Raw genomic sequence first — 72,089 nt, forward strand, 5'->3', positions numbered from 1 at the left:
TAGTAGTTCATCTATATAAAAAAGGCAGGAAAATGGAGAAATTATTTAAAAATAAATTCTTACCTTCATCTGGAGGTAAAGGTGCTGTCATGTAAAACTCATTTAATGGTCAGCTTCCCTGTGAAGGCCTCTTCTCCCCGTTCTTTTCTGGCACTGAAAATACGTTTTCCTCTGGCATTTAATGTTTTGGAACTGAAGGCAGAAATGTAGACCTAGAATAATCCCTGGGATCATTGCTTTCGGTCCTTTGCTGTTATTTAAAAAAAAACCAACCAAACAAAAAAAAAACCCACAACAAAAACCACTTAGAATTACTTCAAAACCACTAGTAAGTTTTATTTAAAAATATTTTTTCTTCCTATTTTCCCTTTAGAAAGTTGTCATAGGATATCTTAACATTAAATATTTGAAATGTATCTTTCTCTTTTTTTAATTTCCAGCCTAAAACCATTACCTTTACCTACTTAATCTTTTCCCAGTGTTAACTAATAGATTGAAAAACTAATTCTCCTTCCCTAGCATCCACTATCATGGAAGTCTTTTGTTACAGACAAGACCTGTACCCCTTGAGTTTCTGCTCTGCCTGGCTGAATGTGTCCATCTCTTCATGCCCTCTTCTCCATTTGCCTGGTCATCATTGAAATATTTCCCTGCATTTTTGCCAGAGTCAATTCATTTGAACTACACACAGTGGTTTAGTTAAAACTTTACACAAGGTACCTCTGACATAATATTGAAGCATTTATTTTCAGTTAGTATGACAACAGTGGCACAGTTCTGCAGAAACTGTCTACTCCTCCTGGGTTTGATGTGGTCAGAAGAGATTTTTTTTTTCTTGAATTCTTCCGTTTTCCCTTACTCCACTGGCAAAATTTAATTGCTGATGTGGAACAGAAGAGAAACAAGCAGAAGTAGAATGAGAGAAAGAGGTTTCACATTAATTTTCAGCTAATAAAATACCATGTTTTAGATGTGGGATTTTTTCCATAATCTTTAGCATGGTTTCAGACTGAATATATGTAGTAAATACAGCATTGCTTATTTCCTATTCTAAAAAAGAGGAGCAATTTTGCTAATCAGGGAAAAATAAAAAAATAAAATAGACTGAAATAATATTAATATTTTTGTGACTGGTGTATTTTTTCTGCTATTCTTTACATGCTACGATTTTTTCATTTCAATTTAGAGATAAATAAGAAAAAAAAGAAAGGGTAGGGGTTTTTTATTACTTTAGCAAAAGAGTTTTACTTATTGTTTAAAACCTTCCAGAAGATTTTAAATCTCCTGCTCCAAGCTATATCTTAATGGAAGAATGTCAAACCTTTCAAAAGCACTACTGAAAACACGGATTACTGACACCATAAATGCTAACAAAAGGATGATTATGTAAACAAATAAACAAATAGAACAAGGCAAGGGACCATTACCTCAACAAGTGCTTAAGTAGCACAGATTGCCCACATCCACACTGCAGGGCTCTTGACTGTGACTCTCCTCCGGCCTGTGTGTGGTACCTGTACAGCTCTAAATACAGTTGTTATTTTCTTTAATTACTTAGAGTGAAAGGTATAAAATGAAGGACGTGTTGTAATCCATCAGAATATTTTTGTGCTGAGGAAACTGAGGATGAGTATTATTATTATGAGTATTATAGACTTCTTATATAAACATGGAAAAATAATGGCCACAAATTTATTGGATTACTGGCAAAGGGCTTTGTAAAGTGACAGGACAAACCTGGCACAATCACCTCCACTTTGCTTAGTGCACCCCATCCCAAGAGCTGCACCTTGGCATTGTTTGAAGCTACATCACTCGACAAAATGAATTAGCAATTAAGCAAAATGAACAACCAGATATTCAGAGCTTAAGTTCACATTTCACCTTAATCAGAATGTAATCTTAAGAACAAAACATATAAACTGTCTTCCTGTGGGATAGTGTAGTTTTCAGATATGGAAAGTTCTTCATAAATGCACTGCTATGAGCTCAACAAAGTATCAGTGTTGGGTGCAGGGATGGTGGCAAGGCTTGGGGTTTGATCTGGTAATAATAGCATGATGCATCAGTGATATGCCTTTTGTTTTTGTTTTAAAATATTTAACAATGAACATGTAGTTTTTCTTTTCTCTTTTTATGTAAGAAACTTCATAAAACACATTTGTGTAAATCTACAGAAAATCTGAAGTGGGCTGTAAGAGGCCTTTCTCAAACCACATATAATTACCAGGACCAGTGATCTGGAGGGATCCACACTCCAGACACCAAATGATTATTTCCTGGCAGACAGAAATGCCATTGCCACTCTTCTCTGTCTTACAGAGTCAAACAGAAGCCTTTTACTTTTGTTCATCAGTTACTAATTTTCCATTCAATTTGTGAGCAATTTATAGCTGATCGATGTCCTGCGAGGGAGAGATCCCTGCTTCCATTTCTTCTTGGCTGAGAAAGTACTTCATCTTCAGTCTGGTTAAAGCAGCATTTTGAAAGCTGTCTTTTTTGTTCTTCTGTTGTTTTGTTTTTTCTAACAGCGCAGCTGCATACATGCTTTTGTGTGGGTGTGTAAGCAAGAGATTTTGGGAGTGGCAAATACGTAAGCCTATGTAGAGCAGAGATGTAAACAGACTTCCAGCTGACATTCTGGCATAGCATTTAACCCTGTAATTTTTTTTTTTGTATGAGTATTTGCACGTGTAAACCAACAATGCAATTATTATATTATTGCCATTTTTATATCACCACTGAAAAATTCAGAAGGCTAGAGTTTGGTATCCTCTTTCAATCTCACAAAAAAAAAAATCTCCTGTGCTTCCTTAGAGACTGTATCAGATGCTAAATACTTTCTTCTTGATTAAACATGGTTTAGGAAGTAAAATGTTACAAAACACAATCCTACCATTCCACATACTTTTTATGATAACAGGAGGTGGCAGCAACAGATCTGGTCTTAGCCTTCAGAAGAAAAATATTAGTTACAAAGCATTAATACAGTAGGCTGTTATTTTCTGCCAGTGTTCCCACATATCTTATGGTCACAAGAAACTTAAAATGCCTCTCCCTCGACGGCTCTTGTTTTCATTATTTCAAGGTCCCACAGAGTTTGTAAATTGACCACAACTACTTTTCTTAGGAGTCATGTCCAGAACCACCAAATACTGCTAAATAATTTTACGTACCTCAGTATCTGTTTGCACACTTTTTTTTTCTCCAATTCTTTCCTTCTCATTCAAATGTACCCTCTAGCCTTGCAGAAGATTGGGTGTCCCACCCAGTCCCTGTTTTTGGACATGACCTCTATTTCCATTCTCAGGGCTCCCTGCTACATCACATCAAATTCTGATTTACTCCCATCCCCTTAAGGATCTTAGCTGTTGTTACCCTGTCATCTCTCATTTTGTCTTTCCTCTTCTTTTTTTTCTTGGTAGCAATACCCATTTGCCCATTTTTCTATCAATTGCATTGCATGCTCACCTGTTTCATTGCCTGCATCAGAATAGTTTGCCCTCTTCTCTGAACACCAGCTTCAACACAGGCAGATGCAAATTAGCAAAGTGTTTAAGGGCATATGTGTAGCACAGGTGGTTATGTGGTGGGTAAGAAGAGATGCTGTCAACTTAAGTGTTAAGTAATAATATGTGGAAAATGTAGTGCACAAAATAAAATTATCAGATAAGCACATTCTAAAAATGCACTCTTTATCTGTGTTTGGTGCCAGAAACCAAGTTTCAAGACTCTTTCCAGACCACAGAGGCTGCAAAAGTAATGAGGAGAGGAGTGCAGGAGGATACCTCACACATTTGGGGGATACGATGGGGAATGACATATAAGTCAGGCTTTGGCATCTAACATGCTTTTATATTCTGCCAACGTTTCCACTTGAGATAGAAATCTGACTACAGATATTACGTCTTTAAATTTGCCTAGTCGCTTATTTTGGTGCCTTATTCTGGATTTAGAACCTGACTTTCCATGCAGCCAGTTTTGAACTACTTTTAAGAGAAAATGATTGTGCAGAAGCCTGTCTCAGTAACTTCAGAAAGGAAGTCTAGGGTGCAGGAAGCCAGCAAGGATCCTTTCTCACTCCAGATTCACTCATTATCTCTCTCGAGCCATCCTTTCTGCCTCACCTGTACAGACCCAAGTCCTGTACTCCAGTCCTCCTTCTCTGCTTCGTATGCTCACACCTCAGCAGCCTCTTTCGTCTAAAAAACTACAGAGCTTCAGGTGTTTTGTCTCATTTGCTTCACTGTTTTCTTTGTCATTTACTATCATTCCCCGTGCTCTATGCTTGAAAAGATTCTGGTGGTGTTTATCTCGAGTTCTGCATATTTCATAGAGTAACTTCCACTTCACTTTTAGACTTCAGGCTTCATTTGAAAACCTTAAAAATATAGCTCCATCATATCTGCTGGATTAATGCCTGCCACCATCTGCATGAAGGCAAAACAAGACTTGGAAAAGGGAAAATAGCTCCAGGAATTTCATCTCTGGTATTTAGGATTTGTGTGCAGAAGGAAGCAAGGAGTACAGCAGACCCAGCTCTGATAGCCAAGAAGATACAACTCAGCCATGGGATAATGTCTTGTATATAATCAAACCCCAGCTCTAAGGAGAGAGGAGACCTGTATCCCAAGTCTTCTTAGTTATTAGATCTGCATTCTAATAAAAATAGCTTGAGTTCATAAGGTTGTACTTCTTGGCCTAGATTGGGCTTATAACAAAAAAAATCCTGAAGTACTTACAGTACCTATTTAATAGTGCTGGATCTCTGTACATTTTAGTCATGTGTTTATTTCTCAAATAACACTCCTTCTTCTGGAAATTTCTGAAGTATCAAGATGCTTGAACAGCTGAGTTTAGCTGTTTATATGTAAGTAAAATGTGCAAGAAATTATAGCCAGTGTAGATCTTAGGTGTAACTCAGCCACCCTAATGCATGTAGTGCCTTCTGAGACGATGCCCTAGCACAGCTGTGGTACATGCATGGAGCTGGTGGATGTCTCTATGGATCTAGAAACTTACACTTTCCTTTACTGGCAACTGAGGGTCAGGTGAGGTAGCCTTTAACATCTCAGTAAGTACCTATGGTTAGGCAACCAAATCAAGCAATACTGATTGTCAACAGAGCTTGCAGCGATACAGTTGGCAAGCTCCTGGACATCATCTTTCACTGGTCTGAATTGCTAGAAGAAGAGCTTAGACACTAGATTAGGTCAGACCCACACCTCACATATGCAGATGCTTCTAGCTCTTACCGTGGAGCTGAATCACCCTGTACTGTCCCACTAAATAGCAACACTCATCTGTCACTCCACATAGATCAGAGAAGGATCTGGTATCTTTTTCAGGAACACAGAAGTCAAATCATACCTTCAGCCTGCTAATATACAAAACTGTTTTCAATCATTACTGATCAAAAAATATTTTACTGTGTTCGAGTCTCTGATGGGAACATTTCAAAGCCACTTCTCTGAAATAAAACTATGTTCCAATCCAATTTTTAGGTGTTTAAAAAAATGTTTTAAAGTGGCCTTTCGATTTTTCTATCATATTTACAATTGCTGCTGAGTAGAAGATTCTCATGATTCCCAGAATAATCACTTTAGTGTAAATAGTCTTTAAGGAAGTCATCACCCCTTCCCCCTAATAATCTCTAAGAGAATGTTGTCTTTTTTGATTTTGGCAAGAAACATTTGTTGACAAGTAAGTAGTTATGATTCAGCTGAAATCACTTTAAAATCACTCAAATTACTTTTTACATTAGTATAACAGTTATAATAAGGTCATTATCATATTCCTGCATTAACCATCTATATTCTTATATTGCAGTGGCGTAAAATAATTAATTAATCTGTTAGACCTTTAAATTTGGAACAACAAGAAATTGCGCTACCTTATCTTACTGGAAAATATAATGTGAAAAGTGATCAAAATGTCAAATTCTGCAATTTTTGATGTTAAACAAATGGAGAATTTATAGCAAAAGACATTTATTTTCAACATCATTCAGAGCATCTCTGGCAAGAGGTCACCGACATTTTTCTCATGTTCACTGAACTGAATGAAAATTCTGGTAACAGTTGTTAACCTTGTTTCCAGATGTTGATAAATCATATGCAATACATTTCTTCTTTTTACAAATCTTAAACAAAATTACTACAAAAGTGAAGAATATTGCTAAAACTCAGAGAGAAGAAAGGGCTGAGCTAAAGAGCTTTGTAGCGTACCTCATTAAAGACAAAAATACAGTATCCTAAATTGAAATAAAGTTACTCTGGAAAGTTGTAATGCAGTGGGCTCCAGAAGTGATAAATATCTATGACCAACAAGGAAGTTCCTTATAATTGTTTTTCTGAGGAATGTCTCCAATTGGTTCAGTCAAAAAAACCTAGCATATAAATATGACAGCTACTGTAACCTAGACATGATCTACATGCAAGTAAACTTAAATATCTCCTAAAATTAAGCAGTAGCAAAGGCATATTTGCCGTACCTAAAAAATATATCATTTTGTCAGTTTTGTTTAAAATGCTATTTTTGCATTTCTTCCTGGGAAGGGACCACTCATTGTTAAACAGAACTAAGGAAAAACTAAGAAAAATCACATGTTGTGATGGCATTTATCTCAAAGATTTTTTTTATTTTTTTTTTTCTGAAGGCTCTGGTCTTTTCGCTAAAATCTTGCTTTGGTAATGACCTAATTCCTGGTAAGGCTCCCCTCATTTGAAAAAAAACACAACTGAATTCAATTAATTAATTTTTAAAAATAGCTCACTTAACATTAAAACTAATTATTATTTTCCTTTTGTCACCACATAAGTCTGCACTACAAAGGCAACAGAAAGTGAAGAATTAAGGTTCTCATCTGCCCCAAGGTGTAATCCTTCCTGGTTTTTTTTTTTTAAATCAGATCCATATTTTAATTACCCATTAAGGAGAAATGTTATATCCAGAGCAGGACTACATATGTTGTGTATGTACACATTGTTCCTCCAGCTGGATCTTGTGGGAGCTGAAAGAGCCACAGATGGATTTGCCCGTGTTGTCGTCTTGCCAAGGAGCTCTAGCGACTTTCCTGTGTTGAGAAGCCCCAGCCAAAACTCTGGAGATCAAGAGATGTAAGACTCACTCACCCAAGTCTGGTAGCTTAGTGTCATCTAGCAAGGTTTAGGGGGTTTGATACCCTGCTCAGGGCTAAGAGACATGACACACGTCATGTTTGACACCACTCTTGGAGGTGGCTGTAGACCAGGAGAGATAACTTAGGGCATCTAAAATGACCATGTCATCCAGTCTATCCCTCTTTATATTTCAGGCTTTAGCAGTAACACAACTGGGTTTTGAACAGCTAGCTAGATATCAAGGCAGCTTAACACGCAACTTCTACATCTACAGAGACAACACCACTTACTGCAGACCTTACCAATCAGAGTTTTCTTGTGGTTTTCTAATGATCCTACAGCCTTTGAACCAAGTATAGCTCTGCTCCAAGCACACAAGAACCATGCTTGTTGCTTTAATGTCAAATAGAGGTTAGATATAACTGGCAGCTGCTGCTGCTACCACTCGTTAGTTTAATTAAATGTATGCTGATTCTAGAAAAGTGATAAAGTATTTCTAGAAGTCTAGCAGCCTTGTTTTCCCATCAGGTAAGGTAACTGGGCATCATAAATAGCATTTTTGTAAGTTGTACCTGGATTATTGTGAAAAAAAGTCCCATATATACAAACAAGTAGTATTTGGAGGGGGGGAGTACAGAGTAGTATCTTGCAACAATAATTATATAAAAATACCACTTCTAAATTAGGCAGTAAAAACTGCTAAAAATTAAAAAATCCTTCTAGAATAACCAGTAATGCTAAGAAGTCAGGTTCACCTCTGAAATCCTTTACTTATTCACTTAATTATTCATAATTTATCAATTATAATTGAGATTTAAGGGATTAATCTACCTATATTTGTATAAAGACAGAGTGCTTGTATGTTACAGAATATTTTCTAAATATATGAAAAGAATCAAATTGGAATAATCTACTGAAAGAGATTATTTAAAATCATTGTTATCCACACCTTTTCCGAGTAACTTTACCACCAGATGTCAGCATTCTATAAATTTCAGTATGAGATTTACCACACGAGTCTTTCCCTTCAACCATTTTCCTCATTGTCATTAAAAGCTACAAAATAATACATGTATAATCTTTTGAGTATTTTTATACACACTTTATTTTTATTACACTTCAGTGTAATGAGGAATAAGCATAAATATCAACGTGCTTTCAATTTACCCACAATATTGTCATATATTGCTATGATTAGAACACTGAGCCCTGTCACATGGGCAGGAAAAAATATGAATTCCATAATAGTTTCATTTCTTCCAGGTTTTCCCTGATATTTATTTAACTTGCATCGAACAGGTCTGATGGGTCTCATTATCAAGAAACAAACTGTCTAAATTTCACAGGAAGATTTTTTTTAAACAGCATACCACAGGTGATTTGCAGCACTAACACATAATTCAGGACAGAAGAATATGTCTAATATCCAAATTCAGTGTTGGCACAGCACTTTTACCATATTTTTGGGAATCAATTAGGCAGAAGAAAGATTCCTTTTGAAATTCAGAGACCTTTTGAAAATTGGAAAGCTTTAAAAAGACAGGGTAAGTTCATTTAGTGAGTTTAGTTAGATTTCTTAGTCTGAATAAATTCCTGGAAAGAAAGATACCTGAGATTACTGCATTTTCAAAAATTCATACAGAGATTTGGTCATTTGGTCATTTTAAAATGAGAAAATTTTAAAATGACAAAAACTTCATCATCTGATAAACAGAATGCTATTGACAAAGCATCTCTAAATATAGAAGAAATTAAATTAGGTCATCTCTAAGTATATGAAGTCAGGACTGCAGCTGCCGAAATCAAAATACAGAATAAGTAAGGGTACCTTTTTTCAGGAAAATGAGAATCTTAACACCAGATTTTCAAGGCAATATAGTCTGTTACACTGTTTGACCATGATCTATACTTCATAATGGAGAAGAAAATAATAATCTCCGCAACATTCATCAAATGGAAGCATAACACTAAATTATGTATTTATTGTCCCTGCCTAGCATCAAAACAAAAACCCAGAAGCAGTAGCCAAAACAATGCTGGATCAAACACAGATTTGTTTTCACTCAGAAGCCTCTCTATATTTTTTCTGTATTTTTTCCCAGTTAGATAATTTTTTTTTTACAAAAATATCATTAATTATTATATGGACTATGACCCCAAGAAGAGTCACAAATTATGCAGCCTTCTCAGTTAGCCTCCCGTGAAAACCTGTGACAATTTAACTGTAATCTTCTGGAACATAGTCAAACTGTCTGCATGTCTATTCATAAATATCTGTTCCACAGATCTGGCCCACATACTAGTCCAGGAACTGAGTGGATTTTGTTCTCAAGAATTTAATCCAGTTAAAGAGATTAATGCAGATAACAAACTCTTGCTGCTCCCTGTGGCACAGAGAAACCTTTGGTAAGAGGAGATACCTTACACAGTTTGATGGCTCCTTCAGTGCACATGGCTCACTATCATATTTTAATGAAAATAAATATAAATGGATATATGAATTTGTATTTATTTTCAAAATGAAAAAATATCACATTGTGCACAAATTACTAAAACTTTAAAATTCATGTAATTCCTCAATAGTTAGCCAGTCTTGTATTTTAAAAAAGATTATTTTTTATTCTCTAACAACCTTTTTTCCTTAGGATAAACAATTAATACCTCCTATAGTTCACTTAAGTATACCATATAAATTATGGTATGAACTCACATCATTACTTTCAATGTCTTTTAAATAACTTAGTGGATTTGGGATATTTTTTATTATCAGCTGCTTTGTCCTAGATAAACATCACTCCCCAGATTTAGGAAAATGTTCTTTTGTCTAATATTATTATTTATGATTTTATTTGATTTTAGAGAACAACAACAATAAATCTTGAACACCCATTGAAAAGTATTGCATAGCACAAATTTGCATAGGATTTATGGTAACATGATATTGTACGCATAAATATGCCCCCCACTTCCCGCTTTTCCTTTCTTTTTACTAATATTGAAGGACTGTAGAAATTTCTTTAAGGAGCTCAGATTTTGCTCTGGTGAGACCTCGTCTGGAGTGTCACATCAAGCTCCGGAGACCCCAACACAGGAAGGACATGGACGTGTTGGAGTGGGTCCAGAGGAAGGCCACAAAAATGATCATAGAAATGTCAGGTTTGGAAGGGACCTTAAAGATCATCTAGTTCCAACCCCCCTGCCCTGGGCAGGGACATCTCCCACTAGATTAGGCTGCTCAGAGCCCCATCCAGCCTGGCCTTAAAAACTTCCAGGGATGGGGCTTCCACTACCTCTCTGGGCATCCTGTGCCAGTGTCTCACCACCCTCATGGGGAGGAACTTCTTCCTAACGTCCAATCTAAACTGATCCATCTCTAGCTGGATCAGATCAGAGAGCTGGAGCACATCTCCTACATTGGAGTTGTTCAGTCTGGAGAAGAGAAGGCTCTGGGGAGACTTTACTTTCAGTACTTAAAGGGAGGCTGTAAGAAAGACGGAGGCAGTCTTTTTAGAAAGGCCTGTTGTGCCTGGACAAGGTGCAATGGTTTTAAATTAAAAGAGTTAGATTTAGACTGGATATCAGGAAGAAATTTTTTACAGTGAGAATGGTGAAACACTGGAGCAGATTGCGCAGAAAGGTGATGAAGGGCCCATCCTGGAGACATTCAAGGTCAGGCTTGATGCGGCTCTGAGTCGCCTGATCTAGTTAAAGATATCCCTGCTCACTTCAGAGAGCTGGACTAGGCCTTTAAAGGTGCCTTCCAGCCCAACATATTCTATGATTCTATGCTTTTTCTCCTTAGTTAACACGTCTGTAGTCTTCACAGGGTACCTGCATTATCACTTATTCCTCAACTTTGGATAATCAAGCTGAGAATGTGCCAGAAGCACAATGAATAACTGTGGCAGGGACTTAACTGGGTACAGCTCAGTGTTTGGTTGGGTAAGATTAACTCTGCTGCACTTCTCAGCCACTTGCAGCTGGAGCAGACTTGGGCACAGAGACGAGGGTAGAAGCCCAGGTCCAGCAATGGTTTGGTCCAGGGCACGGACATATTGATGAAGGGGGTATCAGGAGAAGGGTTAGGGAAAAGCAAGCGTAACCTCAGCACCTGAGGTTAAACTCCAGAGACTGTACAGGGAAGGAAAGAACAGTATTTAACCTGTTACAGAAAGACAGGGAAAAAATCTGTTTGCACATGTCAAATTCTGAGACAAATCCTAAATACTATTATGCGCCACATTTCTGTCAGGATGTCTGAAGGGAAAAAAAATAACACCACAAAGGCACAGAAGGCCTGCTATTAGCAGAATTCAAAACAAGAAGAATAGGCTCATAAGGAAGAGTCAAAGCTGCTATTATTTTCATAGATTATATTATCATTTGCACAGGTGTCTGATGAATATGGTAGAGTAAAGTAAGTGCCATTTCTTCTAAAAATAAAAGTTCATCTAGTCATTGAATATCTTCTTTTCATTTAAGGGTGGCATTAATATTAGCATAGCATGGAGGTTTATTCTCTGACTACATAGTTATTATCAACTTCTTAAGGAGGAGGGCACACATATGGGTGTGTTCAGTACAGAGGATGCCAGCTAGCTAAAGAGAGGTATTGGGGCAATGGAAGGAAACTGGTTGCTGCTCACAACCTACAGCAGAAACATTTTCTCCTGGGTCAAGACTGACTAGGATAAGACGAATTCAGACTAGGAAGGAGGAAAAGAGAGCTGTGTGCCCCAAAACACAGAGAAGTTTGAAACAACCATCCTTGTAAAACACAGAAATGACCAGACACTCTGCCTCAGAATGATGGAGGTGTCCATATAGAATCAGGACCAAACATCCTCAAAGATGAGCTAGTCTAGAACCCAGAGTCCAAAAATTACCTCCCTCCAGTGCAAGAATTGGCTTTTTTGTTAACTATTAACCAACTGTTTACCCATACAGGGACTTTCCTATGGCTGATTAGTCTTAAAATACTTTGACAAGAAACTATGTCAAAAGCCTTTTGGATGTCTAAATAAATTGGAAATGAAAGAGACTGCTGATAACCACACAGCTGCTGACACTCTCGAAAGACTCCAGTTGGTTTGTTAATAGACTTCCATTTATAAAAGTCATGCTGTGCTTTCTCAAGTGTATCTGATTTATCCAGGTACCCAGTAATTGTATTTTTTACTGTAGATTCTAAAAAAAAACCCTGTTCAATAAAGATAACAGGCTTACAGGCCCACAGGAAATCCGAACACTATAAAAGTCTCCAGGATCTCACCTAACTGTTCTTCTAAAATGAATAGTACAACTTCAGGCAACAAGGCACTGATTAACTGTATGTTGAAAAATCCCTATTGTATCAGGTTAAATATTGTGGCGTGTGTGTGTATATTTAAAAGATATGAAAAAGGCAATCACTTAAATTTATTACATTGCAAAAAAAAGTCTCACTTGGTTTTAAGCAAATGATACAAACACCAGATTTTCCAGATTGCTCAACCTCACATCCTAATTTTTTCCTTCCTCTTTGTGAAATACAACCTTGCTTCAACAGGACCAGGATTACATCTGCAGTGGTGGTCCTCTTCTACATAACCACCTGAGTGGCTCTGAATGACATAAACTCTACCTGATTGTTCTGTGTAGCTGTATATGTGACACATGTGCTTTGCCATCACGTTACACATGCTGTGAAGGGAAACTGAGAACACATGGCCAGGCCACCAGTGATTTGGTCCTACTGTGACTATTAAAGGTGACTTGCAGCTACAGGTTTCCTCAGCCATCTGCTCCTTCAAGGAGAAAGTTGGCTTCAGACTGTCCCAGATCAGTATGTTCCAGGAAGTGTTTGCCTTCTGTACCTTGTCAGAAACTCTCACTCCTCCTCGAGCCCGTGAGTGCCATGACTCATACCTGTATGTGATTCTTTAATGGAGATACAAATTCTGAGTCCAGCTTATCAGCTGGCAGCTAGGGCTTATTAGAAAGGAAAAAATCATACATTTCCTTGTCCCTGTCTTGCTTTTTTTCACCATTCTCACCCCTGTTTCCAGCTGTGGGGTTCACCACATGTGAATTAGTGAGATCTCCCCTTCTCAGTAGCAGCCAGTTTTATGTTGCTTCAGTTACACTTAAAATTATGGCTTAAAGAACAGCATGTCAAGATAGAAAACAGGATCATGAAAGGAGAAGAGACATGAATTAAATACCTTGATGAGGTATTCCTGCCTAACATGTCATTTTCATGTTCCAGAAGACGGCATCAACATAAGGGCATCAACGCCACCTTCCTGAAAAAGGTTTCAGTCTGCTTAATCAGCTTAAGCCAGCTGATGAACCTGAAGATTTGCCTCTATATCTAACCATGTGATTTAGTTGTGTGTTATTGCAAAACACCAAACTTGTGAGGGTGTGATTGTACATGCAAAATAAACTGCTTGAATTATAAAATTTCAGGAACTGATTTGCATGTTTAAACTGGGGCATGAACTTGTTGATAAGTTTGTTCCCAGATGACATTCATTCTGAAATTAGTATTTATCCTTAAGAAGAAATAAAGAGGAGTAAACCTCTAAAAAATGCAAGATTTGCAGTTTCAGAGACCAAAATCTTCCCTACTAAACGTAGGAAAGTGACTCATGCATAGATATAATTTCTCCTTGACAGGTTAGAAGAAAAAGCATTTAGACACTTTGGAAAACCTGGCTCTTATCATCACTCTTCTGGCCTATAAATCATTTCTGGCTTGAGTAGAACAAATTTCTCCTTGCAGAATAGCTGCAAGTCTCCTGGCTTAGACTACTGAAAGCCAAAGATGATCCACTTCTCTACAAGTAACCAGCTTTGTCCCTGTACCAGAAGAATCACTTACCTGTCACTGTCATCGCAAACAACTGCTACATACAGAAGTAACCCTCTGAAGTACTGGATTCCTCCACAGGTATCTGAAAGAATAAGAAACTATAGCTGAAAATCTCCAAATTCAGAAGCTGCTGGAGTTCCTCCCTTGTAGAAAACGCACGTTGGAAAAATTAATATATTAAAGAGCTCTTTCTGTCACACATTAAGTACTTTGAGCTTATCCTCTTCAATCGATATCAACCCAAAACGGGGGCAGTGCTGAAATGTGATACCACCTGGATACACAAATTGATTTGCTGCCTAACATAATCTATTTTCAGGGTTTCTGTGCAACACAATGGAAATAAAAAGTTGCGCATTTAAGAATGAACTTGTATAAACGTTACATTTCCCCTCCCTCTACAACATGCATTATAGTCTGTCCTTTTATGGCTTAGCTGAATTGATCTGTGTCATTCAGAACACCAACTATATTAGTGCTTGTGGTAACCCAGAACTGAATAATTGAAAAATGCATCGGATATTAACGATGGAAAGAACTCTGAAAACTTCTGACACTCATTATTATATGAAGTATAGTAGAGTTCTTTCCTAAAACCTGCTATATAGCAACTGAAGGTGAATTGCAACCATAGTTGTATTCAACAAATACTTACGGTCAAGGCGTACATTTTGCAACTTAAATAACTGAACTAAGTCAAGATTAATAATTACATATGTAATTAAAAACAATGAATTTCTAGATATACTTCCAATTCTAGTAGAAATCCCCTTGTTTTATTTTAGCTCTTGTGACAAAAAAAAATAAACCATTAACTATTTAGAAACATACTAGCAAATCATTTAAGTGCCTCCTATTTTTAGCTATACCACCCAACTATAGGATACATTGGCCTCAGGAATGAGGCTGGCTTAAAAATTCCCCTTCTCTCCACTCCTGCTGTAGACACTCATTTCTATGCCTGCAGGGCATTCCACTATTGTATAAGTCATTCTGATTGAATGGTTTGCGTGTTTTTTTCTGAAAACAGAAACGCTGACATGGTCCTACTGAGGGATAATAAAAACCTCCTGCAAAAAAAAAAAAATTAGGTGAAGTGGGTAGGGGAAAACAGGTGGGAAGCATTTCTAACTCAAGGAATTTTTGGATCGGTTTTGTGACATGCTATTAGCACTATTGATGGAGCATAATAAATGGTGAAAAAAATGAAAAACTGAGGATTTGGGGTTTGAAACTTCCTAAACTGGAATTTTCATTCAGCTAAAAGCAAAAAAAAAATCTGTGCCAAAGGGATCAATCTGCAATCGGTTTTCTTGTTTCTGAAATGCACAATAGTTCCAGGTTTAGACTAAGCACAGGAGAGTCTGTAGAAAACAAGATCTATGCAACCTACCTTGGGAAAAATGTGGCTGTCAACAAACAGAGGAGAGTCTGGAATAAACTAAATATGTACAGACTTTGAAGTAAATCAGTTATGACTGATGTGCTGTGGGAAGCTCCTCTACTCCTTTGGCTTGTGCTGCTGATGAAAAATTGTTTGCCGTTATGGTGTTCTCACCAAGAGCACACATAGAGCTGTGTAACAGGAAGTTAACAGAGAAACAAACACATTGTGGGACTGTTTTCCAATTAATTTTCCTTAGTGATATCGTGTTAATTGGCACAGTTATAGATTTCTTTTAACCATTTAAATTACTTTACATACACCTAAGTAATGCAGCATCGTTATGAAGATTTTAAAGAATAGCTCCCGTGCATCCAGGTATCAGTACTCTCAGCAACGTTCAGACTGATATCAGACCAGCTTCTGTTGAGCTGTTCCAAATGGCTCTGCAGTAATGTGCATCTTGCCAAGTTGCTCTCTTGACTGATATGTTAAAAATATAGCAGGTGTGGCTCTAGCTACCTGGCTCTTCTTAAACTACAAAATTCTGCTTTTAGAAACTACTTTACCCCCTTATTCTTAGAATATATTATTTCTGACCCTAAATTCTTATTGACATACTTGAAGCAATCTGTACATGATGGGGAGTTTTAATTCAGTGGAACAAATTTCTTAAAACTGAGGCACGATTTCCATCTGTGGAAAGGCTGCACACTGTGCTTTTACCTATGTCTAAATTGTAAAGGTGCATAACAGGAGGAACTGTGTCATGAAAGGGGATAAGAATCTCTCTAGCAGTTGGATTATTTATTTTTTTTTATTCATTGCAATAAGATTTTATTTTGTCACAGATTTGACAAATGTTATAGAACGTTATTTTTTAAAATTTTACTCTTTGTCCTCAATATTTCTGCTAAAGGATCTATCCCCTCGAACATCTAAAAGTAGGTTGTACAAAAAATGCATGATACCAACAACAGTCCTCCAATAGCAAGGACAACAGAAGGAATAAGCTTCTTCCATTTCTGGCTACAATGATTTGTTCAGTGTAGGCAAAGGAAAAACTATGCAACACGAACAATTAATAAGTACACAAAGTACACAAGTGTGTTTATTACATTTTTGCAAGCACTTTGTTCTACATTTCAAAAACGCCACCATCAAGCTGTTGGCACATTTATGTACAAAACAGATTAATTGTAATGCCTGCTACAAAGCATTCTTTGTGAAAATACAAACTCTAATACCAGAGAAGAGCCAAAAGCATTAACATCATTACATGAGTTTAAAAGACATAGTTTTAAAAATCAGCACACACGTTTTAAGACACAAAACTGAAACACTACAATACAGAATCCAAAAGAGGTTCCTAATAGTTTTTGCAGAACTGTAATATCGGTACTGCACATTATCAGAAAACTGTTGATCGCATAAGGACAGCCTAAACGTAAAAAAAACCGAAAAATCCCAAACAAAGCCAAAAACCCAAATCAAAAACACAACCAAAAAACCCCAAAACAAGCAAAAGAAAAAGAAAAAGAAAAAAATAATCGATCAACTAATACTACTTAATGCATTATCATGCCACAAGTAACTATAGTATTACCTTCTACTTACTACAAGAATCGTTAAAAATTACTGATGATGCATGACTAGTAATAGTACAAAGAAGAGTTTTACTCAAGAAGTTTTATTAGAAATGCACTTACACTGAGAGAGAATTCACAATGGTCCAATAAGTGCACAAAACTACCTAAGATTTTTAACACTGACAAAAATGTCTTGTCAGGCTACATCACTTTAAAAGACACTTTACAGCATTCTTGTAGCATTAGAAATAGGCAAAAAAAAAATACACCAAATTTGGTCCAATAATACCGACTTTTCTTAAGTAGGGTTTTTTGTTTCATTTTTGATACAGGTAATTCTTTCAAATTAAGATGACCTACCTTTCTGATAATATTTTCCTATCAAAATAAAGGTTCAAATATATTACTACACTTTCAAATAATAAGCTCTGTAGTGGTCTTTCACCTTACTTTAACGCAATACAGGTAAACCAGTATGTGTAGGAAAGCTAGAAGCCAAGCTATAACATTTATGGAAGTCTCCTTTAATATATCTTGTACAGTTCAGACAGGTGCAATCCATTTAAATTTTTAAAGCAGGTAAAAAGACATCTGACTCCTACAGTCACTGTATTTTTGATATATTACTTTCATAAATGTAGCTAAGCAGTAATTTCGTACATCATCACATGAACAGTTCCAATTTAGCATAACCATCATTGAATTAAAGAGAGATCATTCTGTAAAAAACTATGGATAACTATATCACTTAATTAACAATTGTCTATATACCATAAATCTTTAACAGGTAGCCGTGGTATTGAATTCCTTCAAAAGGCAAGTGGCCATGCATTGTTAGCACCACGGGCTGCATGCTCACAATACAAACAGGAATTATCACCCATGGAACTTGGAACAAGAGAATATTCTTTAAAAACATCAATAATAATACAATGTTAACAAAGATAAGAAGCACTTTTTAATTTTTTTAGATTTTTTCTTTTTTCTCTTTTTTTTCTTTTTTTTTTACCCACTATTACAAATTTAGAAATTGCACCTTTGATTGTTTAAAACGTTCTTAGGACCTTCATTCACATTGATTAGGGTCCATCTGGCAAGTTTTCCAAATATAAAGGAAAGACATCAGAATGTTTTCTTTATATATTGTACATCATGTACAATGGTCCCTTTGAAGTATACCTGTAGTTAAAGTAGTTATTGAACTCAAAACTAAAAAGTATAAAAAGCTACTTTTTTTTCAAAAAACATATAAGAAACAATGCAAAAGGTGTTATGCATAACACATACAAAGTGATTAAAAAAATCAAACACATATTTGTATTTGACAATAGTTTAGTATCCTTGACCTAGCAGAACTAATTAGCTTAAAAGGATTCAGGAAAGGCTATTTAGGAGCTTTGTGGTAGAGAATGGTCACACAAAGTAAGAACTAATTAAGAAACCAAGTGCTAGACAACCAAGAATTGTACGTGGGTGATATGTAAGTCACCCAAACTATCTTTTGTGAGAAGCACTTTCAATTGTTTTTAAAATAGTTGGATGGCCTTTAGTTAAACAACAAAGCATTCACATGTTAGAAAGTAAGACAAGGTTTCTTTTATGTGTAAGCATTGAGCCGCTCTTTAGAGCGAGTAGAATGAATATCGTGAAGCTCTTGTTCCTCCTTTGACTTAATATCCTCATATTTTTGCATTCTGCAAGCATCTTTCACATAGGCCCAGTTGGCAGACAAGACCATGAGATAATGGACCTGTAAGAGAGGTAACACAGAGTTAGGACCCAACATAGCAATCCAGAACAGACCGTGCTCAGACTTGAAAGCTGTAAAATAGAGATTAGGTTTTCATCAGAAGGAACTAAGCACTGGTAAACCAAGAAGTAGTACAGCAACCCAAAGTCAAATTCTTGCTTGAGCTTCATTAATCCTCAGATTACTCGGCTCACACTTGTTACTGTTACCATGACCAGGAGTTGGTAGCAATGATTCTTAAAAAAAAATAAAAAATAAAAACTGAAAAACCAACAAATATCTCTGCTTTACCACTGCAGCTATTCTGTAAGTCTACATGGAAAAATGCCTTCTGGTTATTTCTTGCAGACTTTTCCCCATTGAATCACTATTTGTTAAAGTAGTTGCTTAAGACAGAAATACGCCGTAGACACAGCTGTAGTTTTACGATTATATATCTAACACAATTACAGAAAGATTTGCATTTTTTTCTTGATCAATTTAGCATTAGCTGTCCACTTAGCCACAACTTCTTTCATCTACAATGCTAGCTGTTACATCAAAATTGGCTAATTTGAAAATCGGCTAAAAACTGAAAAATGCCTTCAGCTAGGCAAAATGTGACAATATATAGTTGCGAATAAACTGGAGGTCTTAGAAAGGTACACACCCGTCGCTATTTAATTCAGTATTTTTATTTCACTACTATATTAATTACACTACAATTTATGTAATTCTTTAAAATGTATAGGAAAAAAAGCTATTTTTATGATTTTAGAAGACAGCTTTTGTATACCTCTTGAATGGAGGAGAAACAATATTCATGTTCCATGTAATTTTTTGAATATGTAAAAATACTTTTATTTTTATAAGAAAACAAAATTAAGAGATTTCCAAGTATTTCATCCAAAAAAAAAATTAAAAAATCAACCCAAAAGAAGAGGAAAAAACCCACACCTTGTGATTATTATACAGCTAGGTGGTGAATATTGGAGATTGGACCTGGCTCACAGCCAACACAAATCACTGGATGATACACTCCCGAAGAGCCTGTTTTGGGGATTTTTGTGTTGGAAAATGGGGAAGACAGAGTGTTTATGAATAAAACTGAGAATTAAAGACCAGTTAAAAGATATTGACAATATTGTCACATGAACAAATGTTTTTCAAATGGCTTTGAATGAATTTAACCTGAAAGTCAGTGAAAGGTATCTTACCAGTAGAAAAATTATGTTCTGCAAATGTTTTTCATTATAAATAGGAGATGTAAAAGATCCTAATAGCCTTTAGGATGGAATATAGTAGTTTATAAAAATCATGTAGTATGACTGTCAGTGACTGAGCTTAACAACTGCTAAATGTCCAGCCTTCTGAATGGCGGCAATGAATGGTCAAAGTAGTGATAAATTTTAACTGAACACCCATATAAGGAAGGAAGATGAGGCCTCCAGAGAACTTCTACTAAACACAATGTATTCGAAACCTACTTCAGGGGCAGTCACAACTTCCCAAGTCTGGAGCTTTCAGGACATGTACAGACTTTAAAAGCTTTCCTTCTGACGGTAGACCTCAAACATCCTACCATTAGGCTGCTGGATCTGCTTACAAGGAGCCTCTGACCTTCTTAAAACTTGTCTCCCTCTCACCTTAGAACATGCTCTGTTGGTTCTGTATTCAACCAGAAGATAAAAATGTTTGGTAACAGTATTCAACTGGTTTATTCTAGGACTCTCTGAACATTTATTCCTCCCCTAGAAAGCTTTCAGATGCTTTCTAATGAGAACATCTCTTAAATTCATTAATCGACTGCCTCAGAGATAATTTCCTGAAATGAAAAAGATTCTACCTCTCCCTAAGAAATCAAGCAATTAAACTAGGATTCAATTAATGGAAAATGGGGTAATCATAAAAACACCTTGAGATTATGCAAATTATCCTGTTCATATTGGATTGTTTTAGATAGATGAGTATCTTAGATTTATACTAAATGAATAGAACCAATTTAGTATGCTCCTTCTTTTTTCGAAATGCTAGTGTTGGCTTTTTCCATGAATGTTTCGTGGTGACGGCTGCTGATTAGTGCAGGCTAATGTACATTTCTTAATACAGATAATTAAGGAAAGGATTCTGAAACACTTCAAAGGATCAGGTATTTCTGGTGTCTTTTTTGGCCTATTGATTTACAGTAAGATTTCACTCATTTAATCCTTATTTGAGAAATACAGAATGAGTCCAGGAGCCATAAAACAGGAAGAAGTGTTCGGAGAATCTGTCCTCTAGGAAAAAGACCACAGATAGTAGCATTTCTACATATCTTAAGGAATTTCTTAATATCTATAGTACAACGCAAGCAGCAAAACCTGTGATGATAATGCAAATGCTGGAGATGGCAGTGCTGTTACTCTGGGACACTTTCTAGTCATAACTTAGCACATAGGGAAAAAGAAACATATTGTATCTAACTCAGCTTTTCCGAAAAATTTGACCATGAGTAGTCCCTGGATCAGGCATTTCTAGATCAAATCAGAGACACTAATGCTGAATCCCCATCCTTAAATTTCCTCCTGAGAAAAATCAAAAGAAGCCTTTGAAGGTAAGATTTCAATTAAAAAATTCAATCCAAACCTCAAACAGACTGTAGACATGAGAATCCTAGAAGCACTAGGTATCTGAGCAGCGTACTCTATCTTCCTGACCTTTTAAAACATGTCTGCCAGGAAACCTTGCAACTGAAGAATACATGAAGAAAATGGGAACATACAGACACATTTCTTATCCTCACAAAATATTTGGTAACAACCTAGTGAGAGACAAATTTAAACCTAATGTCTTGCAGTTTCACTTGGCATTTTTCTTCTAATGAGAAACTAGATAAGCTATTCTGAAAGTACCTTGGCCACAGTCTGACCTTTAGTGAACTCTCATTCTTTGCCTTTCCCTTCCTTAAGAAGATACAGGATAAAACTTCTGGAGTAACTGTTGAAAACCGTTGGAGTTCATATTCACTATAAGTAGGATGGCTTTTCTGGAAACAACTACTTTAGCTTATACAATGAATATAATCTCAAATAAACATCCACATTATATAATGACATATACATTTAATAGTCCCGCCTCCTTTGGTTTTTTGTTTAACACTAAGTTCCTAGATAACATTGTCACACTAAGGAGGTCATCTCTTAAGTGGCTATCTAATTGCATTTCACAATTCTGTGACCTGAATAGCCTGAAGCCAGTGAGGACTTGTCAAGGCTTATTCAAATTGAAGCTGGGCAGCTTCCACAGTCTGCCTCAGGATATTTCAATTACAGACATATGCAAAACAGTGCAGGGTCTTTCCATATGGGTGAAACATTCCGGCTTAGATTTCTTCATAAGGTGAAAGTATACTTCAACCTTTCAAAACTGTAGAGTTGCATCTAGGTGAGAAAGGGTTCTGGTTTTGTTTTGTCTCTCTTTTCCTTTTGGGACACGTCACTACCTCTGGAAGTCTAAATAACTTCTTTCCTCCACTTATATGCATGAAGCACAGTTGTACTGGGGCAGAGAGGGACTAGATCACTTATACATTTCCCTTGTTCTTGCTTCACGAGAATTGATTACATTTGCATCTTACAGGACGTAACTTCTGTTGAAGTTCAAGCAGTAGAGTGCTGCTCACATAGGAATATTTGAGAAGGGAAACTGTGTATCTCATATAATTCAGTTGCTTACTATCTTTACAGTCTTTGGGATGGTAGTTTACATTTAAACAACTTCATGTCTTGGTTCTCTATCTGACACAATATTGACAACAGTAAAACTAATATGTATTATTTCAATAATCACTTCTGCACCCATTTATTACCCATTCAGACGTAAGAAAGAACAGTAATGTTCAGAATCGTACATAGTTAAGATTCTGAACATTAAGAATGGCTAATTTTAATGTGATCAAGACTCACAAAAGTAATCTACAACATAAAAAGTTCTATCTTTTTTTTTTCATCTTGGGCTGAAGTCTAATGATGATAAACTTTTAGGACAAACTATTTGACATTTTCCTTCTCTGCAAAATAAATCTTTCCCTGACATGTATTGCAAAAAATGAGTTTCTCTATACATCAATCCTAATTTGTAGGCCAGTTCCCTTTTTGGATACCAAAACAACATTCTCCTTTGGAGACTAAAGAGGCAGCTGTTGAATTGTGAAAAAAAAAATCTAAAATTCATAAACAGAGAGAGATTAAAGTAGTAGATATGAGAAAATTGTGACTAGTGACCAAATAATTTTGCAAGCACTAATATTTTTGTGTGGATTTTTTGCAATAAATGACTAGATTATTTTAAAATATTTTTAAAATACAGTTTCATCAGAAGTATATTGGCCTTGATATTTATGAGCAAGCTTATTTCTTTAGTAAATTTCATGACAAGTACTAACACTAAAATAGTTAAAGAAATCTGCACATATTAAAAAATCTGACACTTGCAAAAGTTCACAAATCTAGAAGTAAGGATATAGTGGAGTATATCAATGTCATTTAAAAGATCAAATTCTACCAATTCAGTTATTCAGCATGGTGCTTTACTATTAGTGGCTAGTGATAAATACAAATACTTACGGTTTTAGTCAGATGGGCTAGTCTAGTTTAAAGTAACTGCAAGAAATAAATTCATAAGCTTTCTCTTTTTTGTAAAGGACTGGTATTTTAAACTTGTTTTCTCTTAAGAAGTCTTGTTAAATTTCACAAACACGGAGATATGCTATTGTTGTGGATCTACACAAATATTAACTTAATTAAATCATATTTTTTATTATCCTTGCAACAGCACTTGTAGAGAAGGGCATTGATTCTCCAGTGACTGAAATAGTTTCTATCGGATTTGTGTTCGTCACCCTATCCCAGTGCTGATACTTTACCACCTACTACAAATTTGAGTGTAAGATCTGGGGAAAAAAAAGATATTTTCTTCTTTCTATATGAGACATTTAGGACCCAAAATTAATTTTCACTCTGTTAAATTACTTCTTCCTTGGAAAAGCAAACTTCCCTTAAAGAAAATTTGTCAATATATGTGTGTCCAACCAAAAACTTCTAAATTTTCCCTCATGCCCTGTCTCCAGTCTTCAGGCTACTGTGTCAAGTGTGAAACACACTGCTCAACCTATAAATGTGGTATGGCATGCTGATTTTAGAAGTTACTATCATCAAAGAGTGGAATATGCCATTCTTCACCAGGTACCTAACAGATCACAGTGGTAGGTTGAAACCAAAATAATTAATTACAAAACTGAAATACATACAACACGGTTGCAAAAATTTTATAAAAAAATACATAAACTGGCATTTGGAAACTAGTCAATTTACTAGCACTTAGGTCCTTAACTTATATTTCTATTGAAACAGTCAGTGTTACTGTACCTCCCCCATGCAGTCACAGAATCAAATAAAAAGCATATTGGGTATGGGTAACCATTCAAAAATGTGTGAATATATGATAGCCAAAGTGAATTCCTATTGGATTAGTGCTTGTTGCAACACATCTATGGCATGTTTGCTGTGATGCTGTGAGAGTTAAAGGTTTTTTTAACTTTACTGAAAGTATCATATATTTAAACTACGTGGTTCAATGTACCTACTTAATTTACTTCCACTGAAGATGTGTTGATTTTCACTAAAAGCCTTTTGGTGGCTATTCTGATTCAAAGCTCTTCTTTGAAATGCAGAACTGTTGTCTTAACAAATTAACATTTGATAATTACTACTGAATATACTTCAAAACAATAATGCACTGACAAACTAATACTTTCTTGGGTATACTTTCCTAACTCTAATTTATACTTTATAATCATTACTATCTGGCCACCTGGAAGCAGAAAACTCTCAGTTTGGAAAATCAATTAAGTTATATTCTATTATATTTATTACTTGTAGCGTGGAAACAAAAAATACATAGAAAATTTATATTTTTCATTTAGCTATCTCTGCTGTTCTGGCAGGAAGTTATCTAATACTGAAATGGCAGAGAAAGACAAAAGAAATCACTAATGCAACAACAACTCTATCTTCATTGAATATTCACTATTTGTCTTTTTTCTAAATGTAATTTTAAGGAGAATAAAAGATTTATGGGCCTAGGATTCAATGAAAAATTACTAGTAGCAGTGGTAATAGTAATCACTATCACTAACACTTTTCTTATGAATTGGATCAGTAGCAGGTAACATTAATTATTCATTTCCCATTCCAGTGTGTATTGCACAAATCTACACTGGTACAGAGTCTCCATTCTGAAAATGTCTTTACTTTTAAGCAGACATGGCAGACAAAAGGCAGAGGAGCAGGGCACTAACTCATACACTTTTTTCTCAGTGGAACATTCTCATTGACAAAATGTCATCGAATTCAATGTAATCTTCAACACACACACACACACAAAAAAAGCAAAAATTAATCCTGACAGAAAACCTGACACATTCACCTGTATGTATGCACTGAAATGACAAAAAGAGTCAGCTCCTAAAATAGCAGCATGACAATCCTATGAATATATAGAAAGACACAGATTATAAAAAGTATATTACTATGGTCATGAGATAGAAATGTGAGTTCAGACACTTGTCTGAACACAGCAAGAGAATAGTAATAAAAGTTAGCACGCACTTTAAGGTGTTCTTTTATTCAACAAAAGCGATTGATATATTCTACTTCAAAGAGAATCTATCAACATATTTTAAAAAAGAAAGATAAGAGAGAGTATTGGATTACAGAATTATATTTTAGTAATAGCATTGAGTGATGCTTAGTAGTGTGGAAATTGAATAACTGATACTAAGTAACAACCATAATAATTGTATTAGTAATTCAGATGATGGCAGAAGTCCACAGTGTTGGGTAGCTTACCATAGCAATGACTGCTGCTCCGGCTCCAGCAAGTGCCACAATGAACAAGTGGAACGTCATGTTTAGCTGCAAAGGGGGAAGAAGAAAGGGACTTTGATGGTGGTACACTAAACAGAAACTGAATAAAAAGTCAGAATAACATGAAGCAAGTATTTACTTTCCTGGAGCCACACTTCTACAAAAGTAATGATTAAAAAATACTTTTTCCAAAAGGCTGACATTACTACATGACATTGTTCTTGTTTTGTTACAAAACTTATATTGGGCATAAAGCATAAATGTATTTTAAAATACTGTATCTAAACCACAAAATATTAAGAACACTAAATATTTGAAAATAAATAGTCCAGCTCTTTTTTTCTTTTCTTTTTTTTCCTTTTAGTTACAACAGTACCTTACCAAATCAACAAATATGTTTGTGTTGGTTTCTCTAGCAAAACCTAATTTCCCTTCACTAGCTTTCCATGTTCATGTGTTGACTTACTTTCCTCACAAATTTGCCAGTAAAATTTATTCATAGTGATATAATATTTACCAGATTACTTAAATAATCCAAATTAACCGCCTTACCCCACCTCAAATCAAATTATTACATTTGGTTTTAATTTTGGGGAACTGGCTTACACAGCAGCCAGTGTTGGCTGCACAGCAAGGGCGGCATTTTCTTACATGGTTTTGATATAAAAGCAGGTTGTGTATGTGCACTCTGAGATTTGCTCAAACATAGTAAGGCCCAGTGAAATTATTTAGCAAAGCATCCCCCTGAATTCAGAGGAATCAAGATTTTAGCCTTTTTGCTTTAGGTAGAAATAATTTTGTTTGACCTTTCTTCATCCCTGATAACTTAAAAACAATACCAGACCCACCAGCTGCACTGAAATAGGTGGTCTTTGCCTAAGGGAAAAGTTACAAAGAAAAATGTACTAGGAGTTATCCTAACATAGTGCAACGTTTGGTCAAATACATATGAAATCTCTACTCTTCTGTCACAACAGTAATCATAAGATCTTCAAACAGTGATTCATTATATAGACCTATTCATTGTGCACCAGGTGCACTAGATTTCAAAAGCATCTCAGTAAAAATATGCATGACAATAGTATTCTAAAAAAAACCAACTTAAATACAAGTGTGTTTAGGAAACAAGTGGCTGGAGAAATTACACTGATTAAAATTGGTACAAGATAAAAGGCTAGGAAAAGTAGGAAAACTACGTGCTGCATCTGGTTTCCACTGGGATTTTATTTCATCATCATATCTAGCGTAACATTAGGTATAAGTGGAAAATACACATCAGTTACTTCCTACTATAACATGTACTATGGATTTGCCAAAAATATCCACATTTATTCACCTCATTAGAGTCACACATCTTGATGAAACTTTCTGATGTGGTGCAAACCTTCTTTTCCTCTCCAATAGTTACAATACCTGGAGTAGAATAAATATTCACAGTGTTTAGTACTCCTAGTACATAGCAGATTATTTCACATAAGCCAGAACAGCTAAGAAATAAAAAATCTTAGCTGCTTTGCAGAACTTTTTTAACAACAAAATCAGGTTTTGGTTGATGATCAGTGGGCTGGACCACCTCCTACAATGACAGGCTGAAAGAGTTGAGGTTGTTCAGCCTGGAGAAGAGAAGGCTCTGGGAAGACCTCACAGTGGCCTTCCGGGGGGCCTACAGGAAAGAAGGGGAGGGACTCTTTATCAGAGAATGAAGTGATAGGACAAGGGGCAACGGTTTTAAACTGAGAGTAGATTTAGATTAGATATTAGGAAGAAATTCTTTACTGTGAGGGTGGTGAGGCACTGGAACAGGTTGCACAGAGAGGCTCTGGATGACCCCTTCCTGGAAGTGTTGAAGGCCAGGCTGGATGGGGCAACCTGGTCTGGTGGGAGGTGTCCCTGTCCATGGCAGGGGGATTGGAACTAGATGGTCTTTAAGGGCCCTTCCAACCCAAACCATTCTATGATTATACCAGCATTTCAACCATCACAAAACTAAGACATCATCTATTTAATAGAAGTCTTAGTAGAAAGCATGCAGAAAATATATTTTCAGTCATTTTTGAAAATATCTTCATTCCAGATTTTGATCAGCACAGTCATCAAAACACCAGAAAATTATTTGCAGCCAATACATACACTCACCATGTTCTACCCTCATGTTGACATGATACAAAGCATCTTTCACAAGTTATAAAAAATTATTACTACCCAAGGTATACTTTAATGTTATAATAGTTTCTCTATTAGCAAGAATAACTTAAATCTACTACCTTGCCTGAAGAAAACTGCTATAATTCAGTTATCCTTAAAAATGGTACTATTTCCCATTAGTAATCAGGAGATTTTACACTGAATTTACTGGTATGTTCACACATTTTAGATGTTAATATTCTGTACACAATTTAAATAGAATTAATAATAGAAATATACATAAATATTAGCAAAATAAGAGGTCACAGAAAGAAGAATTAGTATTCCTGATGAAATCTGTGTAGATAATTGCTTTCTCAACTTCTCTGTCGTGCTAGGAGGGGAAAAAATCCCAAGAAAGTAAAAAAAAATCCCCTCACAAAAACAACAATGTGAAATATTTTGCTTCAGGTTTAGTATGAAACAAACTCTTTCATTCCAAAATAATACAGCATGTTTTAGATCTCAGAAGAACATTTAAAAATATAGTGCAATTTTATATTGGCTCAAGGCAATAAAAGACAGACTGACAAAATTGTGATTACCCAGAGCTCTGTGGGCAGAGAAAACATTGAGGCCAGAACATCTAGATTCAAATCAATCTTCTGGTGGAAAGGAATTCAACTATCATCTCTAACACTAGAATTTTCAAACTTTTTAATATTCCAATCTCCCTTTTTCTCAAACTTCCTATCCCTTCAAAAGACACGTATGTATATATTTCCACTTTACTCTAAACTCCACAGCTGAAGCTTTAGCCCCACTATCTTTTCTGACCAGGTTCTTCTAGTTGTACTATTTGTATTGTCCACTATTGGTATTGTTGCTCTTTATGAAAATCTTTTGCAAGCAACTAATCCTATCCTGACCCACCTCCGCAGAGACATAATCTAGTGTCTCGACATCTCCAAATCAGTGTCCTATGACAAGATTAAAGAACCATTCTCCGGATAAATTACTAATTAAGCATTTTAGACAAGTTCCAGTAATTTTAAAAGAAGAGACTATACAGAAGCTCCAAGCAAATTTTCAGTACTCTGAGAAGATGGATAGCGTTGATTCAGTTTTATTAGGCCTGGAAATGCGTTCTACATCTAATACACTGCCTTGACTTATTGATAAAAGAATAGAAAGAGTTGCTTAACAGTCGTTTCAGAAACACTGCAACAGTTCATTCTAGATTCATGGAAGTAAAGCAGTGAGATACTTTTGTTTATAAAGTCTTGTTTTATATTAAGTGCTCCTCATTCACGTACCATACTGGCGAAGATCCAAGCAGAGATTAGCTCCATCCACCACAGTGGCATTTCGGCAAATGGTCCACAGATTGAAGTACATGTAAACTGGCAGAGAAGTGAAAGCTGTAACGCCAAGCCAGGCCAACATAAAGATGTATGTCAGCATAATAAACTGCAGTAAAAGAGGGAAAAACAAAACCAGTGATAAGTTTGAACTTAACCATTACTCCATGGTAAAAGAAGGAATCACAGAGAAGTAACAGACATTTCTGGCTGGTTTTGTCTGTTTCTGCTCTTATTTAAATTATGGTTTTGGTATGGTAATCAATTCATGATCTGATCAAAGTGAGTAATGGAGCACTGACATGATGTTTCTGAAGAACAAGCAGTTATGCTTCCAGAAGTGCAAGATTACTCCACATTCCTGTCACTCTTGGGCCTATGAGTGGTGCAAAGCACCACATCTGAACTACAGACAGCTGCATGCTTTTGAAGCATGTCTCTCCCTCTATCCCATCACCACTAGTATATTATATAGTTAAGACAAGAGGCCACATGATTGTTTTTTCCACTGTGAATCATGATAAAAAAAAAATGGAAAGAAATATAGGCTTTTCTTGCTTTTGCTTTTAAAATCTAGGTCTGAATAAAAATGAATTCATGGCTGTCTCAGTCTCACTGGCAAATGTATTTTGTGTTGAACCAATGAAACTATGTATTTGTCATTCTGCTACTGTATTTAGACATATTTGTCTACATACATGGGAATTCATCGTTCTACCTCTGCTAGTTAGAAATGCATTAAATTACGTGCTTGACAACATGTGTTCTCCAAAAGGCACACATTTTCTTATTTTAGCCACAAGCCTCAAGAGTAGAGCTATCTGCTTGTAGGATGCATTAAACTCTACTTGCCTTCAGGGATGGCAGATATGCTGGCACACCCAGCTTCTGTAAATACCTAAGCATGTTACATGACTACTCTGCCGCTAATCCGAGACGACTAGCAGACACATGCATTAACAACGAATTACCTTTTAATTTTATGCTGTGGAAAGTATATGAAGATGCTACATGGTTAAATGTGAAAGATAAGTCAGCCTCTAAATGATGAATCCAAGTAGCCCCAAGATTTGATGGCTTCAGGAATGCTGATGGATCTAAACATATTACTGAAACAAAAAAATTTCAACACACGAACATTTCCCTAGCTGCTTACCACAGAAAAACATTGATTCTGAGAATAGTAAATAAGAGTTGTTTTTGAAAGCTGAATAAGCTGGTCCACAAGCTGCTTAAAATGAAACACTTACTGGAAGATATTTTCTAGTTATTTTTTTAATATAAGATCTCTCACATCGGGTGATAAAGGAATAATTCTAATATAAATAAAGATTTTATTTAAGGAAATCAAATACAATCAGACTCAAAATGATTGTAAATGATAGTAAAAACTGTAGAGGAGTGGATTCTCCGTGTGGACCTGATCACGAACTCTGATCTGAAATAACAGAAGGTTTGAATTTTAGGCGAGGTAGTTTTATTACTTTGAAGTAATAGGATGGACATTCTCAAGCAATATTAGAGATACTTTAATTTGATTTACTTTAACTCACTTCCAAAGAATATTAAATAAAAGCCATTTTAATTCCAAGGAACAGTGTTTACATAGGAATTTAATACAGTTCAATTAATTCAGTTTAAAATCCAATTCAGATTAATTTTCCTGATCATCCTGGGATAGATGGGTCCTTCAGTAGTAGTTTGAAAAGCTGGAGACTTTAAAGCATTGAAAATAAATATCAGAAGGATGCAGGAAAGTAAAAAATTAAGTGGTACAAAGAATAGAAGCATTCTGTTTAATACTTCGGTACCTGCTTTCTATCTTTTCTTCAACTAGTACTCAACACTAAATCATTTTAACATTTCCCTTAACATCAAACTAGTTGAAAAGGGAAACTGATGTGTCTAATTTATTATTAAACATTTCTGAAAATGTATTCATGCAGCTAATGGCTGTCTTTTCCCCAAAACACAGTAAAAAGCCAAGTGATAAAATAGAGAAAGTGATAGCAGTAGAATTTTATGTGTGTCAGCTGCTTTATATAATAAAATTTCTATTCCATCTACTGAAGAGAAAATAGTCAGTGGAGGTAAATACTGTTCTGTTCTCACTCCTACTTTTTCATTATTTCTTCTCTACTGTTTTCTGGGTTTTTTCTCTGCATATTGCAGTCTTAAAACTAATGAGTCAACCAACATCTGGTTCAACCCCAGGCACTCATTTACAAGTAACTACTTGGAAAATTACTTGGAAATGTAGATTCACTTCAGGGCTATGAATTCTCAACTAAAATTCTGTCTGATCTTAATTTATTATCAAACCAAAGAGTTGTCCTCAATTTTTCTAAAGCAGGAGATGGAAATAAGAAAGCAGCCTTTCTCAGATAGGCCATTAATTCTCACTTTACTATATTGTAGAATTATTTTAAAAGTAAACCCAAACTCCTAGCCTATATTCTAGGAGTTTGCCAAAACTGGGTAAGTCTGAAGCCTTATTCTTGAGCCTTCTAGAATTTCTGAACTAAATAATATCTAACAAATTTTGTACATCTCTCAGTGTAGTACCTGCATAATAATGTAATGGCGAACTAAATCTTTAATGTTAGTTATATTGCCAAACTGTGGTAAGCATCTTTAAGACTGGGCTTCACAAAGATTCAGGAATCTTCCTATTCTGTGATTGTCAGTAAATGGAGAAAAAAGATCAGCCTTACTATGAGCATTACAATTCCCATTTAATATCTGTTTGTTTTCTGATCTGTAGTAGGGGTGGAACTACCTGTAGTCTTGCTTGCATAAGAAGCTTGCTTAAATGCCTATCCTGAGATAATACAAGATACTGGTATAGTAAAAAGGCAAAAAAACCCAAAGCTTATTAGCCTCTAAAAAAATCTGCCTTGGGCATAGAATAAAAGCTGGAGAAATCTGTCAGATGGTAGCTGCTAGGAGTCACAAGAGCTGCCTGCTTAGAGAGAACTACCTGCTTGTTTATAGAAAAGATTCTTTTTTAAAACCATGAATCTGTTTGGTTAAGTACATCAGAAAAAAAGTGAATTAAATGCTGATTTAATTTTAAAAGCATGTTTTAGAAAAGGAAGAACTTTATTCCTCTTTTTTTTTCAATCATATTCAACTGAAGAGACAACTGCCAAAGATGTGCCTAAATTCACGTCATAACACCAAGAAGACATGGAGAAAGATAAAGAAATTTCATTTGTTTCACATAAGAATAACTAACATGCAAAACTTCACGTTAAATCACTTGGTAGCTATGAGTTATGCCTGAAAGCTGCTACCACTGATATCAATGAAGCAAATCATAAAAATGTGATCTTTGCAAAAGATCCTGTATGGCCAGCAAAAAAAAAACAAAAACGGTTAACCTTGCACAACAAGTTACTAATTTATAGAAATAGCAGGTGTTAGCTTATAACTTCTTGCTATAAGGGAATTAAATTGTGATTTATTTTTTTTTAAACCACTGGTGAAAGACTAAAGTATTTTCTAGGATCATTTTCTCTGCTATTACAATTGTCCCTTTTTGCTCTAGAGATGTTACAAGAAATGCTTAAGGAGCCTGTTCACTCCAGGAATTAAATTCAGAACTCAATCTCCTGAGACTGAAAGGGATCCTTTGAAGTAGCATTCTGCTACGTGACAAGTCAAGGATTTATGAAATAGCAATGCAGCATCTTAAAGAAGTATCAGTTTGTTCTCTAGCATGCTATGTATTGCATTGGTAGTGAAAATCACTTCCTCTGATCAGTTCAGTTTTCACTGTAAGAAGTTAAACACATCAACCCAAAATAAACTTGAAGTGATACTGTAATTCACCTACCAAATAATGAAGATAAAAGAAAAGTAGTAAAAGTAAATAATTATTTGAACAAAATAAATCTTTAACCTTTGTAGTGCTTAATTTCTTGTACTGACATCATGACTGATAAAACCCTCTTGCCAGATTCTATAGGATTTTCATTGCCACTAATGGCTTTCCCGAATCACAGATTATCAAATTAAGCAAATCATCAGTCATTCTGGAAATACTTTTTAAAAAAAAATTATTATATATAATCTGTTGCACAGATCAATGTCAGGAAGTCAAGATTTCAGACTATGTGCTGAAATTATATGTAATCAGCACAACAGCTTTCATGGCAGTCATAGCTGGCTAAAATCCTGTTTCCAGTGAAAACATTGCCCAAATCCTATCTATTTTAATAACATCAAGATTTCAGTTACTGCTTCCTTTTTAAAATTTATGGGTACTTATCTCACGAAAAGCACATTCATTCAATTTCAAACATGGTTCTTGTTTTAGTTTCGTTATAAATACTTTAATACCCCTGAAGAAACATTCGATGATTGCTTCAGTGACCCTAGGGACAGAGACAGCGAGATCTTATCTAAAAGGTACTGTTACTACAGAGAGATGGATTGAAATGGAAGCAGTGTATGAGGACACTGCCACTTACTACAAAAATAAAATACAGAAACAGTGGAATAAATTCAGAAGTGCCTGCATAAAACTTAACTACAGAAACCTCATGTTGCTATGTAATTTTATCTTTGTTCCAAATCACTGTTACATTTATACTTCCTCTCAAGTTAGCCATATACTTATTTCATATGAATGCCCTGACATGAGCTCTCAACCCAAAAAGTTGTAAGATGTACACCTTGCCATGTTTTTATCTCATTTAGATTTATTATCCTATGACACACACAAAACTTTGTTGTTTACTGTTACTTGATGAACGAAGATGTTCCTTCCAAACCTCTTAACAAGCTCAGAAGTTCTCTTTGACAGCTCTTGCCAGAGATGAAAACTACATATATAGAGCTCATGTACATCCATGCTGTCAAAAGTCTACTATGCTTTACCATGAAACTCCATTAGTGCAGGACATCACCTGAAATGAGCCCAGAGTTGTCCTGGCTGTCTCTTACTGGAATACCAGGAGGCCTCTCACCTCCACTGTGTTGTGTAGTTCTGGTTCTGAGTGCAGCATCCCAATTCCACATCAGAACAAGATCCTCTGTGTCATTTGATGGAAATTCAGAAGCATGAACTGGAAGCTCTTTTCAATTTCTTCCTTAATTGCCCTGTCTATCACATTCACTTTCTATCTTCTCTAGCTTTGATTTCAATACAAATAAAAACTTATTTAACTTTACCACTTTGACCAGCTCTAAATTCGTAAATGACCTTTGGCTTTCAGGCCTTCTGCCTCAGTCTTGTCCATTTTTCCTGGGAGAAATTCCTCTGAATCAGTGATGCAATCTCATTACCCTGAGCACATTCAACAAACATATTTACATACTCTTTTTAAATTATTCATTGTAATTGTCATATTTTCTGAAATGCTGAACTTTGTCTGGATGAAGTTGTACTGACAGAGTGCATAGTTCTTTCTTCAGTATACAGGAATCCAGACTTAAAAGTACACGTCTTCCTTTGTGAGACCTATTGGTTTTTTGCACTGTTTACTGTAACACAGTGTTCTGCCTACTATCTTACATCCAGTCTCAGTAACCTCTTTTGATCAATAAACCTTTATCACAGATTAGTGTAAATATAAGATATTTTGTTCCTGTTCACAATCTGTATTCTTACACTACAGATCTTTAGGTCTTTTCGCTTTGGAGAGGTTCAGAATTAATCCAACAGAATTTTGCAGATTTTGTACTTTTAAAGAAAAATCTTTACTTAAATACTTTAACCTCTTCTCCATGTTTTTTTGCAACAACATCTTAAACATATAATTCCCTATATGCGAATACAAGAGACAGCAAGTGGAAAACTTCCTGAGTTCCTCTGGTAAAGATTCTAACATTGCAGAAGCTAAATCAGCCTTGGCTGCTTAACTAAAAATGTTAGGTTTTATAGAACCAGCACTACTATTCATGTTAATCTAAATAAATTAGAAAAAAAAATTATACAGATGTCTTTAAAGTCATTGATATATCAATACTTAATATGTTAAAAGTATCCTTTGCCACTCTAACCAACTTCTCTTAGGATTCATACACCCTCTTCTTACACACAGTATGAAATCCAAATCGGTTTCAAAAGTTAAGTAGTTCACAACCAAATACCCTCCTCCTTCTCCTTCTGTGCTAATTAGCATCTCCTGCATTCATGCCTCATTCCTGAACAGAAGTAAAAGATGAAGTAGAAGTTTTTTGATTTATTTCACCTATGACACTGCTGGAAGAAAGAGACATATTCTGATATTGCCACTAAATGCACTATAAATCACAGAAAATACACACTTACAAAGTCTTTTCTACTTAATCTAAAATATCACGCTCATCTCTAACAATCACTTGTTGGACATTTATTATTGCCTCTACAAAACCTGTTCATCATCTCCCTCTCTCTGACATATTACATTCCCTGGCACAGCTCCAAGAATCTTGTTGAAATATGGATACATTTCATGCTATGCTATTACTGTCATGTGGTTGATTCTTCTTGGCTTGCATTCAAGTCAACTGCTTTAAGAGGAAAAAAAAAATCACCCATATACTAAATATCAGCTAATGTGACATTCCTTAGATTGTTAAAATCTAGTACCAGAAAATTATTAAATCCTCGAAATTTTAAATTTTGAAACATCTATTTTAGGAACTGTTTTGTTTGGGGGTTTTTTTAACTTTTTTTTTTTCCTACAGACTGTACAAATGGAAGAAAAACTTAATTTGAAAAAATTAAAAGGAATTCTCACTGTTAATTTCTGCTTTTCTAAAATTTCCTTAAGTTTTTTATTTCAAAGTTGAAATATTCTATGCATGATGTCTATTGCTTTGAAACTACTTAGGTGCCTATAAAAAACTGGTTTATTTTCTGATTTACTCTAAGTTGATTTACTTGTAGCAGTGGGGGAGGAGACTTCCACAGCCGCAACAGAAATATGAAGAGAAGTTCATGCATTTTCTTAAACTTTGCTTTGTAAGCAAATCCAAAAATCAAACTGATGCAAGATCAGTTTTTCCCTGAAGATTTTATAATTTCTATTTTTGGTACTGCCTCACAAACCAATTATTATTTTTTTTAATTTGTCTTCTTTACAGTGTTAATGGTTTTATAGCATTGTGCTGCTTAAAGTTGTTAGCATTAGTTTCGTATGTCCTTCAAGGAAGACTATCATTTTTGTAGTCCAACAACTTTATGAAGTCATACAGAGAGCAATGGACCTTGTCTGCTGTTTAAGAGCAGTAGAATATCCTATTTACTTTTAATCTTCCAGATAGGAATTACTCTTTCTCAAAAAGTATATGTTTATGTTTTCATATTTTTGACATTTTTGACATTTTCCTCATCCTTTTGTTTTTCTTTCGATGGTGTTTCTAACATTTTGAGATACTTACTGGGAGTACAGCTAAGTTGTTGGATTTGTATTTAAGCATGATAACAGATAAATAATTTCATTTTAAATTGCCTTTTTTAAAAATTGGAGTAGATGCCTTCATTAAATACTGCTCAATCATGGATTCTTCTGACTGTGTTCATACCGCATAACTATTCAGTTCAAACATATAAAATATAAAAAGCAATCAGTTCCATCATGACCCAGTCCCTGCCAATGTAGTTAGGTCGTAGTAGTAATTTTTCCAGGTATTTTGGTTCCAAACTGCTGATAACTTATTTGTAAAATCCCAATCCATAATCTAATAATTTTCAGTGATGACGAGTTTTCTATACGCAGAAAACGATAATATCCAGATGGTAAAAGACTGCACTATATATATTCTTTACATTTTTTGCATTGCAAAGACTGTGATTTTTATTTGGAAAGTTTGCACCGTCTATACTTGGGAACAAGGCTTAAACTAGAAAGTAGAAATAATACTCCTGACTTCTCTAAACAGATGTGTCACTCAAAGTGAATTCTTGGCTGTCAAGAACATGTGTTCCATCCTAATTTGTTCTTAACGGGGCTTCAGAAGCCTACGAGATAATCAAACAGGGACCTTCCTTTCGCATTTGCTGGTTTTGCCAAGAAGTGAAAGTCAATAACATGGCTTTTAACCAGCCAGAGGATTCTAAAGATGTGACCTTAAATGTTAAAGCTCTTCAGCTAAAAGTAGTACTGTTAAAAATACTCTGGTTTGCTAAGGGTAACCAGCTTAACTTGAATGCTAATCATCATATGCAAATAAAAGGATACAAGCTGTGAGGAGGATAAATTTACAAATTTCCCTCCTTCTTCCTGGGCAAGTAATAACAAAAAAAAAAATCTATGGTGGTAACTATGAATTTATAAGATACTAATATGAAGAGGAGGTTGATATGAAGAACAAAAAGCTGTACATGGTTTCTGTGGATTTGAGGGACAGTAATTTTAAGTGGGAGAAATGAAAAGGCTAGGGAGTGGATAAAGGACACATCCTTGACCAGTAGATTGTGAATTTATGATAATGCCACTGACATTCGCAGGTTTAAATAACTATTAAAAGAGTAGGATGTCTACATGCAGTGAAAAAGAATAAGGCAGCCAGGAGAGAACGAGGTTCAGAGAAAACTGATCATTTGATGAAGCATTCGAGTTAAAACTGATGATTATCTGAACCTAGCAGAAAAAAAGCCATCATCTTGAAAAATTTATGATGGTCATAACAGAAAGGTAAGGTCCACAGAGAAAGTGTAACAGCTGCCACTGTCAAGCACACTTTGGAGATGTATGAAAGCATATTCTCAGAAAACAGTTTCATTTAAAAAAAACCTGCTTAAAGACTGAGCTTACACTTCAAGGGAAAAATCTGTCCTCAGTGCAAAAGACACACAGAACAATCTGAAGCAAAAACATTTTGTCTGGTTTATCACCAACAATAAAAATTCTGTCAGTGAGCAGCAAGATCAAGAGAAGCTGAGAAGCTCCTGGCAAGGAGTATTACAATGTCTGGCATACTTATCTATTAAAGGAAGCAATGAACACTACAGCCAACACATGGGCTGTGTATAAAACACATGATAAGTTATGTGAGAAGAGTAATGATCAAGCAAAAGAATGATTTTATAAGTGTGGTATTCCTGAGTGAGAAAATCTGGAAGTATAAAGGAAAACAAAACAACGTAGTCAGACTACAGGAACAAGACAGACCAAAAGTATAATCAACATCTAGAAATATACAACAAAATAATTTCTGAGCTCACTGCAAGAGAGTTCTAAAAGTATGACAAATAGAGGAAAAAAAGTACTAACTTGCACTCTTCTTTCTTTTCAGGAAAACACTTTTATATTAACAATGTAGTTGAGAGAGTAATGGCACACAGATCACAGATTCTCTGAACCACCCGGCTGAGTTCTGAAATATTGCTAGGTCTCATCCTTCCTATTTCAATAACAAGCATAGAAGATTACAAGGAACTAAGTCACCTCAAAAGATTCCAACAGTGGTCTAGTATCCTGGGAACAGATGACTTCCGGAAACCTATATAATCATCGATATATTTTATTTACTAACTCCAGTACTGTTCAGGTAGCAAATGTTATTCACCTAAACTCTAGCAACTAAAGGGGCCAAGCAGGATACAACCTACTAAATTTAGATAGTTGACTGACATGCTTAATATAAAGGACCTATCTTTAAAGACTTGAGGGTCATTCTCTTTGCAGAAAACAGGACAGTCGCTTGCAGAGAAACTTAGCTCATCTTAGAAAGTCTCTCTAATCCTCTCTCTCCTTTAACTGCTGAAGGAGCATAGACCCTTCTCTTGGCAATCTTGGCAACATTCCAAGTTAGGTGAGGTACATCTGTGTCACCCTATATTAGCTCTGAAATTAACTTCTCCATCAGCGTGTGGGTCATTAGTGGCAATAGTTCATTAATTTACTTTTTAAATTATGCAGTCTGAAAGGTCAGACCACCATATGAATCTCATCTTCCCTGTTTCCCATGTTAGTGTCTGAAACTACTTAGGGCATTTGCTACTTAATGTATATGGGGACAAGTTTTTTTTATGCACTTTCCTTATTTAAGGTTGGGTTAAGAGGTTCTAGACCCATAAGTACATCTGTTGTCTTGGAGAGAAGGTCCTTTACTACACATAAAAGAAGAAGCAGTGATATGAAGCATTCTACATTCCTCAGACACAGCAGTATTCAATCAGAAGGCAGGCTTGTCTGTTGGCTCAGCATTTTGCCACCAGAATATCCAGATATGGTATCTGATTTTCAGAAATGAGAGCTTCATTTCTAGCATTCAGATATGCAGCATCTGCTCTGAGTGGGAAAGTGAGCTGAGACTACACTGAACTCTGTTCCTCCTGTTACACAAAGAATCAAATGTCAATATGATGCAGTTTCACTGCCTCTGGAATAACTGGTTTGGTAAGGGCAAGATGAAGTGACAAGTCCACATCCCTTACAGATGGCTTTTCAAAACGTTTGTGAAGCTTCCATGGGGATTTTTAAAAAAGAAAATCTGCAATATTTTGGAAAATTCAAGTTTCAGTTTAAGCACTCAAGAAACAAAGGTCAAATAGCACTTAGGTATTCAGGTAGCCAAAATAATTTTCAAAGGCAGAAAATTCTATTTCACTCATTAAAATAAAAGGTTCCTAGGTTTACAGATAGAAAAATATATTAGTGTGACTTAGCATCTTTTCCTAGAGCCTTAATGTTTTCTTTTAAAAGGTAAGATAACAAAGAAATAGAAATACAACTGCCAGGATGAAATCTTCATCAAACATTTTCTGATGAAATAAAAAGTTTTCCCATTTCCTAGCATATAATGAGGAAAAAAAAAAGCCTTATTTGTGTTTCTTTTTTTCATTTTTTTATTGATTCTATAAGCAGACATTCTAAAAAAAGATGTAAATGAGGCTTTCCATGATCAAGCTAGCTGACTACAAATATGAAGAGCATTAAATCACAAATATACAAACACTGTCACAGTTGGCTTCAGGCTTGTCTCCCATTCTCAATTAGCAATTCTGCAGCCCAATTATATATAACTGTTTATTTAATTCTCTAAAATCATGTTCAGGCATTAAAAAATGAAGCTTAAAAACACAGCCATCCTTCCTCGAATGTGATTCGCATTGTTATACTGGTTTTGTTTCACTTTTCACAATAAATTAATTCTGGAAACTGCCAATCAGACTCTTGACTATAAGTTTCACATACCCCCTCTCAAATCTGAGAGGATACACTCTCCCAGCATGGCTTGGATGCTAAGCCTCTGAATGCACATACAGGCTGATTGATCGACTATACAATCACCGGCAAGTTTCAGTTGAGCTATTTCTTTTTCCATTACTTCAGGCAAAAAAATTCCTTTTGCCCATGTAAAGCTAGTAAGTGAGCTAGTCATAGTGAAGGAGGGAGATCAGGAAAAGCACATGAAAACTTTCCGTAGATGCTGGCTTTCAATGTTCTTAGAAGCTTGCTTTTAAAACAATATTTTGATTAAAAAAAAAAAGAAAAAAGGTTACTTTTCACATTATCAGTGAGAAATATAGCTTGTTCATAGAAAATTTAAATGAATTTTTCCTCTTTGAAACTTTTTATTGATATTTTTTCCTCCATTTTTCATAGTAGGTGGAGCCATTTTTTGTCAATTTAACTCTTCAAAAAAAGAAATATCCTGGGTGTACATTTCTCTTGGTATTAAGGTATTCTAAAAGAAATCATTTATAGTGTTTGACAGCTTAGATGTTAATATTTACAAAATTACTATCTCAAAATTTTATACAAGGAAGCTTTCTTGCAACATGTAATATCTCCCAACCCTTTTCAATAGCATTATCTCATTTTGGCAACTGTGCATAACAAAATTTATTAAAGCAAATTTACATAGCAATAGAACAATCTGGGCTTGACACACAAGGATACTGATTAGGTTCAGTTTATTTCTTCTGTCATCTTTTTGTTGAATTTATTTCTTCATAGCATTACAAGATTTTAGCTGCTGAATAAATTATAAACATATCACTGGTGGACTAAAATATTTTCTGATTCTAAATGTTTTTTTTTTAAATGTAAGCTGTTATTTGTTCCTTAAGATTTTAAATACGAGATAACCAAAATAAACTTAATAAAAAAAAAATTCAAATATGCTATATGCATTGCCTTAATCTCAGACCTCTAGAGCACAGAAGTAAAAGTCAGAATAACCCAAAATAGCTCCAGACATTTGTATAGTAATCCTAGTGATATACCATCAGAATCAGATAAGCAATAATACTGCAGATTTTTTTGTTTTCCATGGAAAAGAAGAAATTTTTGCTATCTTCAAGAATAGTAACAACGATATTCACTTATTTTAATTTTGATCTTATACAGACTTAAACTTAGCTGCACAACACATATCAGCCCAAGGTTTCTTAAAGTAAAACACAAATATTACAAATTACTGATGAGGAAACTAAAATGCTGAAGGGATTGACTTAATGAATCATTAATAATAACAGTGATATTAACCGAAGAACAGATGCTTAACTGTTTATTTCTTCTAGATATACATGACAGAATTACAGTTTATACTGCAAGGGCATCAAAACTGTGAGAGGGTGTAGCATCGCCCTGCTGCAGTACTGAGGACAGTAATTTATGGGAACTGTGAAGAAAAATAATATTCTTAAAAATTTGCTACTCTGTACAGAATCTGAACTAGCTTAGTAGGTTCTCAGTAAATATGGATTAGAGATTCGTTTCGAGGAGACGAAAGCAACATTGATATAAGCAATGATTGTTCTTTATTTAAGATGTTTCCAGTCTTTATTTATATCTTTGTTTAAAGACTTTAAAACAATTCTGAGTGAAAGTGTCAAGTCACACAATGATATTTGACAAGAACAAAAGAAAAAAAGATGAAAATGCAGCATTACTGTGGAGGATGTTAAATCTGTGTAGGGATGGTATACATGACATATTCCCCAATTTCTAATGCATAGATTATAGTGTTCAGTTTTACCTTAAATGTAGGTATATCCAAATTAATAGTTTTGATAGTCATTAGTGTAACTGTCTGCATATATCTGTTCATAGTCTGTACTCTAGTTTAATAAATGTTGGCATTTTCAGGAAGGTACAATGGGAAACCCTCCTCTAGTTATTATTTTATATATTGGTTACTGTAAATATAGTATAACATTAAGCCTATCTTAATACCCAGATCTACTTGACTGTATTTAGTAATTTATTTTCCATCAGAAAAATGATTTGTTCATACTGATGGTGTTTGTAGAAATATCAAACTGAAACAGCTACCAAGTGTCTAGGCCTCTTACCTTAGATGCAGAAGAGTTAAATACTGAAAAAGTTAGTTACTTGTGTGCTATTGAAGAGATCTGAAAATAAATCCACTTTAAAGAGTCAGCAATTTTTTTGTGTGAGAAACCTCAATTGAAGTTCCAGTACAAATCAAATTTTTCAAACCTAGGTTTTCCGGGGTCATAAGTGAGTGGTCTTTCCAAACCAGAGATAATATGAACAAATATTGGGCTGTTGGTCATTTAAAACTAAAACCTAATGACAGCTGTCAGCTTGTTCCAGGGAGGAATAGGCAAGATTTCTAAAATAAAAGAGAAAATATTGTTAAGAAAGATAGTTTTTTCCAGTACAGCTGAAGGCATTACACACTTTTAGTCCTGTCCCAAAAAGCTTATGTTGCTGATAGAATGAGATTTCCCATCCAGCTGGTAGAATTAATTACTCCTAAGGATTAACCAATATAGAGAAAAATTCTAACACTCTATTCTCCTTTGGTATGAGTTTTAACTACTGAAATATCAGAAAATTAAAGTAACAAAAAATAAACATCACCAGGCACTACAGATACACAAAACATGTCAAAATTGTCTTAAGTACAAAAGCTTTCTGAAGCACTTACCCAGGCACTGACACATCTGCCACAAGTGGTGATTTTGAAATCTCCATAGAGATCCTTGATGGCACCAGTTGTAAAGAATCCCTCCACCATCAGCAAAATGCCATATACAAAGAATGCAGCTGCTACACCATATATCACATACTTGAAGATGTCAATCCTGTATAGGAACAACAAAAATTAACTGCATAAATATTTAAAGCTGACTCTGAAATTTTTAAGGGTGAGATCATCAGACCCACTAAGCCTCAAAGTCTATGTACTGGAGTCAACTTAAGTGCTGATGTACTATAATGACAGCTGAAGCTGAGGACAGGAGTGAACTTTGGAATAAAATAACATTGAAATAAGAAACACTGAGGCACTTAATAATATGTAAAAATCAATCTGTGTAGGTAAGGCACTGTGTGGTTGTCTTGCCCAGCACTGTCTAGGACCTCAACAGTGGCTTAAGGGGATTCTGCCTCCTAAATGTCCTCTGATCACCAGGGTTTGTTTGAAAGTACTTCTCTGCTCTAGTGTTTTATCTAAACTTGGAAACATTCTAAGGGACCAACTGCCTTGGATCAGCAGGTTTCAATGGTTCCTACTTGGACTTCTCTACAAACCAAGCCACAGCAAATTTCCAGTTTTTCAATATGACATGGCAGGAGTTGCATAACTCTTTAGAAAATGGTAATATGCAGGTTTAAGATGTCAGTAAGTTCCAGTCATATTGTCCAAAGCAATAGTTTATAACAAAGTCAGACAAAAAGTAAGCCAGAGACACATCAGGATCTGCAAGATGAATTTTGACATGCACCAAACAACTACCTAAAATGGAAGTTTCTCAAGAAATAACAATTAATACTTCCATTGTTATGGAAATAAATATTTCATGGTAACATTTCTATAGGATCACTCTTTTCATCATCAGCCAAAGGATAACTCAACACATTATACATGTATCATAGAATCATAGAATCATAGAATGGTCTAGGCTGGAAGGGACCTTAGAGATCATCTAGTCCAACCTCCCTGTCATGGGCAGGGATGCCACCTCTCGACTAGAATAAATGTAAATATAAAATACAATAACAAAGCTCAGAATTCCATTAAAACACCTTTGAGTTTGGATGGTTTTCAAAAGGTTCAAAAGTCAGATTCAAGTTTACAGCTGACATTTCAGCTGTATGTGTCTACTTCACTGAAGGCATCTAAAGCTCACATTACTCTTATAAAAATGCAACTAAACTTATGACGTCGTTGGGGGTGAGAAAAGTATTATAAATAAATGCATTTGGCACCTATTGTAACATTTTTTCAGAAGGTGATATCTGAAGGCTTCTAGGAATGAGTCAGGATATGTTTTTCCACTAGCATTCCAACAACAAAACCTTCTCAGCCTTTTACTACATTATTTTTTCATTCACACTCAAGTGAGAACTAGGGTAAGTTGCTATCTCTGTGCGATAGATACATGAACTATTCAAAATAGTGAAACAAATTTAGCACTATAGCTAGTATTAGATAATGAAAAAATTACATTTGTTTTAATACATATAATTGCTTATTACATTGTAAAAATCCCATTTCCTTAATTTTATAGGAATTCAGTCAGTATATCACCTTTTTTTTAGAGAGAAAATTATGTTTTAAGCCTGCCTTGTCGTTATTGATGACAATAAAGTTACAAGAACCAGACAGCAACTTTGTGACTATTCCATAAGATCTCTTCCAATTCCTACATTATATAGCTTTAAAAATTATGGCTGAAGTATGAGAGTTCTGCAAGCAGTAGCTCCTCACAGACCTCTGTGTGCTCAGTGCTGTAAAAATTACAAGCTACCATTGCCTTAAAGAGATTAAAAATTTTGGGAAGTCCAGAGACTATTTCTGCCCTTCCAACAGCCCTTGAAACCATCTGTGCTGAGTGTCCCACTGAGCTGCTTGTATCAAAAAGCGTACTGAGAGATCTCTGCTTTTTCCTCGGCCTCATGTGTAACTAAAGGAGTAACTTCCACTTAATCCTTCCTGTCACAAAGAAAAGAAAATATATATAGCTACACAGTAGCCAAATATAGATATCGATTTCTTCCTCATATACTCTCTACAGAGAGAGGTAGTAAAAGTCTCTCCAGATCAGATTGCATGAGATGAAATAGCCAGGCTTACTCCTAGGAGAAACTATCTTGCATAATGCAAAGAGAGAAAAATATAATCAAAAATTGTGAAACAATCATTCAGCCACTTCATTAAAAGTCAAATAGAATTGTACCCAATATAACTACATTTAATGTGTGCTGTATTTAAAGACAACACATTACAACAGTAATATTTTTATATATATGATTTTGAAGATAATGTTGATATTAAATTACCCTGCAGCATCTAATAAATTTCTCATAAACTTTGATTTTTTCAACAAAATTATAACAGGTAATAAAATATAGACATTGTAAAACAGAGACTGCCTTTCTTTAAAATAAAATTTAATTCCTTGTGGATGAACTCAGGGAGATTAATTACCATCCGTGCTTCAGCAAAATCTCAAATGCTGCAGACAGAGCATGAGAGCAACCAGGGAAGTAAAGGGAATGGCAGAAGGGGTGATGAACACAAGCCAATGGGCAAGATGGGTAGGGACAAAGAAAAAGGACAAGCAGGGCTTACACTTGTGCAGGCTGGAATGGAAGAAAAGAGGTGGGTAAGGAGCAAAGGAAGAAGAGACAAAATCATAAAATTTGTGCTTCTGACAGGACTGGAAACATATGCATTAGGTAAAGACTAAAGTTACACTAAATGAGAAGAAAAAAAGAAATGATGAATGTCTATTTGACAAATGCAGGAGTTCTATGAATATTATATAATGATATAATTAAAGTAATGAAACATTTCTCTTAAAAGGCTGTCAATGAATATTATGAAGATCAACCTGATTTTAACAGATTTGCATCAGTCACGCAATTCTCACTTATTAATCTAGGTTGCTGGGTAGAATATGCTGAATTATTATTTAAACATAAATTAATTGTGAAAAACATCTTGAAATTAATAAAAGTGCTTTTTTAATAGAATAATCTAACCCATCTTTTGCATACTGTCTTAACCTTGTAGACACTCCATAGGTTTCAGATCTGCTCTTCCTCATTGCTCTTATGATCAGAAATGTTAAAAACACAAACAGCACTGTTTCCAATTTGTGGTTTAAATCAAGCTGATCTTTCAATTTTTGTTTCTTTTTCTGCTGCTGGATCATTAATTATTCCATATTAAGCAGAATTCGTAATTCATTAATCTGAATCTGGATTCTATCCAACAACATAAGTATTAAAATAGCTCTAGAGAAAATACTTTCTTCCACTGACAGAAGTTATTGATGGAAGCCATCAACGCTAACATCTCAACAAACAGGTTGTAGCTGACTAGAGAGCAGACTATCCCAGCAGAGACAAGTCAGAGGTGAGTGAAAAACATTCTCAGTTAGTCAGATCAATGTCGCAGATTTCCTGCTGTGTATTTTCATGGTGCTTTGGCAAATTCAAGGACTGAAAAATAAAAATAAATCAGCAAGCAGTAAGACTAAATGTTGAATGATCATGTCTACGTGTAGCAGGCTCTTGCAAAATGCTTGTTACAACACATTATTTATTTTTTTGCTGTTGAGATACCTCCAATCACCTGAGCTCATAATTACTAAATCCTGCTTCAAAAGTATTTCAATGCTCATAATTAGCTTTTGGGGCTTGTGGAAAGTTGCTTCACTGGAGTAATTCACTACTGCTCCACATTATAAATGGATTTACTATGCCAATAGATAACTCAAGAAGAACTGTTAACACTGATCCTTTATATTTTACTCTCTCTTAAAGAGAACAGTAAATTTTAGGGACCCTGAAGCATTTACATTATTCAATCTAATCATGGTACATTTTCTATGTTTGTAGGTTGGTACTCAGCTAATGCACACCAATATATATTTTCTATAAAAATTACTTAATACTGCTTTGGAATAATCTACAAAATAGTTAGGGATGTTTTTTTCCTATTAACCTATATTGACTAATATAAGACTGTATTGAAGACATTTATTTGCAATTAACAGCAACAAAAAAACCCACATTATTTTGCCCTGTGACATGTGACTTTCATGCTCTCCAGAAAACTTTCTTATTCAAATAATCTATGTGCACACTTCAGCCTGAACAAGCAATAAAAGCTGAATATAACAGAGGCTTTGGTTGGCCTAGCTCATCAGAGTAGTAGGGGGAACTAGTTTCCCAACATTTAAAATTCTGCCTCACGTTTCTCTTCCTGAATTTATAACATGACTTCTCCAATATAAATAATGATGTTCAGATACAATAGGTACTGAATAGTACATAATTGCCAGCAAATTGTACCTATATTTTGTGAATGCAAGTAGATTCAGGCTATTATATCTATTTCTGAGCTAAAGAAACACAACGAGGAAAATAAAATATCAAAGCTGTAAAAATCAAGTAGGTTCTCATATCATGATTCCTAATTAAAAAATTGCCTTTTTAATAGGTAGCATAGACAATTTAGAAAGATGAGAAATGGATGTAATCACTACCACTGAGGTAGGTCAGTTTTATGGGTTTGGGGGATTGCTTTTTTTCTCTTTTCTTTATCTTTTTCAGTCACAAGGAACTTCGAATAGTTGATGGTCACATCTAGAATGCACAATACTATCTGCAACTCTGTAAAAGGGCAATGCTGGCCTTCATGTTCATCCTCTTGCCCCCTGAGGGAGAGATCCTAAGAGGCTGTTAAGAGACTAAGATAGCAGCCTGGCCCCTCAAGCTATCTCAGGCTTATAGACAGAGTTTTGCAAATGTGTTTTTGGAGATAAGACAAAAGGAGAAGTTTGCAATCAAGAAAGTATGTTTAGGGTGTGCAGAAGCCATGACCTATGGAAGTTTTTAAAAGAGGTGCTCAGGGTCTTCTGTAAACCAACTGGGAACAATTTCTTGGTGTGTGTTCACGACGTTATTCACTTAAACCGTTTGAGCAAAGAAGGTAGTTGGTACCATGAAGTACAGAGGAATTGTTAGCAAAAGGTGGAGACAAAGAAAACTTCAGAAGGAAAATATACAGTCAAAAAACTCCAGGTAACAACATAAACAAGTAAAAGAAACTGAAATATCCTCACTCTAGAGAAGGGAGAAAGGAAACTAGTAAGAAAATTTCAGCATAGACCCACAAGGGATTTTTTCCAAGTTTAGGTTAATAGTATAAATTTCTAAATTTCAGGTGGAAAGAAAACAAAGTTGGAGTACAGAATGCTCGATTAAAGTTTGTCAGAAAATTAAAAAAGGAGAAAGTTTTACTGTAAAAAAATACTAAAAGCAGCAAAGGCCTAAAAGTATTTTTGTTATTGAAGTAGAAATAAAATATAATAAAAAGAAATGGAAACTGCTGCTTATGTATTTCTGGAAGAAATTTTGTATGTAACCATACAAATCACTTTTCAAAACTGAAGTCAGACTGCTAGGATCATACCACCATACCATAGTATGCAAGTTACACCCACATTCTGCAAGGGCCAGGTTTCATTATTCTACTCTGAAGAGAAGGTAATGTGATATAAGATTCCATTGATTTTAACAGATTAATTTGTGGTGTACAACTCTTTGCAGGTATGCAGAATAGAACCCTAAATCATTAGCCTCTAGATGTTCAATGGTTGCTTCCCTCCTAGGAATGGGATAGTTGAGCCAAGATTTCATGGAGCATCTCTAAAAGCAGTAGAGAATATATAAGCTAATAGAGAGGAGCAATAGCAGCGAAAACCATGTTTCTACCCTATGAATTTCATAATTTTCTTAGAACAGGAAAGTATCCAGCTTAGAATTTAAATGATCATGAAATATATATGAGTGCAAACCATAAAATTCTAAATATCATATATAGATAAGACTGTTTCTTAGTGATGTTTCTGATAATCTAGGCTTGTTCTGTCTGCTCAGGTCTAGCAAAACTACTTTCTTAGCTATTTTTAAAGATGCTAATTACAGAAGAAATCTAGAGCCCTCTTTGCCTGAAGAAAGCCAAAACAAGATTGGAATTGGTGCACAGTAACATGCAGATTTCTGGCAGAATTACACTGTGGATACTGAATTCCCAGGCAACTTTCCATGGCAGTAGAGTATAGAAAGGTGTGGCAAAAGCATATAAAAAGATTTGTGAGTACTGCATTATTACAAATGTAAACTTGGAGTCACAGCAAATATTGATAGTATAAGACTGACAACTTGAGACTAAAATTCCAGATTGGGATGGCAATAGTTAATTTTACTCTCTTCAGATCTCCCACAAGAAAGCTAGTTATATGTTTAGCATAGCACATAAAATAAGATTTAGGAACAATATGTACATTACATAGAAATATATGCTTTCCATTTTATGTGTTTACAGAGTAAACTAAGACTAAAAGACGATAAAGGCATTTAAAAGAAAAAGAAAAAAAGGATATGTCCTATGAAGATGAATCACTTGCTGAGAAAGGTCTTTTCCAAATGCTTCAAGTCACAGCCATGCAGTGGTTATAGCTAATCTAAAATTCTAGGCAAAGAAGAAACAGAGCTGCTTAAATATTAAGAGAGATGCTTAAATATAAATACAGCCGTATTAAATAATAGAGCTGTCTGCCTAAAAGCAATTGACTGGTTTTGCACAGGTGAAGACCAAAAAATTTCTTATGTAAGATCATTCTGCTGTTATTCACATGCACTACTATGCATTTCCTTATTCAATTATTTCATAAAATGAGGGCCACATTTTTGCAGGCACCTCCCCAATCCTAAATTTTACTTACATAGATTTTTAATTGTTTTGCTTTTAGCACAATACAGAACACTAGGCTGCATAATATAGCTGACTAAGTAGTAAATGTGTCTTTTCAGCACTGTCTAATCTTGCAAAAGTCATATTCTCAAATGCTGGCAATTTTTGTCAGATTTGGTACATTTACCAAATGATGCCAGATCTAAAATGCTATGTTCTGCATCTAATCTTTAATATGCTCTATCTGTCCAGTGTTACTTTTTATGCCTGACTGAAGCATTCCAATGAAATAGAAACTGTTCTCCTTAAGTAAACTGCTTTCCTTTTTTTAATGAAAAATGCATCCTTTGACGACATTGTACTCTCTCTGGAGGTTTCTGTCAAATCATAACACATGAACAAGACACATGGGCCAAAATTAGGCCTTCCTTGCAGAGATATCTTTACTCTTCCACACCGAGTCAGAATCTGGGTACAGAAGCTCAAAGAATGTTATTAGTAGGAACTCTCATTGTCCTAGTGAGAAGTCTTCTGACCACAGAGCTCAGTTAACAACCCTGTAACTTAGAGCAGCAGGGATTATAGGTACATCCCCATTAGTATTTTGGCTCCGAATTGATTTTTTAAAGCAATTCCTGCAGCTGTCCCTACTTACTGAGATATGGTTTTTCATCATGTTTTTCAGACTGCAAAACATGGATTCCTTTCCAATTAAGCTAAATGGTAAGTAAGCTCCAGCAGTGTTCCTACTGTATTCCAGCTACTAATGGATGCTTAGTCGATTTTATCAGGTAAGACTGAGCTCAGAATAAGTCCCTGAAATACACATAGTACGAACAGTAAGTTATTAGCACCAAGTATTTAGGTCTACCAATCAGTTTCTATTGTACTAACACTGCTTTCTAATGTATATGTAGCCATATGACTCCTCTGCTTAACTCTGGACTGTATCTTCAGAGCTTACATCTCAAAAATACCAAGAGAGCAGATTATCTGTAGATTTCAAAAGAGGGTTTGAAATAACGCAGTTCTCAGCCCATGTTGTCCAGTTTTCATAGAGCAAGATTATCAGCCTGTGCAGCATACATAATAGACATAGAGTATTACATATCAAGCTAGGATTTCTACAATACTTAGATGAAATAAGATTAACTGAAAATGACTTGCTGTCGCAGAAGAAACTGCACTTCACATGTATCAATGTAATAGTCAGGGATTTTAAAGATAGTTTATAAGCATTGCATTTGCAAAATATTTTGTAATAAAATATTTTTGCTGATATTTGTAACTTTTTTCAGATATATAACTTTTTAAGATATTTTGGAAGTATGTACTAATGCAAATATCTATAAATTACGTATTTCATATCAGCTACAGGTCTTTATTTTCATATCTTTACTACAGGTCTCATTGTAATATCTTTCACAGTATTCCACTGAATACCTTTCACAGTATTCCATTAATATTAGTGCAATAATATTATTGACAGTAATATTTTTTGTGGTACCAATATTTAAATTTATCTGCAAAGCCAGCAAAAATAACAGCATAAGATCAGAATAACACCCATTTATCTACCTCTCAAAACACTAGTTTCAAAGAGTGAGGAATATAAAAGCTTCTACATATTCTCTTTTGTTTTTCCTCAGAACAGTTGAACATATATATATATATTACTAAATAATATCCTTTTCGTAAACAATGACTCTGCAGTGACTAGCAGAAAGGTTATCAGTAAGCATCAAATTTGGACATAGTAGCATCTGAAACATAGGCTTTCACATTTTGAAAGGAAGGAAATTTTTAGCTGTGAGAAGGTGGCTCCAGTAGAGTGTCTGTGGCACTTCCAACCAAGAAGACAGTGACAGATTTAGAGATGGTAACTTCATTTAGTTTAGTAGTTGGTTTCACAGCTTCAAAAGGAAGTGAATTTACAACGACCTGAATTAGCTTTGACTGTAGCAGGAAAATGTTACTGTTTCTATCAGGAAGATTTCTTCATTTTCCACTCTAGGAGTACCACTCCCTTGTCTCATGGCCTATATATCACACGCATATGACAGATGGCACGGAGTGGCCTTGCATACTAAAGAGAAAGAACTGTAAAAGGAAGCTGTTGGGAAACACACCAAATGCACCTCGTGCTGCTGATTTCCTAAAAAACAACTGGAATTTGTTCCAAACACCAGAAAAGCATAAAAATGCAGTTCATATAATACATGTTTGATAATCACACATCTACTTCTGCTGACTTCGGAATCTAGACAAAATCAGTGATTAAGTAAGTGCATCTAGTTATACACAGTACTTTCCATATATAGTGTTCACTGCAGTTTATTAAGTTATTGGAAGAATGACTGAATACCACATCTGCCTCAAGCAGATTGCTCAGTTTGAGTGAAGCCTACAGAGTTGATAAACTGACAAAGTAGGTAACATAAACCACTCACATCCTAGAGTTAAAATATCATAAAGGCAGCTCTCAGGATAATTTAAACCACCATAAGTGTTTTCTTAGGATTCCTTTGAATCACAAGGAAATGAAATAAAATAACTGCTCTGCATCCACTGAACGTCCCAAACAACAGATTATAACTTCTGTACATTAAATCCCCAAACAGGAAGAAAAACCAAAAAAGTAAAAAAACCAACTAGTGTTAGTCATAAATTGATAGTGAAGAAGTGTGTAGCTATGAGAAACGAAGTTTCACAAAAGTAAAACAACATCCTTTACAATTTTTTCTCTTTGTTATGCAACAAATCAACATAATTAGCAGTTAGTCCCGATAAAATATCACTCATTGATAATTCCAAATATTGATTTATGACCATCCAATTTTTCAAGGTTCATGGATTCAGAAATGACTGTTTAAAAGAGAAGAGACTACACCATTCAGATTTGTAATTTCTGAAGATATAGTCTTTCCATAAGGAATATCTGTCTGTAGAGTATATGTTATCATAAATTTGAATACATTAGATTTATTTTATTTTTCAAGAGTTCCAACTATCTTCTTTGCCTGTGTCACTCTGAAGAAATTCAAGTTAAGCTGCAATCCAGTACTTTGAGACAACATCCTTTTATAAAATAATCGTTACTTTTTAGAAACAATTGGTTTTAGCATCCTATTACAGGCAGATATTGTTTTTGTATTTTCTCCCTTAAAGCAAGCCAACAAAGAAGCATTCTTTTCTGTGAACTATTGCTATAAAAGCACTACTTCTAGCCCACCAGCATCTCTTCAGGATGTCTCCAGTACCTCAGAATTATTGGCCACGATCATTCCTTACTTTGACGTGAAAAGGAAAGCATAAATTTGAGAAAATTGATTGAACTGTCTGGCATTTAAGGAATTTTAAATACAGTTGCAAAACTTGCTTTTCAGTTTCAAAATTATAAATATTTACTACTTATCAGTATTTCCAAAGAAGGTATGAACTACAGCTGGTATATATTATTTGAACTCAGATGAGAGTTGTAGGAATTGGAATCAGCGACCAGCATGCAAGGCAAGCACTCTCACTGCCTCTTCTACTCCATGGGGCTGCTGCTCTTAGCTGGACCCCCAAAGGCAGAGCCCTCTAAGGAGACTTCAAGGCAGGTTCTTAATTAATTCTTCTCTCCCCAAGCAGCAGGGTGTCACATGGAACAAGAGCTCCCCATGGGGCAGCTAGAGTCTATTCCAGCACCCCAGCCAAGGAGCAGGGCAGCCCCAGACCCATGAACAGATGTATCCATGGTGAGGGACTGAGAGTCCGAGCCTGGGCTGAAATGGTGTCCAGGAACATGGGCAAGTTGAGGAGAGGCCTCAGCAGAGTCCAGGCAGGGACAGTCAGGTCTGGTGATGTCCTCAGGGACATGGATATGGATATTTCTGAATGACTATGTTGGATTTAGGTATGTGTTTATTCTAGGTACTTGAAGAGTGTTTCAGAGCTTGACTGTTCCCTCACTATGTCATTTTTCTACGGGGTCTGCTGCTTCTTTTAAATTGCATGAGCAGCTGTATTGACAAAGACAAAAAATACAGGGTGGCTTGTGAGCTGTGTTATTCCAGTTCAGAATAAACACACTCAGGGACACAGTCAAAAACGCCCTTATCTCTTACCATCCACATAAGTAGCTCTCAGATAGGGATTGATTTTTATCTTGAACGACATTTGAAATCCACTGCGCTAATAAAAATATAGACAGAAACCATGAGCATGATTAAACAGAATCTAACACACTTCACTCCAGCACATTTATCACAGAAGCATGGACTCTGGGTCAGCCTAAGACACTTCACAGCACTAGAAGCATTTAAGAGTCAAAATACTTTGAATTACTTCAAAAAAGTATAATCTAGTAAGTCACGCTACTAGACTTTTTTAATTCTTATTATTTCTACTTAAAACAATAAACAATTAGATTTTATTTCTATTTGAATATTTATAGTTTTAAGAATGTAGGCACTGCACTATTTGTTTCTACTTACGTATTTTTTCCTTCCATTTTTTTGCCTTCCTGTGCAATATAATCACCATAGGGCTTTTGTAATGCCCACTGTTAAGTGATAGTAATGACAAAATATTAAGCATGTCTTCTCCCTAGAGTTATTTTTATAGGCAAAGTACTATCTACTTAAGGAGGTAGAAAATCAATGTGTGCATATTTCTTTGAGGACCACACAGTCTATTTAGGTAAAAGCAGTTGCTCATCTGTTTTTAGTCAAAATATTTACTCCTCCTCCCTTTAAGACATAACTTTACAGACATATTTCACAACTGAATAGACTGAAATTTTGATTCCAGTAGGTCTGCCAGGGAAAGAACTGGGTTTAGCATATCTTTAAGTAAACAAGAAAACAAACAAATTAAAAAGCTACTAGCTAAGCCAAACAATTAAATGCCAAGGAAAAAAAAAATCACCCTTACAGTTCCTTAATAATTTTCAGTGAGTTATATGCATTTGAACTACATCTTCTGACTAATATTTTCACTTAAATATTTGACAGGGAGAAGCTGGAAAACTTGCTATGAAGAGAAAGCATCGATTTGTGGCCGTTCTGCACTAATGGCTTCCTAGGGAGTAATAAAATAAGTTAGAGCCTAATAAAATGACTGATCTTTCATTCAAGATAACAATGAACCTTAGCCGCCAAGTCAAGTCAGACCCATTATTCTAAATGACAAGCCAAAATGGCAAAACAGAAGCCACACACTTCCCACCTAACCAATATATTATTATACAAGAATGTCTAAATTCCTTGGTCTTAGGAAGAAACTTTGATATAGCATAGCAGTAACATACTTATTTGGTACATTCTCCTTTCTGGGTACAAATTCCACAAACAATACAGCTACCATTCACAGAGAAACTTTGGAAAGGATGTTGATAATATAGCACTACACAAGTTAAGAGATTTAAGATCCTGTTTCTAGCCAACATGAAAACAGTAGTAGTACCAAGTAGTAGTACTAAGTCAGTTCAAATGCATACCTTGTCCATTTTCCCGTCTCAGACAATGACTATAAGAAAAAAAGAGCAGGCAAGCCTCTGGGAATTGGTGAGCTGGGTGTTTATGTCATTAGAAACCATTAATGGATTTGTTTTCCAAGATTATTCAGTATTTCCTTGAACCCATATAAGCTTTCAGCATCCGCAATATGTGACTGGCTTCACAGATCTCCAATACAATTGAAGGACCATTATTTGTTCCTTCTGAACCTGGTGCCTACTAATATTTTAAACAACTTTTACAGGAAGAGAAAGACAATCTAACTTTTTGCACTTTATTCATAACATTGTGAATTTACAGACCTCTAGTCCAACAGCTCTTAATCACCCTCTTTCTAGACTGAAGAGTCTTACTATACTGAATTTTTAATCACATAGCCCCTGTTCTATAACTCTAATCATCCTTTCTTCCCTTCTTTGGGGCACCAATGTTGTAAACATTATTAATGGCATCAATGACAAATGGATTTATACAATGACATAAGTATGTTCTCTGTTTCTCTGTGATTTTCCCAGCAGTTGCTGGTACTTTGCTTTTTGACCACTCTAAAGCACTGAGCCACCATTGTATAGGAACTATCCGTCATAAGAGGTCAGTGTTGTGATGGATGATCAAATCACTTTTTCAGAAAATATTCATGAAAGAGAAGGTTTACAAATTTGAGGATAGGATTCTTGAGTTTTAGTTACAACTCTTAGCAGCCAGGTAAGAATTTGGATTTCAAATCTCTAAGAAAATCATGTTTTAAAGATGTTAGAAAACATGTCATTTAATTTCAGGTTACAGTAAACTACTTTTGCTAAATGTAATCAATTTACCAAAGGAAAAGAGATGGTCAGCAAAATAAAGGCCTTCCAGAAATAGGTTTTCAGGAGTAGCAAAACATTAAAACTTCAAAACTGATTAATTCTAAGAAAACCAAATACAATAAAGTTTTCACATTTCAAGTCTCTGTGTTCTGAACAGCTCTTCAGCTACTTCTGTATTGTGTTCATTCCCTAAACTAATCCTTTACTTGTTACACACTCCTGCTTTATCTACTTAGAGCATAGAGATAATGATGATGATGATTATTAATTTTTAGCAAAAAAATATCACAGGATAAAAAGAATAAATGTAAGCCTGTGTGGAAGAAATTTATCAATATTATATGAAATAATGTTTAGAAATAAATTACAAGTATGGAATATTAAGTAGTAAATACAAAAATATCAGCTCTGTCAAAACTTCATCTGCTGAGCTTCTCCAGATCATTCTTTCTATGATGTTCATTACGAAACATTTTCTTCAGTCAGTTTTATATGCCTTGTGGAATTTTTCAGCAGTTTTAAAAGGAAACAATTAAAAGAAATGAGTAACTTACATGGTAAAGACATCAATAACATCTCCTGCAGCTCTTGTCATCTCAAAGTAGGTTTGCAGAATGTTGACAGTTCCTGAAAGTGCTTCATGTCCACAACCACAGAAGAGCGCAACTCCAGCATACAGCAAGATGGTAGCAATCAAAGATGCATAGGGAATACCTCCCAGGCATTTGATGCAACACTCAAAGCACCCTATAAGAAAATAAAGTTATGTGTTAATATATTATAGCAAGAAAGCAAAAAAGAAAGCTTTTACCACTGAGAAACACTTCTGAAAACTGAAAACTGCAGGGCAAAGAGTGATTAGGTCAAGTGTGACAAACCAGGAAATCTGTGAAAGGACACAGGTTAATTCAACTTCTGCGTTTTCTCAGTTGCTACCTGACCTGTTAAATGTGCCATCCAATTAACATGAAACATTAAACAGGTAATTCCTTCTACAGAGCAGGTTACAATATTTATCCTAGGCTATAACTACATTCACAATTCCTGTTGCTCACCTATCAGATTACTGAGGTGGATCCTCAATAACAGGAAAGCCACAGAAAGAGGATATCCATTTCAACTCCTTCCATCGCCATAGGTTTATTCCATTTTTTCATCTGTACAGTGTTGACAACAGAATTGGTCCTGCCCACAGCACCGATTCACTCAAAACACCTCACAAGAATAAATGAAGTTATCCACTAAAAAGGCACAGAATTAGAAACAATTATAGAAGTTGAATTTCTTTCACTATATTTTACCTGTGTCTAGACCAATGCTCAGTTCCTCTTTTCCCAGCAAGGGTTCTCAAGTTTCTCGTACTACCTTGTAGTTTGTCAAGTAGTTTCATGAAAGCAGCATCTCTAACTCTCCCAAATCTCACAACTCCGGTAAGGACTTTTACACCCTTTAGAGCCCTTTCCATTGCCTTCTGGAAGGACAGAGAAGGCAGGAACCACTGGCTGAGGGAAGGTAAACATGCCATGAGTTTTATTTTCTCCTAAGAAAAGGATTTGGATAGAAAGGATTTGGATAGACAAATAGTCAACTAAAAATTAGTTATAAGATGTTCAACAGTTGTGAGTCAATGTATTTTAATGTGCTTCAAAAACTTTAGGCCATGCTAAATCATAGGAATAACAGAGATACATTCAAAAAAAGGGAAGAAAAAAAAGCAAAAAGCACAAAAATGCTATTCTTTAAAGACCATATGTCTACTTTTCTCAAACTACATGTAGCCTCCATATGTAATTTTATACTTTGTTCTTAAAGTTACTAAGTTCTTGCTTTCTTTAGCCTGGATAACCAAAGTAGCAATTTCTTATCTGTTCAGAGTTTGATTTTCTGCTTTTAATGAACAGACATCAATCTGTCACATATATATATGTTTGGTAGCTATTTATACATGATTCTGTGACGAGAACAGTTTAAGTCATTTTCACATGCACATGTTATAGCTAAATAGAAACTTCAACAGGTATTACAAAAGACAGCATTTAAACTGGTTATTGTACAGGATAATTCCTGTAACAAAAATATAAATGAATATACTAAATGTACAAGATGAACAGACTTCAAAAACTGGGGCAATTCCCAACTCTGTATGCTCGCTGTATAAAAATAGAAAGAAAAATACAGTTTGAGATTATTTTTGTTGAAAGGCAAACTCCTCTATTACAACTAACTGTAAAACATCAATGTGAAATGTACAAATTAATATACTTAAATCATTGCCAAAACCCTACTAAGTAACTTGTGGTACACATCGCCCACCTCCAGCAGCCATCACACATCTGCATGGCTTTAACAATAATTTGGTAACTTTAACAATACTTTGCTAACAGCATTTAATTATTTTTAATTATTTAATTATTTCTTCCTTTCTCTGAGCACATACAGCACCGGTTGAAGAACACATCCTGCTTGCAGTTCATGTCATCTTACTGTATGGGCAGTATGTAGCTTTCCTATTCAGCAGCAGGGGGCTTTGAATGTCCAGTGATCACTTTTTATCTTTCTTCAGTGATTATTAGACTGTGGGGGTTTATATGCAGGAAGTCTCTGGGCTTTCCATCAGTGGGAGGTCTTCGGAACAGGCTCAGAAAATAGGTAAACGCTTATGGAGTAACTAATTCTGCATGCAGATAAATATGGTAAATCTCTTAAAATCCTTTCAGTCCTGTTTTCTAAGAATACCCCTAACAATAAATGCAGTTAACTCCTCACTGTTTAAAAGCCTACAAAAATACTAGAAAAGGATCCTTCATTGGATAATCAACTGTCCAAAGGGCATAAAATTAAGAAATATTACTGAAAATATGTACATTGAGGAAGAACTGCAGGGAAATACGTAGTTGCATGATATCAGAGTTTATCACAAAATGCTCACTGCCGTTTTCATCACAGAGTACCTGCAGAAAAAGCTTTAGGAATCTAGTACTGCCGCACACCTGTGGGCACTATATGAAATATAAAAAGAAGGGAAGAAACAACAGGATAGTGATAACAGAAGTTATGTATGAAGGTCTGTTAAGTCAAAGATGAAAAAATAAGATGGACCTAAATATTTACAGGGACACGTGGGCTATAGGGAGAATGTTTCTCAATACTGCAATAGCTTGGGGCAGGGAAGTGGAAAAGAGATTTTGCAAAGATTTCTTTTTTGCCTTCTGAGACAGGTGAAGTGGAAAAGAGAAGTTAGAGAAATGACAACACAGGAAAAAAATAGCTACTGGTCTGAACTAGAATAAATTTCACTAAGATCACACTAATGTACAACATTTGTATTTAATATTGTGACTATCATTGTCTGGAAAGAGATGGCTGTGCACTACATCCTGAAGCTGTTACATCTCACCCACGAGGTCCAGTGAGATTTGAGCACATACTCAAATGTCATGAACTATATAAAAATCCAGGGTTGGTAATATTACTTTAGCTTTGTTATAGTAAAACAGTGTAATACAGTAAAATAGTATAACAGAGTAAAATAGTATCATACAATGAAGTGATAACAGATACAATAAGGTGCAATCCAATGAAAAAAATCAGAAACAAATCTCTTTTCTTTCCTAATTGTTTCAAAATTAATAAATAACTGAAACTTTTATAGTTTGCGAAGAAAAAGTGCTTCTATTCCTCTCTCACATTAAAACTGTTCATGCTTATAAGCCTTTGAGGGAAGCTTTTAACAGTAGTATATTTTACCAGTTTAGGACTTTCTCACTAATAGAAAAACTATTGGTATAAAATTCCTCTGACTACATTAAATTTTCAAATATTCAGGTATCTAAAAGGCCTTGCTCATTCATTCAGGTCTGCCATAGGTTTATTATCTTTCTCACTACTTACTTCATGAGTAATTCTAGAGTTTTCAGAATTGTCAAATCAACTCAAAACTAAAGAAAATCAGTGAGTCAGGACTGATATTTTAAAACGAGTATCACACATCATTCATACACGCAGGAGGTAATGTGCTGTAGGTAACATTTCCTCCAATTCTTTTCTTTCTCCTGTTCAGAATGTGAAAATAGCTATTTAATAACAGAACAATAGAAATGCTATTTTAACTGGCACAATCATATTGAACCACGGGTACAGAATGTGACTCAGCTGTGCAAGGTGTGTCCATGTCTATGTGAGACAAGCAGTCATTCACAACTTTGAGCACCATCTTTGCAAGACAGTTAAAACATACAGCCATAGAAACAATTACTAGGGAAGATAAAAAATGACAGTATGCTCCTCTGAAGTTTGTTTTCATCAGCAAAAACAGGTTTCAGTACTTTACAAATCATTTGCTCTGTTCCATAACCCTGCACAATAACCTTGCACAATGTATTTCAATGTTTACTGTTCTTATTTAGTTTATGTTTACCAATACTTTCCCTCAGGTAAATATCTAGACCTACCAGGACCATGTATTTTTACATAAGCCACAGGAGGTAATCCAAACCACTATTCTTTGTACCTTTCAACATGAAGAACTGTACTCTTCATTCTCTCTTTTTTAAAAAATGTTATTATAAATCATTCCACAGAGAAAATTCAATAACAAAATACATAGACAATGACACGACAAGGAGTTTTACCTTACATGGACAAAATAAAACTCCACATACTGGCTTTATTCAGCTGTCTGTCGGAATAGTGCACATTAACGTTACATTGCATATGACCACTTTCCAGTCAGGAAAGATCTTATGAGCAACTACCTTCGCTCTTCTTAGTACAGTGTATATCAGAAATACTCTTGATACAGGTATGTAAACTTCTGCTTTAAAAGGCTTGTAAATTGTTCCTTACACAGGCAAATTGGTGCACATCTCTTCTAGTTTCAATTAGTTTTCAGGTGCAAGCTTTCTAACATCTCTTCAAGCGCATTAGTCAAACATAAGCTGACCTCGTCTGTGCACACAATCTCTTCTCTATATTAAGAAGGCAAAAGTTCTAGATTTTGAGCAGAAGCAGAAATTGTCCATGTGCTTCAAATGATAATTATGCACACAAATTGCACCACCACAATAATTTCTTTTTTTGTGTGTTAAGTATATGTGGACTCACAGAATGATGACAAACCAGTTTTCGAATGTAATTACGCTACTGTCTTTTACATAAACTGTGAGGAAAACCCACGTACTCCAGATTTCTATGGAGAAATTAACATTGAGAAAATAAATATTAAGAAAATATATAATAAATAAAAATAAAAATACAGAATACAGAAGGATTTTCTGGCCTTGCTTTTTTTGCTCCTTTACAATGCATTTTCAGCTAGAACATCTAGGATGACTAATCACAGATAATGACATCTCCACTGCGTTACTGATTAATCACAGATAATTACATCTCCAATAGGAACAAGCACCTCTGAAGATCATATACCATTTTAATGACATTTTTTCATAACTTATTTGGCTAAAGAATTTTTTTATCTAATATGAGGAGACAGGACAGCAGAGCTCAAGTAAAATGCAAGAGAACTACAAAAACTCAAAATAGAAAACAAAATAAGAAAATCTTCTGTGCCTTCCATGCCTGGCTAGGCATGCATTTTTCCATATCTAAATTTGTACCACTTGTCAAACAGCTTTCATGGGCAATCAACTCAAATATACTTTCACAGACCATGATGAAACATGCAGATTTAGTTCTGAATTTTATTAAGCTAGTCTTAACCTCATGAAGTCAAGCTACCATTATGTAATATGTAATTAATTCATCCATCAAAACATAGTACTAAACAAAAAGCAATATATTTTACTTAGATACAGTAAAAAAACTAACCCCATCCAACAAGTTGCATTACTTCCTGATCTGGAACTATTCTCCAAGGCATTACAGCAGAGCAACAGGCAGAAGCAACATAGCTTTTATCAGCTTTTATCAATGATCAAATATCTTCTTTACTTCCTTTGTTATAATGAAATATTCTGCAAAAGTATTTGTTGAAGTTGGATAGCTTTCTAATGTGTGACAAGAATTGCTAGATAGCATACATTAACAAAAGAATGCTATGAAAGTATCCACCTGATTAGCACCTTTTGGCAGAACTCAGATCTATGCTATTGTTGCAGCAGAGAAGCAGTGGCAGTAAAGTCTCATCCTGAGTCATGATCAAAGGTCTAGATTTCACATAGTGAATATACATCCCAAGTGTTGGCAGAGGTCATGCAACATCCTAAAGAACTACCCTGCATCTTTTTCCTACTCCATAACTCTCAGCAACACAGGGAATCTGTCTTGGATTGACTGGAACTACTTTTTTAAAGCAAAATGCTTCATTCTCTTCACCAATGAGACAGGAAACTAGCCTTTCTTTTCATCACATTATTTTTTTCTTCTTCTTTGATGGACAGGTAAATGATCATCCTTCATGCTGTATGCTTCCTTTAAGGTATTAGTGTCACCTTTCACAGCCCTGTCAATTGTAATTCTAACAAAGAACTAGTTTAAGCAAAAGCTCTAGGCTGCACTTCTCAGAGCTTGTCAAACAAATTGGCTCAATTAGTATTTAGGTACCTACAGGAGGCTCCATTTAGTAAGGTATTGAGCACGTGCTTGACTGCAAACACATGGCTTGTCTCATCAACTTAAAATGAAATTAACACCTGAACTTCAATAAAATATACAGAATATGAGGCACAACACCAGAACTGGATGACATCACACCACAATTATTTCCAAACAGTACAGCCTCATCCTATATATGAATTCATGGTTTCCTTAGGTAAATATCTATGAAAATATTTAACTTCCATGAATATAATTGAGAGGAAGAAGTAGCAGTTTAAGGACATCCTTTTTTTTTTTTTTTGGACTACTTGTTGTGCCCCTGATAAAAACGTCCTGTCTCCTTGTCCTTTTGTCCCTGAGAGATACCATCTTTGCCGTTTTTCCTTAAACCTGTTTATATTGTTTGACAGTTGCATTGTAGAAATAGTTGCAAAACTTACTAAGAATCACACCCTATCTGACTATATAATTGTTCCTATATAAGGAACGATTACAAAAGTAGACATAATCTGGCTTAGACTTTTGTCACAAAATTTTAGACACCAGTACATAGGACACCTTCATTGATTCACATTTGTATAAAAAACTTGACCTATGTGGCATTTATAGATGTCCATGCTGTTTTTGTTTATCCATGTCCAAGTGGGTAATGTTTGTGGTGAGAACAAAACTGATTATGAAGTGAAAACTTGGAAAGGGAATCTGTACATGCTTGAGAAATTATCTCTTTTCACAGGTCCTGTTATAGCTTGCAATGTAAACTAATGCAACTCTTCCAGACAAAGTATGAATTAAAATATTTTTATGTTTATACATGCAAAAAACTTACACATTCACACCTTTGAAGAAACTATGAACATGAACAAATACTCATATTTGTTGGAGACTGATTATGCCAACATACAGAAAACTGTGTTGTGGTTAGCTGCTACAGACTCTTCAGTACATTAAGTTTATTGCTGTTTAATGAGACAAATCTTAATATAGCCGTTAATAAGCATTAAAGTTACTGACACAGAGCAGTTGCTGCTTGAAATACAAATCAGTCAGGCATAACACAGTCAATCTTTGCAATTTTACAAAAACCTGCTGGCTGATTTAACGCAGACAACACTTGTCAGCTTCAAAATCACTCTAAAGCTAAAGAGATAGGAATGAAATAAACTAGCTGCACAAATGTGATACAAATAAAGAAAAAATTTGTCAATTAATTCAAATGGTTTGCCCATTACACGTACCTTATATATCGTGTATCTAAGATTTATACATTAAATATAGTGTCATTGCTGTTAATAAATAGGTAATAAACATATTATATGTTCCAGCAATGCACAGATGATGAAACTATTGTAGATGTTTATAATTAAGTTTTTGATCTGCTGGAAACAATAACTATTTGTAAGAACATTAATTCTATGCAACATTTATTACTCTCATTATAAAGCAAACGACAATGCCATGGATCATAAAACTACAAAATAAGTATCCTTTTCATCACTTTCACCTAGAGCTCATAGAATCAATCATAGAATCAATCCCTCAATCCTTCTCCTCAGCCTTGAACAGATCTATTTCTCCCAAATGGAAACCCACTATGAGGTAAGCACTGAAACATAATTCTGCAGAAGTTTTTTCTCATTCACATATAGAGTGAGTAACACTGGGCTTTAAGCCACTTCATTATTTTTTTTTTTATCCATATCTCAAAGACTTGGAGAACATTCCTCCATGAATTTTCTACGTACTCATCTGTTTAATTGGAATGCCCTACAAACATCTTACATATTTAAAAGGTATTTGCAGTTTTAAACATGCGCATTTTAGAGAAGGCAGCATTCTTCTTTTTTTCAGGTGGTGGAACAGAGGAAAAACCAACTTACTTGCCAAGTGATTTTTCATTTTAGTACACAGAACTGTATTAAAATGATTTCTCAGAATATTTACATTCAGGTAGCTCTTGATATTATCAAAACACACTTTCCTGTTGTCATTTACAATTGTGTGTACTTAACAGTCAGAAATAACAAAAATACAGTTAGAAGTAGGTTGTGAATACTTTGATCTTGGGAAATTTTCTAGTAGCTGTGCAGGACATAGTGGCAAGAAGTATATGAATAAAGTATCCTATGCTCAGATGCCTTAAATAATCTCTTTTAACTTACAAATCTTTCCACTACTGAAGCAGTCAGGGTGTGTATCTTCTAAAACTGTTAGCTGATAGCAGTGGAACTCTAAAATGCTAAAATCCCTGTCTCTTGGATATGGTAGCAATTTAAACTTTCTTTTACCTGGCATTACATAGCCCTTGCTCTTTATTCTACATCATATGCAACTTGAGGCCCTACTTCCTCTGTTTTACATCACTTTTATCTCAAAAGCCTTTCTCTGACTTCATCTGCTCCCTTGACCCTCAGGCTGTCTTCATTCTGGCTACTTTTACTCCCTTGGACACCTAATTTCCCTGAGAAACAGTCAAAGCAGATAATCTTTCTCGTTCTCTTCAAAGCTGAGAGAGGTCAAGCTCATCTGCTCTGGGGGATGAGAAGTGGGAATACAATGTCACATCCCTCTTCTGTCCCCATTCTTGCTCTAGCTGTCTAATTCCGCCAATCCTCCGCAAGGCACTGAGATACTCTTCAAGGAAACAGCCACACACAGGTTGTCCTATCTATTTATTACCCAAAAGGGTAGAATAACTTCAACTCAAGTAGCAGATTAATTCTAGAAAGCTTCAGTCTGAAATTCTGAATACTCTGAATATTTCCCTCCGGAAATAAAACCGTTATCATTTAATGGAAGCATTAGATAACTTCATATGATTGTTACTTCAACACCTCAGAAAGAAAAATATATGAAGAAATAAATGATAATGGGGCAGAAAATTGTCATCCTTCAGGATGGCCTGAATAATCCAATCATGAGGAAAATCGTTACATCAGACTAATGAATGTCACCTTTCATATTTTTCAAAATACATATGTGAATATGTACAACACTAAAAATGTATTATTTAGACTTCTATATATTGTAAGCAACCCCTTAATCCCATTTAAAAACACAAACCTATGAATCTATCAATAAGCAGTTTTGCAGACATAAATAAAACAGAGTTTGTCAATGAACTTAGAATAAATAATTTAGAAGTATTATTTACTTAGTCCGAGCAAATTTACACATTAATAAGTTTCATTAAGAAAATCTTTAAAGATACAGGTAATAAAGAAAGTCTCTGTGGACCAGTATGTTACATACTTTCTCATGCCTACAACTAATAATCTTAATGATGTCAAACTGAAAATTTTACACTGAAACTGAGTCATTAACTTTTATTCTACCAAGATCTCAGGCTAATTGATGTGTTTCTTTGGAACAGAAACATCTCTAGTAGTCAACTTTTATTGGCTTCACAAAGACCATATATTTGAAACCTAAGCCATCTCCCACTAGAGTTAAACACTGTTTATTACTGACTTCAGCAAAATCTCAGCAAGTATTCAGTGAAGTGACAATTTTTAAAGTGAAGGAATGAATAACTATATCAAGGAAAATGACTCTCAACCAGACAGATTAGCATCTAGTGAAAGATCAATCTGCATTAAGCATGTATTTCATTTTATTTTCTATGTAAAGTAGAAAAAGCATTGATTCTTGTATATTAAAATATTAAAAGACATTTACAACTAATATACGAGAGACAGAAAAGAAAATTCCATTTCAGGAGCACAGACTCTGAATCAGGTTTCATATTACTCTTAACTGCTGCTTTGCCATGAGGTACTGTTTTCTTTCAAGTTTCACAAAGCTTCATCTGAAAGATACTTAGATACAATTATTTTCATTAAAGTTTATAGTTTAGTCAAAATTCAATCTACATAGAATGCTGAAAGTCACTAATAAATCTTACTGCCTTTTCTATTTAGATATCTTGCTCCTTTCCACTTTTGTAGGCTTTTTTGTCACTAAGTCTTTCTTCAGTTAAGTGGGTTTTTTAATATTTTGGATGATTGCTGCACAAAATTAGCATGTTCTACTAATTCTGTGCTTTCTTGAACCTTTTGATCTAGAGCAAGATTTACTTTCTTAGACAAGAGAAACTGAAGAATGAGAAGGTAACAGGTAACACTGCAAAGAGTTATTCAAGAGCACAGAATGTGACATACAATTATTATGCATCACAGGCTTTTTTTTTCCTCTCCCAGAAATTTAAGGTTAGGGAGCTATGTTTAAGACAGGAATGTGAAAAAGCAAGAAAAGATTTGTGAAAGAGCAAAGCCAGTAAGAAGTGGGAAATACGCTAAAAAAATAAAAGTAAGGCTGCCATTTAGCTTTTTAGCCTGAATAGATTTAGTTTCACCATCCATCAGTTGAATTTTCAGATGCTCTTGACTAACTTAAAAGCGGGAAATGCCTGCAGTAGTTGACTATGGTTTATGATGGTTCTAGAATATTGTATTATTACAACTTTATTCTTTTTTCCAAATTATGAATACCAAGGAAAAGAAACTTCATATACAAAATAGAAACAGACAGTCGAGTCCTGAAAAAAAGAAAGCATTGCCCAGAAGCCACCATCCATGATGACTAGCTCTTGTTTATCACTTATCTGTTCTGCTTGTTTGATCTATAGCAGGAAAGCTCTGTAACTCTTCAGTTACGCCACTGTGATGAGATGCTCTCTAAGCTCACATTTCACATTCAGAAGAACCCACCTTCCTGTAAATTATTTCACTGAAGCAGTTCCAGAAAAAGAAACAAAATGAAACAAAAATCAAGGAGCCAGTATACTACAATTAGAAAAAAACCTCACAGATATAAAACAACCAGTTAAATTGAAAATTTCAGAAAAGTATTAAGAATTTGGCAGTGACAAAGGTATTTTAAATTTTATTTATAGTATGTAACATTTATATTGGATGTTTCTTATTTAGATTTGTAGTTATTTTGCTATGGTTATACAAAGAAAATTTCCAGGTAATGTGCTAATCTGTCTTTGAGATACAGACGATTTTTCTCCTGCTTTTAAAAGGTTTGAGCTTAAAAGCTTTCTAATGTAATATATTTTCAAATATACCAATGATTTAAAGCAAGGTCCCTACAGAAAGGGAACAACAGCTGTTCAGGAACACATAGCTATTACCATACAAATAACAGACATTTTTCTTTTTTACAGCAGTGATTTTTACCTAACATTGCTGTTATAAATCCCACGGTGACTATGGTCAAATACTACTTGGTGAATATTAAATTTATTTTCATTTTACTATCTTCAATTTATAAGTCTCTTTACTCATCAGTAAACATAAACTGAATCTGATAAAGCAGTCTACCATTATGCTTGATTTTAAAACCTTTTTTTTCTTCTTTTTTTTTCCAAGGAAAGGAAAACACGTAAATTTTTACACTGAAATTAAAGCCACAATAGTTGTAAGCCAGTATTTTTTAAAAAAAAAAACCTTGAAGCTGTCAAAATTAATTCATTGCAGCCTTTGCACACTAATTTAATTAGGTTAGCACAGTTATCTCCAGAAGTAAGCCTTTTAGTGTTTAAAAAAGGTCACAGTCCTAGGAAGTCTCACTGAGATCCTATACAGTCTTTTTATTGTAACACTTTGCTAAGACTTATAGATTTTACTCCTGGGAAATAAAAAACTACAAAGGTGAAAAGGTCAACAGACAGAAACAACACAACAAAAAAATCAAAATAAAGAGGTACATTTGAAGAAAAAAGGATATTAATGGAAGATATGTATTTATATGTATCCATACCACACTTATCCATAAGTATTTATGTAAATTAATCTGTGTTAAAATCAGTGGGGTTTTTTTAAAAGCAACTGGAGAATTTGTCTTTTTCTATGGCTGTTATGTCTAGGTTTGGGAATGCAAAGATGCAGCCTTCCATCTGAGATGTCAGGTATTCCTTTGTAACATCATTCCTCCAGACACACACCTTCACCCACGTTTTTAGGGGAAACCCCTCATTCTCCTTGCTTACGTGTGAGAAAAAAAAGCTGTGCTGCAGTTATCAACAGCTGCTGCAGTGGGCTATGAGGCCACAGTCAGGACAGTCACAATCGCAATATAGATAAAATTTTAAAAATGAAAGAATCGGTCACTCTTGTGCTCTGATATGATCCGTGCAAATGGTGAGTCCATTTATTTTGACTGCCACTAGACCATCTTGGGGTGGTGGCGGAGCTGCACAGGGCTATAAAGTCTGGCAAGATGGAATTTTTACTACTTTAGAAGGTATTTTGAGCAATGTTTTCACCCCCACCCTCCCATTCTACCCCACCCCAACCACTCCAGAAAATGTTGTTCATTAATCTGTTGGAAGGGAAGTAAGATTTTCAAAGATTTTTCAAGGATTTTGTTTTGGTTTTTAAATGTTTTAGCATTTTCAAATAGATGTCTGATGTTAAGCTCTTTTCTTTTTAAAATTATTTTTATATTTTAGGAGACCTGAATAAAGTCTAAATTAAAATAAAATACACACACAGAATTTTTTTATGAAGTCAAGGGTTTTCTCTGAATTAACAATTTATAGAAGAGACCAAAATTTAAAAAACTTCAGCTATTTCAGGGTAGAAAAGTTGTATACAGAGGACACAACTCATGCTCCTCGAATTTTTAAGCATTGAGAAAACAAGGCAGGGACAGACTTTGGTTCATTATGTAATTATTCATTGCTGGTTTTCTCTGAAGAGTTCAAAACAAAGTATCAAGATTAAGATAAGCTTGCTACGTTGCTCCTTGCATTACCTATTCTGCCTGGAGTCTCTTGTAGATTATTGAACTTTTCATTTATAATTACAAATTAGATGGATCTCATACAAGCTTATTCTGATTCACTTGCCAAGTACATGGACTATCCTTTCTCTGAATGTGCAACACAGAAAAAAAACAACAAAAAAAACCCCAAGCAACAACAAAAATCTGAAATCCCTAAACATCACATAGGGAAATATTGAAGGATTTGGAAGAAAGGTGTTTTGCAGACCAAATCCTTAGTGCATGTAAAATGAAATAGACTAAAATATTGAATATTAAGTGAACTTTGGCTATTCTGATTAAATGGCAATACCACTGAAAGCGTATCAACAAGCTGAAGATTAACTGATTAATTATGCATAAGAGAAAAATGCAAGTTAATGGCATTCACGTTTGATGAGAGTTTGCAATCAGATGTCATAGAAGATAGCAATAACCAGGATACAAGTTTCCTGTTTTATTTTTTGAAACAATGTTGATTTAAGAATTTCCATTTGATGAACAGGATATTATCCAACATGGAAACTTAAAAATTGCTCTGTTTGCTAAGACCGGTCAGCTCAGTGGTTTGAGTGCGGTGTTGTCAACAATGACAACACCGAGGTCGCGGGTTCGATTCCCGCTCGGTCCCCATGTGTTGCCTGGTCTAGACGAGACGTGGCGTCCCTTCCAGCCTATGCCATCCTGTGATTCTATGATTCTATGACATAAAAAAAAAAAAAGAGTAAATCACAAACAATCCATGCAGAAAATGTTATGATGAAAATATTTAACTTCTACATACTCTGCTGATAACATTGCAACACTTGGTACAGATTTATAATGCTACTTCCCTAGTTTACTAAATACAAACCCTTTAATCTTTTACACTACACATAGCTAAATCTAACAGCACCTGACTACAGAAGAAGGCATGAAACTTCTCTTCAAAGCAAATTATCTCTTCCCTTAATGAAGATTCCAGATCTGTGTATGCTGCAGGCAAACATTATCAGGGAGAACTATAAAAAGCACTTTAACTGCTACTGTTACAGCTACAACTGACTCTAACTCCACATGCTGCAGATAAATATCATAGGAAATTTCCAAAGTTCTGCTCAGGTCACTGTTAGTTGCTCCACTACATTATTTTAAAAACTAGAACCTGATACTGAATTGCATTTTAATTCACAGAGCATAACAGCACATTATATACAATTTCAAAAAGGTTTTTGCCAATTGCTTTTGAATCATGGATTAATTGTAATCAGGCTAGCTTACAGCCACTAGCACAGGGAACAAGAATTCAGCTGCCTCCAGGGATTTCATCTGCTTCCTGGCCCCGCAGAATTTATCCAAAGAGATGACGGGAAAAAAATCAATTTGCCGTAAAATGATTCCCTTTTACAGCTCAGAAAACTCACTGAACACTTTAAGTAGAGGTGTTTTTTGAATAGCTAAACAATTCCTTGAGGGAAAATCTCAGTGTGGCTACCGGATGCATGGACAGGGAGGCAGCTCTGCACTTACTGAGTGTATTAAAGGGTAAACATTTAGACTACCAGCAATGCTACAAAATAACCTTAAATATAACACCCAAAAGACTCCAAACAGACATTAGGGGCTAGCTTCCATATTGAGCATGCAGACACATATAGAAGCTAGAGGCAACATCTTTCTTTCACAGTTACATAATTTCTCATATCACAGAATCATAGAATGTCTTAGGTTGGAAGGGACCTTAGAGCTCATCTAATCCAACTTGCTTTTGCTTATGCTTGTTTCAACATTACAATGCAAGAGAAGGTTTAAATAGTCAAAGATATATATATGTATATAACATAATTATTTTTATTTGCTTTTCTGCATAAGAAACACTGCCAAAATTTATTCATCAGACTTGGAAATCTGAAAATTCAGGACACTAGCAGTGGACTCAGCTTTACAGACTATGGAAGAGTGTGAGTGAAGCCAAAATCTCACGCTACTTATATGCACCTCTGAACAGAATTTTGGTACCCAAAGTGAAAATTGAAGGAGTCCTTAAGTAAACCAAGAAACCAGATAACACAAGATTCAAGGCAATGCATTTGACATGGACATGACTTTTTTCTTCTTTTTAAGGCATCACCTGTTAGTAATTTTTGAGAGTACAAATGCTTCTCCTGCAATACAATAGACTAACTTCATGAATATTTTAAAGGCTGTGAATTCAGAATATAAAATAACTTTGTTGATTAGTGTTTATAAAGAGACTCAGAGGAGAGATGATGTGTGCAATAGGAGAAAGAACCTCATTCCTGAAATTGGACCATTACATTCCTGCAGCTCGATGAGAGGTGCTAAAGGAAACTCAATGGCCTTCTCAATAAGCTAAAGTTTACAATACCTACAATCACATAAAGTGGCCTCCAGAAACCTGTTGTTAGAATTGGTATGCTCACAATTGTTTTTTGGGGAAGCTGGCCCATGTTTGGACTTTGAGCTACAGAAGAGCAGCACATATATAGTAAGAAGTAATTTGCATTATATGAGTAATTGCATAGTTTTATGAGAATGAATCTCCCCTTAAAGGGAAGTTCTTTTTGGAGAGCTAAGCAAAAAAACATTTCACAAATTACCAAACATAACATGAAAAAATTATAATTGCTGTAAATATAGAGGACTTCCATTTTTGTTTCTAAGCATTTAGTTCTACATTTACAGACGGATTAGTCAGTTTACATTTGTAAAAAAAAAAAAAAAAGAAAAAGAAAACAATTAAATTTCATATGCCT

The 72,089-nt window shown here is 35.0% G+C and overlaps 1 protein-coding gene across 1 annotated transcript; it reads right to left on the reverse strand.

Annotated features, from left to right (window-relative positions):
- Window positions 1-16,454: 16,454 nt before the first annotated feature.
- Window positions 16,455-57,472, reverse strand: GPM6A (glycoprotein M6A). The gene is made up of 7 exons (XM_009865220.1): window positions 57,373-57,472; window positions 56,562-56,754; window positions 42,912-43,068; window positions 29,025-29,178; window positions 26,921-26,997; window positions 25,567-25,632; window positions 16,455-18,700 (listed from the first exon to the last, which is right to left on the reverse strand). Exons 1-7 carry the CDS (start codon window positions 57,470-57,472, stop codon window positions 18,548-18,550), a joined length of 900 nt encoding a protein of 299 aa, XP_009863522.1. The 3' UTR covers window positions 16,455-18,547.
- Between the last annotated feature and the right edge of the window lie 14,617 nt (window positions 57,473-72,089).

Source organism: Apaloderma vittatum, unplaced genomic scaffold, assembly GCF_000703405.1.
Source record: "Apaloderma vittatum isolate BGI_N311 unplaced genomic scaffold, ASM70340v1 scaffold522, whole genome shotgun sequence".
In the NCBI taxonomy this organism is placed as follows: domain Eukaryota; kingdom Metazoa; phylum Chordata; class Aves; order Trogoniformes; family Trogonidae; genus Apaloderma; species Apaloderma vittatum.

What these genes read in the sequence shown, in the direction of transcription:
- GPM6A (XM_009865220.1), bottom strand. Translation starts at nt 57,472, where the DNA reads ATGGAAAGGGCTCTAAAGGGTGTAAAAGTCCTTACCGGAGTTGTGAGA. An exon ending in CTTGGATCTTCGCCAGTATG is followed by an intron (nt 26,998 to 29,024) that starts GTACGTGAATGA and finishes ATTCTACTCCAG; the next exon opens with GTATTGTAACTATTGGAGAG. An exon ending in AGATGTGTGACTCTAATGAG is followed by an intron (nt 25,633 to 26,920) that starts GTGAATAAATGT and finishes CCCCCTTTGCAG; the next exon opens with CTAAACATGACGTTCCACTT.